Source organism: Papilio machaon, chromosome 14, assembly GCF_912999745.1.
Source record: "Papilio machaon chromosome 14, ilPapMach1.1, whole genome shotgun sequence".
NCBI classification, from domain to species: domain Eukaryota; kingdom Metazoa; phylum Arthropoda; class Insecta; order Lepidoptera; family Papilionidae; genus Papilio; species Papilio machaon.
The window spans coordinates 6,925,706-6,997,794 of NC_059999.1; the positions used below are offsets into that span (position 1 = coordinate 6,925,706).

The 72,089-nt window shown below is 32.7% G+C and overlaps 1 protein-coding gene across 1 annotated transcript; it reads right to left on the minus strand.

The window, feature by feature from the left end:
- Positions 1 to 14,108: 14,108 nt before the first annotated feature.
- On the minus strand, positions 14,109 to 41,874 carry LOC106708380 (connectin). The gene is made up of 4 exons (XM_045681101.1): positions 41,759 to 41,874; positions 15,712 to 16,747; positions 14,704 to 15,115; positions 14,109 to 14,127 (listed from the first exon to the last, which is right to left on the minus strand). The coding sequence occupies exons 2-4, from the start codon at positions 16,736 to 16,738 to the stop codon at positions 14,109 to 14,111; spliced, it is 1,458 nt and encodes a 485-aa protein (XP_045537057.1). The 5' UTR covers positions 16,739 to 16,747; positions 41,759 to 41,874.
- Between the last annotated feature and the right edge of the window lie 30,215 nt (positions 41,875 to 72,089).

Genomic DNA, 72,089 nt, shown 5'->3' on the forward strand with positions numbered 1-72,089 from the left:
AATCTATAGACTGATCAAAGCAGCAAAATGCTTGCGGTCAGCTACATTTTCAACACTTGCTTTGTTCAAGCGCGCTTTGAAAGGAAATATAATGTTCATTAAATAATGTTAATTTACAGGAAAAATTTCAATCCCTTTTTTATCATATTTATGCAATGCACGTCAAATTAAATTTATTATCTTTAAGTATTACCCGTACGTTGTTTGTCAATTAAAATTACGTCATATTAAAAATATTAAAAGTTTTAACGTAAAACTATAAAAATTGAATTTTGACAGTTTTATCTGAAAACAAAAATTAGATGCTTCAAGTACTTTGGACACTAAAAGCTTTTAATCACAGCTTTTATATATCGTAACTCACCATCGATATTTTTAAAGCTCGTAAAATTCATCCAATGCATACTATGGAAGATTGATTTGTTTAGACTCCGGATCAAAATTGCTATACATTTATTAGTCAAGCATAAAATTTTACTTGAAAAAATACATACATATGTGAAAAATTACCTTCTTTCATGGGGCAAAATCAAACAGTTTAACCAAAAGATGGGGTAAGGCTTGACGACTTTTCTAATATCCTTTATATTTTGGATCATCATCATCAGCTCACTATACGTCCCCACCGAGGGGCTCGGAGCCTACCCCAAGTTAGGGGTGACTAGGCCATAGTCAACCACGCTGGCCACGTGCGGGTTGGTTGACTTCACACATATCATTGAATTTCTTCTCAGATATGTGTAGGTTGATGTTGATGTTTTCCTTCACCGTAAGAACGTCGGATAAATGTACATATGTAAATCGAAAATCGAAAAACACATTGGTATATGGCGGGATTCGAACTTAGGACCTGCAGATTGCAAGTCAAGTGCTTAACCCCTGAGCCACCGACGCTCTTTGGATATCACAAAGAAATTTAATATCTACTTTACCATACCACATCAAAGACTTTTTACAGAGAATTAAACGCTTAAATTCTTTATCCTTGCAACTTAATTTTTTCATACACTTGAATAGTCTTTTATACTATTTTTTTATCTTAAAACAGATAAACACCGGACGAATATAAAAAAATTTAAAAAATTTTAAAATATTTTTGCTATAAATTGGAGCACTATTTTTTTCCCTGTATTAACTGACACTGGAAACTAGAATTCAAATGTTGTTTGGATCTCTCTTTACTAACGAACGCTTCATTTACATCGTATTGAAAATCTAAAACGCTTATATACGTAGCTCATAGCACCTTTAATTTCCTTTTACTAGTTTCTACTTCAATAGTTTATTAATTAAGTATCTCTTTTGTTTCGTTAAAAGAAAAATAAAAAATTGCCAAATCCGTATTTTCATCACATGCAAACAGTCTACTATAAGTGACTACCTTATTGACCGTTGTATAGTCTAAGAGCCAGTGTGAGATCGACCTTCAACCATCTGATAACCAGAGGAGATACATTTTATTATCAAATGTAGATTAACAAACGTGCTTATGATAACTTTCCTGTCAAAAAGTGTGTATGATTATTTTTCGTGCATGAAAACAATTCGTTGTCTCTGTCTTTTTCAAACAGAATGAGAGAGATGTCAAAATTTATAATGCGTGTGTGTAGTTTTGTATTTATATAAAAAAAAACTAATGTAATTTTTTTCCAAGTGTTACATGGAATAAATAAAATAAATAAATAAAAATGTTCTTATACAAGCAATTCAAAAGTGGAAATCATTAGTAAAGTGTTTCATAACCTACAATCAATGCCTACTTTTTACACAGCGCTGTATTCACGTATAAACTGTTACGATTCCGTGATTTAACATTTCTTGCGAATGCATACAATGTCGAGCGTTTTAAGCTTTTAACTTTTAACAAGCGAACGTATTCATGAAAATTTTCAAGTATTTTTGAAAAGTATTTATTATTTATCGTTTTATTTCTTATAAGATTAAGTAATTAACAGGTTTTATTTAATCATTTACAGCACAGTATTAGATTACAATAAAGTCACTTTAAAGTAATGTCAACATAAAAAAAACATAGGAATTGAAAACATTTTTGAAGTCAGTTTCATATATTACATATCTAGGTTCCAACGTTGCTTACATTTTAGACCGTTTATCAATGCAACGACGAGTTTATTCACAACATTTTATGCCCAACTGACTTTCTTTAACTCCAAGGAACATGAACACATAAATACATATTTAAAATATTAAATTAAAAACTTCATGTGTTTTTATGAGTTATATAAAATCGTACCTTCGTTTAACCAGGTTATGAGTTCCACGCTTCTGTTCATTTCAACGTATGTAATCAAATTCAAATAAGCATAAACCGCAAGGCTTTAATAAACGTAAAACTCAATGACTTCATGAAATGTCTCGAGTTCAACCAAGTTAAGCGGATAAATATAAAAATATATTATTGAAGATTAAAATTCCACATTGTTGGAAACAATGTTAATACAATTTTATTAAGATTAAAAATTTTGACTAAAACAAAAACATAAATACCTTGGCCTGGGGGTGCTACAATCACTTTTTTATTTCATCACTTTCCAATGCGCGCTATGGAATTATTTCCATACTTTTTCGCAACATCCCGAGAGTTTTTTACATACTCTGTTACAGACCTAATGTTTTTTTTATTATATGAGGGTATAATTAAAATTATAAATAAATTATTCACAGTTCTCGACTCCTTATTAACTTTAGCTATTGATTATTATTAACAAAAAGTAATAAAGAAACATGTATTTTATTTAGAAATGTTGAAGTAATCGTGAAGATTTTATTTCCCATATTTACATTTCCCGTAGTAATATAACGTAGGCAAGGAACCGCTGCAAATTTGCTTTCGACGGTCGCTCGAGTCAGCGGTCAACCGAAGTCAACATTTGACTTTAGTGAAGATTATTGCCTTCCGCTCTTAGAATTTTTATTGTATGTTTTTAAATAAAATATAGATAAACAAAACGTAATTTTATTCATATGCGTATAAGTAACAATAAATTTATAAACGTAGTACAAAAATTTTTTAATCATCCGCTCAACAATGTAATTTTAAATCGATATAATTTGATTCAAATAGAGTAAAAAAATGTTAACCGCAGGGGCAGTTTAGTCTGTCCCTGATTCGCTGAGCTGGCTCCCTTTTGCCATACTTTGTGCCTTGTATGTGTGTGTTTTTTCTTTTTTGTTTTTACATTTTTTTGTGTGGCAATAAATATATTTTCTTTCCTTCTAATTCAAAATACCATAACTAAGCAATAATGGTTCAAGATCCAACATTGATTTTGGCTGTTAGTGTTTAAAATCTTTAGATAAAAAACACCACAGATACATACCTTTAACTAGGGTGGAAATATTAATCCTATTTTCATAAACAGTACATTTTAATTTTCAAGTTATTCTAAATTGTACACTTGTGTTATAAAGGCTACCAAAATAGCTTTACCAACATTCTTATCTTTAATGGAACTGAATAAAATTACAAAAAATATCAACATAAGATATTAGAGACTGTATCTAATGGAACATAACTTATTTACGACTGATACTCTACCGTGCAATAACGGATAATTACTGTTTCTTTTCGTGTGCTTGGTGTAGTGTAATTGGGACACTAGCGGCCTAATTACTTCTAAGTCATTTTGTTTGCCCGAAGTAATAAACAAATAATGGTTCTCATTCTTCTTAAAAAACTTGAGATCTCTAGGTTACCATGTATTCAGTACGAAGTCAAATGTTATAAGAAAAGCTCACTACGTCCTATAATTCCCCAAAAGAGAGTCGGCCTAATGATGTAAGGTATTGTCGTAACCCATATTCTAACAAAAGCTATATCAATTTTACCTAGAATTATATGAAATATAGCAAATTAAACAATATTTATTTATAATAACATATAAGATTATATAAAAGTCTCGATGAGGTTGTGTCGTTACATTACAAAGTTCCTATGGTCATTATAATAAAGCATTGTCCCGCGATTTTCACATGTATGCAATTTTTCAATTAAATAAATAACCTGAAAGCGGATCAAATTTAATTTGCAATGTTTGATGACAAACATCGATTTTAAATAAAAAATGAATTTATAACGCACAGATAAATATGAAGAATCTAATTAAAGCTTGCGGATATAACTGATTTGAGATATCTAAGCTTTACTGTTGCTGTTACACAAAAGAATTGTTAATTGCACTTCAGATTGTCGGCTTCTCATGGGATTGAGTCTTGTTCCACAAACAAAGGATAACCGTTTAATTATGACTCGGTTTGTTTGTTTGTTACAAACGATTAATGATCAAGTCGACAAACGATGGAATTTGTTCGTTAAAGTCAAAAAGTTCGTTTCCTAAGACTATAGTGTTTAAGCATTCAAGAAATCTAATGCGTTTTCTTGTATGGCACTAATTGCCGAACACAGAGACGTCGGTCTCTAAAGGAGTTTCTCAGCGTAGATTTAGTATAAGTATCTTCACTAATTTGGCGATTCTAATTGATTACTCAAACTTTCGTGAGACATTAAGATTAACTTATATAGGAACGGCTAAAACACTTACATATCCGATGTCGGCACCGACTAGTTCCGAGCCCACCGGGGGCCCTTCATTAGGCTGAGTGGGACTGGTATTATTTCGCGGACACGGCCCGTCGCTCACTGTCTACTGTTAACTAGTCGGTGCCGACACCGGATATATATACGTGAGTGTTTTAGCCGTTCCTATATAAGTTAATTTGTTTTACTTGAGTTAGTCAGCTTAGGTACTATAAATGTAATTAACCAATATCTCACATCCTTATTCTAGTAAAAAATATGGTATCATTTTGTAACTATGCTAAGACAGCCATAATCGAACTGTTTCAAGCAGTTGAAAACAACCAGTGGCGTTTACCGGTAACTGCGTATAAATTTCAACTGCTGATCGCCCAAAGATGAGCATTGATACTAGAAGATTTTTAACATTCGATTACGTTATCCTCCGACGTGTATTAAAGAGACTTGAATTAAAACGTGAATTTGTATTTGTGTCTAAGTCAAGATAATATTTGAATATATAAATCAATAGATTAAACCGTCGCACAGTACAGTCGACATTTTGATATTCAACAATTCGGATAATCCGGCGCCAACTAAGACCCGTCAAGCGAAATATGGTTTGGAATTTCCTTTGTCGCAAATAAATTTCCCGTTACAGTACATAATCTGTTAGAACACATTTTCTCGAGCCTTTTAAATAACTTTTAATTCATAATTTTATGGTTAATCTATATATCTATATATATAAAAGAAAGTTGTGTTAGTTACACCATTTATAATTCAAGAACGGCTGAATCGATTTGACTGAAAATTGGTGGGCAGGTAGCTTAGAACCAGGAATAGGACATAGGATAATTTTTACCCCGTTTTCTTTTCTTTTTTTTTTTTTATCCTGCGCGGACGGAGTCGCGGGAAAAAGCTAGTCTATATATATAAAAGTCGTGTTAGTTACACTATTTATAACTGAAGATCGGTCGAACTGATTTAGCTGTAAATTGATGGGGAGGTAGCTTAGAACTGGGAGACGGACGTAGGAACTTTTTTATCTTGTGTGCATTTTTTTTTTATTCCGCGCGGACGGAGTCGCGGGTAAAAGCTAGTTGTAAATAAGTTGAAAAGAAAAATTAAGAAAACTATAATTAAAGTATTGTTATTTAAATATTAAGTTATTACACATGAAAATATATATAATATATAATATATATAATATAATAGAGATCACTGAGTGAAACCCAAAAACTTTTTTAGGTCTATTCAGTTCGGAATGCCTTTTATTAAACTTTCTAGACAATTTTTTTTTGTTAAAATAAAAGACCTCCGTTTTAGTATTAATTTCAAAATAATATAAACAAATACTGTTAATACAATTTTATTAAAAGCCAATCTTAATGGAAAAAGATGAATTCAAAGAGAAACGAAATATGAATAAACAAATAGAGTATTGAAGCCGGATATTATATTTGCGTTAACCTGCTAACGATGAGAAATATATTGAAGTTCGAAATTCAATTGAAAATTTTCATCTGAAGCTTCAAATGAATAAGGAATCAGAGAATATAATTGAGAAAAATTTCTCCGTTTCGAAAGCGAATTGTATTTCGAAAGAAATTGATATCCTGAAGTACAAATTCATTTTACATTTTTAAAATAGATATCGAAAATTATTATAAATTGAAGTAATAATCTGTTTACTTAATTCGATACATATATGTACTCTTTTACCTTATAGATGTAGGTAGAGATTAGAGATTTCTCTGAGTCACATTTCTGATACATCTCTCTTCTACATATTGTTTTGTTCAAGTTTTTGTATGGGTGTTTTGACAGTGAAAACTCACTCTTACGCCTACGTTATCGATGATTACTCATAATTACAGAGTCTGCTATAATTTGAACCGATAATTGAAGGAACCGTATGAAATTATAGACTACATTCTCTTCAAAGATTACGTCTGAGATTTTTTTTTGTGAAAATAATTATTGTGTACTTACTTAATTACTTTACGTTCTTAACATCAGGACTAAATATATTAGTGCGGTATGGGTATCATATGTAGAGGAGTACAATGGTATTATACACACGGAGTATATGGTGGAGACGTTTATGATTGGAGTGACAACTGAAATTAATGATAAATCTAACTGAAAGACCAAAACTTGGTGACAACCCTACATAGAGTGGGATAAAGACAATGAGATGATGTCTAACGATACAATTTATTCCTAAAAATGTGAACACAATAATTATTAAATCATAATTAATATCTAACATTTTGTTTATACAATCGTGAAAACACTGATGACTGTTGGAATTTTATCTACCGTTTACAGACAAGCAATTTAACTTAATGATTGCATTACTGAAAGCTTAATACCTAATGATTTAAGTTAATTTCCATTGAAATTACCTGTAATTTATGTACATATTACGTCTAATTAATCTATGTACTACTTATAACAATAAAAAGGTAAGTGAAAGTTGTTAAAGGTTAAAGACGGAACTTTTTTATTATTATTTGAGATATTTATTTTTGGTGTATTGATTTGTTTGGCATTCTTTCGTTATATTTTTTGCAGTTAAGACCATCTAGGGTTGTAAAGTTTATACTAGCTGTCGCCCGCGACTCCGTCCGCACGGATTAAAAAAAATCTTAATAAGTAGCCTATGTGTTCTTTCAGACTATGTTCTACATCTGTACCCAATTTCATTAAGATCCATTCAGCCGTTCCGGAGATACCTTCAAACAAACATACATCCATCCATCTAAACATTCGCATTTGTAATATTAGTAAGATAAGATTTCTTAATATAAACTCTAATGCATATACCTCGTACTATTATTTAGTATTTAGAGGTTTAAAATGATGTCTTATTTTTAATTTTTTTCGTTTGAACAAAAATAAAAGTACTAAATAAAGGCTAACTACAGTATTGTAAGTAAATTGGTTTCCGGACCCCAGACATTTATCCTACTTTCACTAGATTTCACATTGTAATCCTATTCAATATAATGTAATTTAGCCAATTTCCTGGGTTAGGAAGAAGATTTGACGATGGGAATTTTTGCTCTTTCGCCGATATTTTTCAGATTTTTTTTGGCTATTTTATAACAGCAAATATTTAAGTATGAATAAATCCTCAGTTTACTAACTGCTAAGCTCTATTTAGCGAGTTTGTTATATTAATACTCTTTGCTAGAAAATTACGTTGATAATGCAAGAAAATTGAACGTGAAATAAGATATACAAAGTTCTCTCCGTGCTTTACCGCAACAGCTTAGTGTTGAGGCGATCAGCTTACATTTTGTATTTATACGGTGTTCTTTACGGTAGATGAAAATGCTAGTAAATTTTTGTTAATATTAGGAAGAAATGGTATTATAAATTGAGCAAAATTTTTAGCAGTAAGTATATAATAAAAAACCATACAATTTTAGAAATATACTTTATCCTGTTTTATATTAAATGTATTAAAATATAATTTTTCCTTCGCCAACATATTCGTATTAAAAATTTTTATATTGGTAGACGCCAGCAACAACAACATCTGTTGCACGAATCGGCTGGCACGGCCGGTGCAATACCACGACCACACATAATTAAGGCAGGCATAAATCGTCTGATGAGTGTAGTGCCGGAGACCTAATTTTAGTCTTCTTTCCTTTCCCATCCTTTTCTTATAAGTAGAGGATGCGATGAGGAAGTAGATTTGATGGAGGAGGGATTGCAAAGGTAGGGGGAAATGTTGTCTTTCTGTGCGTCCTCCATCGATTAGAGGTAAAGAACGCATATGAAATTACGAATGTCTATGGGCAGCGATAGATCGCCGAACAAGCGAATTAAAATGGCCGCTCTCATTTACCAACTTATAAAATAAAAATAAAAAATAAAAATGCACTTTTAATGTACCACATATGTAAAAGAAATGTTTGAAAAGCAAACATCTTATGCAACTGCAGTTACTTCGTTAAATATTTTACCTGAGCTCAAAGCGAAAGAATCCTGACATAGATTTAAGTAATGCATATTTGAAAAGATTTCCTTTTATTTTCTCTTTCATTCCTGTGGAGATACAACGGCCTAGTTAGTTGCCTTGTTTCGAGCACCTGAAGTATAAGTAGAAAGAGTAATATCTAGGTTACTCAACATCATTTCGTATTAATTTTTGTATCTATTATATTTACTATAGTTAATTTCAATATAAAATGTATTGAAGTTGAAGTATTGCATGCAGTCTGATTGTTAAAATCTCAGAAGTTATAGATCAAAAATTGTATTTACGTTCGGCAGCATAATTATTTCACAATAGACCTCTCATTTCAATAACAATAACTGAGGTAAATATTTTTTCGTCACCATTTTATTTAGCTAATGAAATTTTAAATAAGCGACTTTTAGAACACCAAGTTATGTTATATTTTTATGTATACATATGGCTTTGAGGTTATATTTGAATACAGTACAAATAGTTTTGACTATAATTTGCGAAAACGTGTCCCAGTCAGTTACGTCGTGTACAATTAAAACTAAATTGCGGACTTCGTAACAAAACCTTTTCGCGGTTTCCTACAAAACAGCTCTTAACAATTGTATTGTTTGAAAATAGCCTTGTTTTCCAGATTTATATAATACTATTTTATACAGAAAACTTTTGAGAAAAATACAAACAATTAATTAAGTAAATGGTAAGCGTAACTTCTGAACTATGGAATGGCTTATCCTGACTTTCAAGTTTCTATTTCTTATATAATTGCTCAGAATCTTTATTATTATGTAAAGTATTATAAAATGTTAAACTATAATTTCTTTTAAAATAATAAATATAAGAGACATTGTAGTCTAGAAGAGGAATTCTAGAAGGAAGAACAGTAATAGATCCAGCAACGACAATATTTGTTGGGTGTACGAATAGGCCGTGTCGACCGGTGAAATACCAAGACCACACAGAAGACAGGCGTGAAGTGGAAGCAATTCCGCGTTTCGTCTGATGAGTGTGGTGCCGGTGGCCTAATATTAGTCCTCTTTCACTTTCCCACCCTTTTCTTATTAGGAAAGGTTGGGAAGGGCAAGTGGATTTGGCGGAAGAGGGGACGCATAGGAACGAGAAATATCCTCTTTCTGTGCGTCCCCTTCTCCGTTGATTAAAGGTAGGCAACGCATCTGCATTTGCGGATGTCTATGAGCAACAGTCGCCTCGCTATTTCAGCGAATCCAGGTAGCCGTTTGCTCGTTTGCCACCTTTTGATATAAAAAAATAAAATCCTACTAGTCACTTTAACGTCGTTGATAAACTGACGTTTACAAAGTCATTAAACTTTATCTTAATCAAACAAAAGAATATAAAACCATTGCAGAACTACTGGCTAGCAAAGCAAAGTTTGTAAAATTGAATACGTAATGCTTCTTATCCCAGTGGGAAAGAAGTTGTACTGTACAGAAGAATAGTGACCTGTAATGTGACTAAAATATATAGTTCTTTTCGGATAACAAACGTTTGGCTACTAAAGAAATTGATATTAGCTATATAATTGTGTGTTTCCAGTTCGTCCTTGTGCAGTTCCTTCGTATTTAGACTAAGAAATGCAAACTGAGATTATGAATATTTAAACAGTGGTAGACGCCAGGAACAACAATATCTGTTCGTAAAATGGGCCGAATCTCCCGGTGCACGAAAACACAGAAGACAGGCGTCATGTGGAAGCGATTCCGTATTCGGTCTGGTGAGTGTGGTGCCGGAGGTCTAATTTTAGTCCTCTTTCCCTTCTCACTTTCACTATTTAGATGTATTCATATAGCAGCTTGCTTATTTCCCACCTTGTGATACAAAAAAAAGAATGTAATTTTAAGAAAATTACAGTTTTTAATGTACGTAATATTTTATGATCTGTTCAATTTCAGAGAGTTCTTAACGCCCCAATAATTTTGTTCCGCCCTATTTAAATCTCAGTCGGCAATAGCAACAGGTTGGAAGTTTTTATCATTCGTTACAATTTCTTTAAGTTGGAAAAGAATTATTTTATCCTAGTTTCTTCTGCGGACGAACTGCCTCTTTGCTTGTTATTTTCTTCCTTTACATTTACTAAATGACATGATTTGAGTCTTTAGCGATTTTGCATATATCAAGAGACTAACCGTTGGTTTCTGCGATTTTGGACTCAGAAACCCACGATTAAAAAATATGTGGCTAAAGGATATTACTATAAACTTTCACTGACAAAATACCTTCACCTAAATAAAGTTATCTCAATTTTTTCGTGGAGAATAAGAGGGAAGACAACTAGTTTTTGGAATAGTATTTCAGAGTGGACAATCATAACAGATTTGTGCACATTATTTTACAAATACAAATACAAATACAAATATACTTTATTGTGCACTATCATGGAGTTACATAAAAAGAAAGTACAACAGGATTTTCACAAAAGGCGGTCTTATCGCTAAGCAGCGATCTCTGCCAGACAACCTTTGGGTAGAAATTAAGCTAAGTAAACCAAATCGGTAGGGTGCACATGAACAGTGATAAGAAATAAAAATAAAAACAATAGAAATATTAATAAGAGAAAATAAACTAATACAATATTTCAGCAATATATAGTCAAATTAGAGCTGCAGATAGTGATCTTTGACATGTTTTTTAAATGATTCAATACTTTTACTGCATCTAATAGAGAGAGGTAAGGAGTTCCATAGTTTCACAGCGTAAACCGTGAACGATTTTGAGTAGAAAGAAGAAGTGTGTGAAGGAGTAAGAAGAGAAAAGTTTGTACTAGAACGCAAGGTGTGGTCATGAGTGAGATATGTAAACTTAAAACGTTCTTTCAAATAATGTGGAGCAAGTGGATTGAACAGTATATTATATAAAGTAGAAAGAATGTGAGCATTCCGGCGAAGACGGATTGGGAGCCACTTGAGCTTTACACGATATTCGGATATGTGGTCATATTTGCGTACCCCAAATATAAACCGTATACCAACATTTTGAAGGCGGTCAAGTTTATTTAATTGCTCCTCTGTGAGATCAGGATAGCAAATGTCGGCATAGTCAAGTATAGGCAGAAGTAAGGACTGAACAAGCGCAACTTTGGTAGGAATCGGAAGAAAATTACACAAACGTCGAAAAGAACCAAGGGCTCCGAACAATTTTCGACTCAATTCCCGTATCTGCGGTACCCAACATAAATTACGGTCAATCAGCAGGCCAAGATTTTTCACAGTGTCACTGTACGGGACTATTATGCCATCAAATATAATAGGTGGTAGTTGATGCCAGTCAATTTTACTAATAAGACGCGAGCTGCCAACAATGATAGCTTGCGTCTTAGCAGGATTGACTTGCAAACCAAAAGATTTAGCCCAACGCGAAATACTGGCCAAATCCATGTTAGCTATATTTATAGCACTTGGTAAATCAGCTAAAGTCGACTGGTTATATATTTGGAGATCGTCTGCATATAGGTGGTAGAGAGAAGATATTTGAGAGCTTATAGAATTAATGAAAATTGCAAATAGAAGTGGGGACAACACGCCACCTTGCGGTACGCCGGCATTTATGCTACACCAAGAGGAATAATTATCTTGAACTCGCACACGTTGCCGACGCCCATACAAGTAACTATGAAACCAGTCAATAACAGCCGGAGATATGTTAAGAGAGCGCATAATTGCAAGTAAAATATCAAAATCCACAGTGTAGAAAGCATTGCTGAAATCCAACAATGTCAGCACCGTGAGCTTTTGATCATCCATTCCTAATCTTATGTCGTCAGTGATTTTCAAGAGTGCAGTAGCCGTACTATGGCCAGGACGGAAGCCAGATTGATATGGATTTAAAAGATTGTTGCAGGAGAGGAAGGAGTTCAGTTGTTGATGGACAAGGCGCTCTAGGACTTTGGACAAAAACGGAAGTATGGATATTGGTCGATGGTCCGACGGAGAGGATGGTTTGGACTTTTTGGGTAGAGGAATTATTTGTGCCTCTTTCCATAGATTGGGAAATGACCTGGTGGTAATTGAATAATTTAGGATGCGTTTGATGATGGGAATAAGAATATCAAGTAAAGGAATGACCATCTTACGGCTAATGCAGTCACCGCCAACAGAGTCAGAGGAAATGGATAGAATACTCTTCTCGACATCACGATCTGTGAATTGACTAAAATTGAAAGAGCAGTTACTGGAGTTGGGTATACTAGAAAGATATTTTAAGGTGTTCGATTTATCTATGTTACTTATGAACGATGAAGAGGAAAAATGGAGATTGAGACCATTTAAGTCAGTATTATCTGTTGGAGAGTTTTGTTGCTTACCAACTCCAAGTTTTCTAAGAAATTTCCAGACCTTGGCAGGATCTTCATCTTGAACAGATTTATGGATATGGCGTCGTTGTGAATCTCTACACGCCATATTGCAGCGATTTCGAGCTATTCGAAGCTTTTCACGATTTTCATCGCTGGGATTGGCCTTGTATTTAGCCTTGGCTTTGTTTTTTTTGTTTATTAGATTTCTAATATCTTCAGTTAGCCAAGGTGCAGGTGCGTGGCGAATTCTCACTGGACGAATAGGAGCATGGATATCGAATAAGTTGACTAATATTGAATTAAATGTGTCCACCTGTTCATCAACTGTCTCGGCACTGAAAATTACGTTCCAGTCGGTGTTCAGGGCATCCTTTCTCAATTTATCAAGATTCATGTTCGCAAAGTTGCGCTGAAGTAGAAATTTTGACTTTGCCTTAGGAGGTCGGATTTTATATGACATATAAATAAGGTCATGATATGAAAAAGCATCGGCAGCACATTGACCATGCTTAGCAACATGATCAGGAGAAGAGACAATTATTAGGTCTAGAAGTGATGGGACGCAATTCGGGAAGAAATGTGTGGCTGAAAGAGGAAGAATGTGCATATTGGCTGCCTCAATAATATTATTTAATAATTTTACCATCTAGTGTATTTTTTTCAATAAAAATCATGTATTTTATTTAGAACATTTAACTCACTTTGTAAAGGGAAATAAATATAGTCACCATTTGAAACATGAACGTTTAATTACTTCATTAAAAATAAAAGAAAATTTTCGATTTAAAAAAAAAATGATTAGATTCAAAACACATACTTAAGAACTAACTTATAGTTACTTGTCACATATAAACTTATTTTTTTTCCACATTTAATTTATGTACAGTTATGTTATAGCCATAAAAAGATAAAATTTTGAATATTTTTGTGACATGAGCAATTCATTTAATTATTTAATTTTACTATTTGATAAATTGGGATATTGTAATTTACAATTCATGAAAAAAAAAATGGCGCAGACTTATATGCAATAAAATTTAACTTCATAAAAAGTGATGACCTTTAAAGTCTAAAGAGATACACGTAAATTGATTTAAAACTCGCCAATTAACTTGTTAGAAAGACAAGTAAATTGAAATACTTGTCAGTAAATAACTGCTAAACTAAGAATCGTTTAATTTTTACTGAAGGAGACATTTATTGGAGATTCCCTGAAGTGACTCAAAGAGTGACAATAATACTTTTCTCACCTTTTATTTAATGGGGATTTTTCATATGGAGACGGTTATACTGCAAACACATAAGATAATAAAAAAGATTAAAATACATACATCAATTAAACACATTATGTACAATTTATTTACTTACAAACTATTTACATACATATTTTTATTTACTTTGAACATGAATGTCGTCAAAAAAGATAAAATTTTATGACGTAATCTTTGAAAATATTAAATCTGAAGGATAGTGTTTTATTCTGAATTAATTATTATAATAATAAAGTAATTGTGATTAACAATAAAGAGTTATTTTCTTATAATTATATCACATTTTTACATGCCTTAAAAATAAATATTTACAAGATAACAAAATTTCATAAAATAATCTTTTTATTATGATTAAATTTTTAAATTTCAAACATACTTTAATTAAACAAACAAAAAGTGATAAAAGCTCGGCTGTAAAATTATAAAAAACTTTATAATGGATTTTATCCGTAGATATAATTTAAGTTAAAACTTATACAAAATATACATCATCACGTTATTAAAATGAACAAATTTTAAAAAGTTTCGTTAGATTAGAAACATTAAATTTAAACTAAAAATAACAAGAGATATATAAAATTTATTCGATTTAGACGTGAGAATTAGATTTCTATAATCTTTAGCTTCATTTTGTGATGGATAAGTGTACGTTCTATCAGTGACGCTCTTCACTACTGCTGGACAAGGTAACAGTTCAACTGGGATCTGTAATAGAGTTCTTTCATTTTCTTTCTTAATTATTTTCGGTTCTTCAATGAATTCCTCATCTATATCATCTTGTAAATCATCTGAATCCTTATATTCCTTATCCGGAGGTTTCTCGTCTATAAATATATTGTTAGTATCTATAATAGTTTTTTCATAGTAAGTTAAATGAGAGTTCATCGCAGGATCCATATTGAATTTGCAGATAAAGTTCTCCAATGATGTCCGAACTTTTATACTTCTGGCTTCATGACGTAGTTTGTGCATCCACGCCAAATGACAGTCACAGTCGAAATCATTACCTGCAAAAATACACAATTAGAAAAAGTAAACATAGTTTGCAATGTATAAAACATTTTTTAAGTGAATAGGATTTTTTTTTAAATTTCGGATACGAAATCTACGTTAGCCAAGACATTTTTGTGTAGTTTATTATTTTCGTTTTATATATATTGTTTTTCTTTTTAAATGTCAAGTGATAATTATTGTGCAATCTAACTAATATAAATGCGAATGTTTAGATGGATTGATGTATGTATGGATGTTTGTTTGAAGGTTTTATGTCGATTTACATATGTACATTTATCTGGTGTTCTTACTGTGAAGGAAAACATGATATGTGTGAAGTCAATCAACCCGCACTGGGCCAGCGTCTAACGTAACTATAGCCTAGTCACCCCTAACTTGGGCTAGGCTCCGAGCCCCTCGGTGGGGACGTATAGTGAGCTGATGATGATGATCTCTGGAGCGGCTCAAGGGATCTTGATGAAATTTGGCACTGATGTAGAAGATAGTCTGAAAGAATACACAGGCTACTTATTTTTTTTTAATACCCTACAGACAGATTCGGGGGTGACAGATAGTAAAAGTTTAAATTGTAATTGTTATGTGGTATTACCATCCAAATAAATGTAACTCTTCTGATTTTTCAAATTGTCATAAATTGGTTTAACATTATCGTATGTGAATCTCTTCAATTTGTTGTATCGTAAGTCCAGCGCCGATAGACCTCTCACTCCTTCAAACAATCCGCTTATCAGAGCAATTAGTTTATTATGACTTAAGCTCAATTTCTTTAATAAAGACAATCCATCAAAAGTCCTTTGTGCTAATGCATGAATTTCATTATAATCCAGTAGCAATTCTTGTAGATTCCAAAGCTCAGTGAATGTAAACGATTTCAATACTGTCAATTTGTTTCTTCTCAAGTCTAGACGCTTTAGATTCGCAAGTCCGTCGAAACATTCCTTCTTCAATTCATTTATATTGTTCCTATCTAATTCTAATTCTAGTAAGTTTACAAGATGTCTGAATGTACCATCTTCGATAACACTTATATTGTTACTGGTTAAGTACAATTTATGTAAACTCGGCAGTTCATAGAACGTCTCTGAAACAAGCCTTGTTATTTTATTTTCATCCAATGTGAGAACAGTTAAATTAGGCAAGTTGTAAAACGTATGTCTTTCAACATTAACTATCTGATTCTTTGTTAATGTTATTTCTTGTACATTAGTTAGGTTAGCAAACGAATAACTTTCAATATTTACAATAGAGCTATATTTAATACTAAAACTTCGTAGTTTTTTTAGATATAGTAGAACATTAGAAGGTACAAAATTAAGTCCTCCATCTGCTCGTACATTGAAAGCTAAGTTTTCTATATTTGACTGTGAAGTAAAACTAGACCACAGACTATCTGATTTATCTATTCCTCCATTGAATACCCAACATTCAGTTTTAACTGCTTCGTTAAAATCTTGACTGAATTCACAGTAGCAATGTACTTTTGAATCTCTGTCACTGATATCGCATATATTTATTGTGGTATGGACAACTTTTTCCTTCTGTTTTCGTCTTGTCGCGTCTAACTCTAGTGCAAACACCAGCAGTAGCAAGGTAGCGGGTACTATTGGAGCCCGCATACCTTCTACCTGTAAAGAAAAATTAAATTAATAAAGATATCCAGCGGTTATCACATGACACTTGTTTATGACATATCTACTTTTTTAACTCATTTCATTAAACAATAGGTGTCAATTCGTCGTGTCAAAGATTTCAAATTATTTTCCAATATCAATTTTTGATTCTACGCGTACAATAAATAAATATTTTACATTAATTTTCGGTTATGTTTCCATTCTGTTCGTTTGCTAGATTTCAACGAAATTTTATCATCAATATTATTGCGAATCGTTGATGGTAAAATAAATATTCTGCGAATATTTTTAAATTTCTATCTAAAATTTAACTTTCCTAAATTCATCCGTTAATTATACGTCCCCAGCGAAGGGCTCACAGCCTACCTAAATTAGGGGCCATAGTCAACCACGCTGGCCCAGTGTGGGTTGTTCGACTTAACACAAATCTTTGAATTTATTCGCTGATATGTGCAGGTTGCATCACGATGTTTAACGTGGTATGTACATATGGAATTCTAAAACGAAAAACATTAGTACATTTTTTTTTATAAGAGAAGGGGGCAAACGAGCAGCGGGAACACCAAGGTGTTCATCGATGCCCATGGACATCTGCAATACCAGAGGAATCGCAAATGCGTTGCCGGCCTTTGAGATGGTGATACATGAAAGGAATCGAACCGGCCCCCGAAATTAAAAAAAAATGTGGAACTAACACGTGACAATCACGTTACTTATCGACACAGTTATTGTCAGTTCTATACATTTTTGAAGTTCGTTATGGAATCGCTTCGGACCGAATGCACCTTGTCTAGTGAAACTAGACGGTTTAGATTACTGTCGAGTTCGGTCAAGCGCTTAGCAATTGCGCCACCGACGCTTCATCCGATATAAATACATACATACTATATGATTTAAACCTCATTTTCAGTTCAAATAATGGTTAAGCTTATCCATGATTTGTAATATTCACGTATAATATGTAGGTTTACGTAGTGTTCATTATTCTATGTTTACATTTATACATTGCTCCCATACTATCCTTGATTTCGGGAAATAGTGACAAAGTATTTGTTATACAATACAAATATTTGTTCAAATATGTAAGCGCTTGATATGTTTGTATTGTACAAACATTTGTATTGTATTTGTTTAATAAAAACAAAGCTAATTTGTAAAATAACGAATAAGTTACATTCTTGTTTTCTCGACAATAAAAGAACAAAGTCTGTTTGTGGCATCTATTTAGATTCGACAGGGAAACATTTTGTATCCTTTTTTTTTAAATAATGAGCAGAATGAAAAATTTTTGATCAGATGTTACGGTAGCGTATTCACGGGGAAGAAGAAATACGAAGAAATTATAAGCAATTCAAGATTTAGCGCTAACATTTTGTTAGTTCGTATACTCAACCTTTTTTAAGAAAGGGTAGCATTTACGTAAAACATAAATACCGGAAGCTATAAATTGCAAAGAGGAAAGAAGGAAAGTGCTGTTGGATCCCAACAATCAACATATGGGAAGTATAAAACAATATTAAATTGTTATTCTGTAGGCCAAGAATTTTGAATAATCGTTAATTTCTGAGACCATAATATCCGTATAAAGCATATTGTTATCTTTGCTTTGTCCTGGACAATAACAACGTTACGTAACATTAACAATAACGGTATGTTTTATACAGTGATTTTGGTCTTAGAAACCAACGATAAGATATTCCAGGACATTTACCAATTTCAAGCTGTAGAATCGTTTTTGATATAAGACCTAGTTTCTTCTAATAAAGGCATTCATTTATGTAAGACAATGTGCATAAAATATGAAAATATTAATTAATATCATATGTTAATGTAAAATTTAATTTCTTATCGATTATTGCAAATTTCTACTTGACCTGCTCTTATTAATTTAGTCATCTTTATGTTAATTAAATAAATTAATAAAAATCTTACTAAGATCCCACTAGCTGTCGCCCGCGACTCCGTCCGCGCGGAATTGAAATCAAATAATTAGTAGCCTATATATTCTTCTAGACTATGATCTACATCTATACCAAATTTCATAGAGATCCGTTGAGCGGTTTTGGAGATACCTTCAAATAAACATCCATCCATCCAAACATTCGCATTTATACTTTAAGTAAGAAGTAAGATTTCTTTCTAATACAGCGTAATAATTACTTTACGAAGGGTCAGAATATTAAGCCGTAATTTATGTGACGTAGAAACTCGTTAGGCGGAATGGACTTAATTTTCCTCAATAACCTATTTAACTTTCAAATTATCCATAAATTTACTTCAAACTATTGCAATTAGCCCAAACATCAAATAGTAAATAGTGCCCTTCTTATATTCTCAAGTGTATGTAGAGTTTATTGAATTATTAGATATAATTTTAACTAGATGCCGCCTGCTACTCCGTCCGCGCGGAATTAAAATAATAATTAATAGCCTACGTGTTCTTCCTGGATATGTTTTATAAACATGTCAAATTTCATCCAGATCTATTGAGCTGTTGTGGAAATACTTTCTAAGAAACATCTATCCATCCATCCAAACATTCACATCTTCTATATATATAAAAGAAAGTCGTGTTAGTTACACTATTTATAACTCAAGATCGGTCGAACTGATTTAGCTGAAAATTGATGGGGAGGTAGCTTAGAACTAGGAGATGGACATAGGAACTTTTTTATCTTGTGTTCATTTTTTTTTATTCCGCGCGGACGAAGTCGCAGGTAAAAGCTAGTTTATAATATTACTAAGATATCTTGAAATTAAACTTTCCACTTAATGAAACTAATGTGCCTTTGTTACTACGTTTATTAATTAAAGTACGACACCATTCAATTAATAAAATTATTAAGTTCGTATAAAATTTAATCGACAAAATGCGAGCAAAATGTCCACATTACAACAGCTAAATTAAAGGCTACAAAATTACAGGAAGGTTCGAAATCACTCAGATTTTCATCAATATTACACGACGAATTCAACTTAATAATTCACAACTTTGTTCAACTGTTGATGAATGAAGGCTAATATAGCAAAATTATTTCTGAGATTCTTAGTTTATTTAATTTGCGCAATTCAATTTTTTTTATTACCAAATAGGAAAATAAACGACAAGACCTAGCTTCAACAAATGCTTCATATGTAACTACCGTTGCATGACCCAGTGGTAGTCGCCAAAAAACTACGAAGAGTCTATGCAGGATGGTTTAATGCTTGTAACACATAGCTATGAAAGCGAAGCTTTTTCGCTTCATTTTCATATCTGTGTGCGACGAATGTTCCCAGAATTTTCGATATTCGTCCTGTACTTATTATATTTTTCTTTAACGAATGAAAGATAAATCGTTAAAAGATAACGTAAATAATTGATAACAAACGACAAATTCGTATAACAAATTGTATCAACCAATGTTACTAAATTCAATAGCATATTGGTGGTGGAGGTAGGAGTTCGGAGGTGGAAGGTGGAAGGTTTTGATTGCTCAGATGAACATTTCGCTTACATCCTGTATCTATTGAAACAGACGCGATAAGATCTGGCAAAGGAAACTTGATATAGGATTAATACTTGGAATTGCTTTTATTACTTCTGTCAAATGATTGGAAACTACACGTAAATGTCTTAGTAGAAAAATTTTAAAATTAGAAAGGATTATCATGTTACGTCGCCGGAGGGTAGGAGTAGCTACCGCTCCCTATCGTGAATATAAAAAATTCTAAGATATTTACAACTCTTATAGATACTACATAGAAAACTCAAAAACTACTTTTCCCCCCAGATCCAAACCTAGGCGGCGCTCTTGGCCAAAAATATTGTAACATTAGTAATAAATGCAGATTAAGGAAATTTGTAATGTACTTTAATAAAACAAATCGTACTTAGTCTAAAGACTATTTGTCTTCGAGAGTACTGAAGCAAGGAATTTTCGAGTCTTCAGTTATGACTGAATGCCAGTTTTGTTTTGTACCATCCAAACTGATTAATAACCGTGTAATTCTACTGCCGCTTGGGTTGTTTCGCTCTGTTTATTTGTCTGCGGTATCTTCTCGTTAAATTAAACGCTTGCTATTGTTTGCCATTATATAATTTATTGCCTACTAAATGATGTAATAAATCTTACCGTAAGTTTATTCTGCAAAACAAAATGTAGAACTCTACAGTCTTTCTTTTTGTTATTACTTAATTGCATTACTCGTTTTATTTTATGTTACGTCATATTTACAGGATTTTCGGTAAATCTTGAGTCAATCGAATTCATAATCTTTTTTATAGATCTTCTTATAACGCACTGATTTAGCAAGTCACTAATCCTCTCAATATTTCTTAAAGCAACATTAAAAAGCGAAGCTTAAAATGTTTCTTTCATCTTTAACATTTGTATAATTTTAATATTTTTACGTTTATTTATTTAAAATGTTAATGAGTAATCATAAATAATCAAGTTATTCTGTATTTATTACTCTGTGTCTTTTTGAAAAGAAATTTCTTACATTATTAAGCGGGTCGGGTAAATCATGGTAAGATCGGAGCACGCCCCCGGGGCAAGGAAATGCATCTGCGGTAGTTTTTTTTTCTTCTTTTTGCCCGCACTCTGTGAATCGAGCCGATAAATTTGTGAGAACCCTGCGATATTGCGAAGAATTGTCTGGAAATTTATTTCGCTTCCATTCTTATGTTTCTAACTTAAATATTACAGCTTCGTTATTAATGTTTATATTTTCTTTCAATTTGAAAACTTTCATGCGGAACATTTTTCTTTATATTTACATAGATGTTTTTAAGCGTATAAAGAAATTTACCTCAATAATATATTTTCTAGCAATTTTATATTAAACTAGTGGTGGCCCGCGACTTTGTCAGCGAAGAAAAAAGAATCGCGTATAACTTGCCTGCACGTATCAGCTAACTTCCTGACAAAGTCCTGAAAGTTGGGGAAAACGATCAGATTTTTTGTCACATATTTTTACGTCTATCTGGTGTATGGTCTCCTACCTATTTTATTTTACGATTGAATCTTACTTAAAATTTTTTTAGAAGTTTCTGTTCAGAGTTTTTAATATAATAAAATATGCACTAGATTTTAACCTTACTTAGAATTTAGTTTATCTTTATAGAATAAACATTTTTCTATATTCCAGAACAAATTCTTTCGGAGTAACTTATTTTTTGTATGAATTCTAACTTTGGCAAATATTAGTATTTGCAAACACACAGAGAAATTAACCTAACATTTACGTGAATAAATAAAACTTTCGTATTTAACATTTAAATTAACGCTCTTGTTTTTTTTTGTATTTGCCAAGTTTTATTTTTCTGTATAAAACGAATATTACAGTGTTTTATTTATTAATTTTATGGTAGATCTTTTATATAAAGCATTGTTTTGAGAATCTATGGCAGATATCCAAATATATTCCGTCGTTAGTGTTTTTGCTTTTTTTACAGAAGACTTGGTTTATTATATTTATTACTACAGCTGCGTAAATATATATATATGCGATACTATAGTATACGATAAGACATTATGTAAATCAATAATAATAATTTTGATTTTAATTTTTCTAGTCTTGTGTTAAAATAGGCTTGTGTATCATATTTTGAAAAACGTTTAATTACCTTTTGACATTACCTTTATTGTAGTCTATTTAAAAAAAATGTAATTATCTTGTGTATTTCGTGTTTTCGAAAATTAATTTAAAAGTCCCACGGAAACGAGATAACCTGTCATGGCGTCTTCGATGACGTCACGCCGTGTTGTAGAGTAGAATCATATCTCTATATGTTGTTGTGGTACTGAATTATGATAGTAAAAATTCTGAACTATAAAAATATAAACAATTGCAATTTGTTAAAGTTATTAGGGACCTAAATTATTTTGAGGATAATTTTCTAGGTAAAGTTTTGTTTAGTTCCGTCGGCTGGTACGAAAATAAACAGAGTAACGTATGAGCTACGTTAATTTATTCGTCGAAATGGGACAAGTGTGGAACACATTAAGCAAAGGTCCTCATTAACTCCTAGGGTACTGTTGATGTGTGGGCCACATAAATTAATGCAAACAATAATAACTCTAACGCTCCTGGAATTAAGCTTATTTTATGTTGTATTATTTTGTAAAATTTATGATAACCCTGTTAAAATTATAATAGAACACAAAAGGATTTTACTTATTTAAATAAGGTAGATTTTATTTCATGCGAAATATACAATTCTTGTACGTAAAGTTGAATTTGAATTTATTTTCAAATAAAAAAAATAATTGTACAACGACTCATAGAAACACGCTAGCTGTATTACTCCAAAAAAAATACAGTTAGACTTTATTTAGTTAATCACGTTTTTTAACCCTTTGACCTCCGGTGATTGATGTTAGGAATGTCAACTTGGTTATAAAAGAGTATGTATTTAACTACGAGTAAGTACTAACTCTTAATTATGTATCACCAAAACTGCTTTCCGTAATCAGTACATCTTTATTTATATATCAAGATCACATTTTCTAATTTCAGCGTGCAATAAAAGCTTTGATATTTAGTTAAAATAAAATGTAATTGTAACACTGTCTAAGTTTTTAATGGTTGGGGTCTAGGTTTTGGTTTACTTTAGGCAGATGTAAGTCGAATTTTGAAATATTTAGTGATTTTAACCGTCTTTCATTCTCTGAACAATACTACGGTTTTACAGTCAATTGTTTTTTTATTAGTTCATCGAACTAATCATACTAATATTATAAATGCGAAAATTTAATGTTTATTAGATGGGTGAATGTTAGAAAGTATCACCGAGACGGCTCAATGGATCTTGGTACAGATGTAGAACATAGTCTGGAAGAACACAGGCTACTTATTGAGTTTTTTTTTTTAATTCCGTGCGGGCGAGTTCCTGCCTACAGCTAGTTTATAATAATTGTCTTAAGCCAGTTGATTGTCTTAAACAATATTGGCACTTAAAGATCCCATTAATCGAGGTATAAATTCGAGATCTACATTAATCAGAGAATAGCTGTTCAAAAGGTATCAGTATCAAAGGTTTGTAAGGTCCATTAATTCAAGGGTCGGACCCAACATACGTCCATGCATTCTTAACTCGTATCCTACAATCTAGGAACACGGTTCGGCTCTTTATTTAGTGAACTCATGTGTTAACCTTTTTTCTATTTTTTTGTAAAATATTTTCTTATTTTTATAAGCAATTAAAATAATGACTCACATGATTTTAAAAAGTTCAATGTGGGTGTTGATTAAAAAAAAGTCTTTCGTAATATTAATTGGTGTACATGGAATTTCTGTATAATTATTTTCTGTTTATATTATTAGACGGAAATACAAATGAATAAAATTTTACCTATGCTAAGTGTAATTGCAACATTGTAAAGATATTATCACGAAAGATTTAGTGCTAAGGTGTTAAAACTAAAATATATTCAAAATGAAATTATATACGTATATGTTGATTCTACTAACAGCTACTACTAATGTTCAATATTTCTAATGAAGTCTTTTTTATACTTTCTATAGTATAAATAATGTTTGAAAAACCTTTGTATAATATTTTGAAATGTTTAATTATTGTTAATGGTTTCAAATTTCGAAACACTTCGAACAAAAAGTTACAATGTTACTGTTCAGGCTGTGTAAATATTTAATATTAAACTTTACTGGAAATTCACTTAGTGAAATGTTTCGTACAATGGATACAGCTTTTAACTATACAAGGTTTCGGTGTGTACGTCTTTACGTGTCATTAACATGTGGACATTGCGTATTCAGCTCGGTAAAGTTTTTTATTAATCCCGCAACTAGTGATAATAATTGACATGACACGTCAAAATAAATATATATTGCGCCAACGTTATCTGATCCAGTCAGATAAGAAAATATGTGAAACCAACTTAGAACTTGGCATAAAAAACAAAGACACACAAGTTGGTCAGTCTGTATACTGTGTGTAACTGGCGGGCTTCATTAATTAATTAAGAAACGGCTTAACTCACGTTTTGATCGTCCGGTGGCGGCACCGACTAGACCCTTCGGGGGTCCATCTTCAGGCCGAGTGTTTAATCCGAAGACTTCGCGGTCGCTTCGCGTCTCGCACGGGCCTTAAACTAGTCGGTGCCGCCACCGGACGATCAAAACGTGAGTTAAGCCGTTTCTTAATTAATTAATTATGATGTCTCACGAAAGTTTAAACAATTTAATGGCGGGCTTAAGTTAAACTAAATTACGATAGCTCACTAGCGCCCCGATTTCAACGTCAAAAAATGTCACAAAATCTTCTTTGTATTGCAGTCATGTCATTTTTTGTTTCTTTTATATATTTTTCTATGTCTAACAGAATCAACCGCGATAGCAACGTCTCTCACCATTTCTGATATCCTTGTTTGACAAGGAATTAAATTCACGTTCCGCAACGATGAATGTCAATTAAAATAAATTCGTTTTCCCTTACCTTTTAACAGGCATGATTTATGCATATCTTGAGAGAGACGCCCTCATAAATCTTACTCCAAAAAACTCGGATATTAACGTTTAATGTTACATTTTTCTCGCGATTTCGGTCTGCCATTTGCCTGTCAACTTTAGCACAAACCAGCAAATATATTACGATGTTTTAGCGCTTTGCATTTACTTCGCTGTGAAGTTGCTTTCCAGAGACAAAATATGGCTTAACGTCTCATGCTTGGTGAATTAAGATAATGACAATGAGTTTATTTTTAGGATAATTTAAAAGACATTGCAATTAGCTTTTTTATATTTAAATCTATCGCTAAGACGGTTTTTAGGATAATTATTTGCTGCGCTTTTATTAAAAAATAGCGCGGAATAAAAAATAGAAAACGGGGTAATAATTATCCTATGTCCGTTTCCTGGTTCTAAGCTACCTGCCCACCAATTTTCAGTCAAATCGATTCAGCCGTTCTTGAGTTATAAATAGTGTAACTAACACGACATTCTTTTATATATGTAGAAGATCTTTTAAGTCTTTGTTGTTTAAAATAAGTAATTTGTGAAACGTATTTATTTTTTTGTATTTTGATTATTTTTTAGTATTCATAAACTCATTATTACATACAAAAATATAATGTATTTACTCCTAAATGTGAAAAAGGTGAGGTATGTCAATACCAAATGGTAGACTGTGGTCTCTACCTACCCCTTTGGATTACGGGTATTGGTATTTAATGTACTCTTAAAGTATTAAGTAATAAAAATAATATTATCTAAATTATCATCTTGATGAGTTTGTCATCTCGAAAGAATATTTAATAACGTTACTGTGAATGTCTGCCAGTGTATGTATTTACATTATTAATTTACTTTTTAAGTGACATAAATTTACTTTGGGACTTTTCTAATTAATGTATTCAAAGGACAAAAGTTTCTAAGTTTGAGTACACCTTAGAGGTCAAAACTGTCAGAATGGATTTAATAAAACCGATTTCTGATACTGATTTTAAGAAGAACTTGACTGACGTGTTTAAAAAACATAATTGATTTTGGAAGCTTGGATATAATTGATTTTGTAGACGATTATTTAAAGTGCTTGAAAAAACACCTTTACGTGTTTCTAAAATTTTACACCGCGGCGTCGTTGGACACTTCGTAAATATTTGAAATAAAGAACAGCTCTATCAAAAAATTTGGTAAAAAAAAATTATCGCTTAATAGTTCGCTTGACTTTAATTATTAAAATTTTGTTTACCTATCAAGTAATAATTTTTAATTTTTTTATATTTAGTACCTGAATATTCTTTATTATTACATTAATAATTGCGTTCTTTCACAATAGATCACAAGTCGAAAGTTATTCAAAACTAACTAGCTGCTGCTCGCGACTTCGTCCGTGCGGAATTAAAAAAAAATTCTAGTAGTAAGTATGACATGTATCTATGACACGCGGGGATTGTGTAGCTTACAAACAATAAAAACAAATAAAGAAACGATCAAAACTTTTCTCTTTGTAATATTAGTATAGACAAACAACAAAAGTAAAGCAATATACCGTCATTTTTAATACGTAGTGAAACTGAGCTTCGAAAGAATGTCTTATGAAAAAATGTCCTATCAAGCTCAAATCAAGTTAACTTGAAATGGCTATTGAATTATGTTGAGAGGTAAAGTTATTTTCGTCTGATGCGATACTCGTTTTTAATTATGTATCGCCTAAAATGTTATACCAATAACCGCAACCATTTAACATAAAGGTCAGATATATAGTTTCGGAACATTCTACATAAAATATTCCCACCTTTTCAGCTACATTAAATATTACTACCTCTAATATTATCAATGCGAAAGTTTTGATGTATGTTTGGATGTTTGTTAGGAGGTATCCACCCGGGAAGACGGTGACATAGCGTGGTCCTATGTTACCGTAACACCTAGAGTAACGGGCAGATTCCTGTCCCGGGTAGTACAGTGCTGAGGATTCCGGTGCGTTCTTCGGAGATCCCGGAACCTTATCTGATTGCACTCGAGGCTGGCCACCGAGGGGGTTTTAGTGGGTCAAATCCCACATAACCCTGTCTTCCCCCCAGAAGGCAGGGTATCTTTCTAAGATTTCCCCCCCGATACCAAAAAAAAAAAAAAGGAGGTATCTCCAGAAAAGTTCACCAAATCTCCATGAAATTTGGCACAGATGTTGAAAATAGTCTGTAAGGACAGTCCGCGTGGACTGAGTCGCGGTCCACAGTTCGTAAACTTATAATACTATATTTCATGCTACAACACCACCTACATAAATTCAACTTTCTAATGGTCCCCCATTGGTCGAAATTCAAAGAAATAAATTTCATTTTCTCCGTTGTTTATTCTTTAATATAATCAACCTAATAAAAGTAATTCTCATTCCTATTTTTTAATAAACGAAACTCATTTCATACGGGCTTGTTCAGTTCACAAAGGGAGAATTAAAAATCCGTGCGGCCCACGATAATAATTCAGGCGAGATCTCCGACAATAGGTAAGCTACGTGATACTTGGTATTCGCTCTTATATTACTAAGATCCTTTACACATTGCGTCGATTTCGTGGTAGGACTACTAATTTTGTACAAAAAAATACCAAAACTTTAAATATGTATGAATATTATAATAGACTTTTGCAAAAAATCTTAAGTTCCTCTAACACAAATTAGTCAACACGTCGTTTGTTAACACATTATTTGTGAGATTGTCTCATCACGTTTTCTTTCTTCAGATCGACTTATAATTAGTCAATTCACGTCCTTTTTATTAAGTCTCCGTTCTCGTAATGCAAATACATAAATAGGAATTTAAAAAAAAACGTCCGACTGATTTTGTGATTGTACGATCTGTACTGATTAAGAAGAAAATATACCTTTTATATCTTACTAATTATAAAAGTGAACGTTTAGATGGATGGATTTTTGTTAGATGGTGTCTTCAAAACGGCTCAACGGATCTTGATGAAATTTAATAAGGAAGTTTTTTTTTATTCCGAACAGAAGGAGCCGCGGACGACAGCTAGTAGTGCATGTATATAAAATACTCCCGACTTTAGGATAAAAATAACCTTTTAAAGTAATCTAAGGATTCTAATCATGTAAAATTGTAGGCACATTTTTGCAATGATTGGGTTCGTGGAATTAGTGGGAGTAATACTGTATACATAATCTTTTCGCGGGAAACGTTTCATCTTTAAAGGATTGTGGGATTTTATCCGGTAAAAGAAAAAAGCGTAAAAGAAATGTGATTCAACATGAAGTAAGTTCTTTATCCAGCGTCTCGTAGCAATTTAAAATCGTACATTTGGTTTGGGTACAGCCGTGACACAAGGCTAGATAAGCCGCAAGCGATTCCTAAAGGACGAATTCTTATCGACTTCGTTTTGCAACAACTTATAGTACATATCCCTTCACTTTACTTAATAAGTATCACGAGTAGTTATTGGTAATATTTACCACAAGTCCACGACGCGTGTTTTGCGTGCAAAAATTAAAAAAAAAGTTTAATAACAACAAAAATTCAATGAAGTTAATTTTTTAATCATTCATCAAATGTCATATTACTAACTACTTTAAGGTATGTTATCATCGTTACAAAACATTTGAGAAATAAGAATAATCCGTAAAGACGTTGATGGATTATTATACAAGTTCGGCAAACAAAGTAATCAATATCTTACTAATACTATATCTTTCTTCTTTCTTTCTTTCTTATACTATGAATGCTAACGTTAAGATGGATGGATGTTTGTTTGAAGGTATGTCTGAAACAGCTTAACAGATCTCACTGAAATTTGACACAGATGTAGAACATAGTCTGGAAAAACACATAGGCTACTTATTAAGTTGTCTTTTTTTCCGCGCAGACGGAGTGTCGGGCGACAGCTAGTTGGTACATACTCTTAACTACCACAAAAATTAAAATTGAATCTGTAATGTTCACATTAGCGAGAGATTACACACAACAATATATTACCCTTATTTTCTAAGGAAAAGGCCCTAGAAATTAAGCCCACGCTACTACAATTACGTAGTGGGCAATCATTTAAATACAGTAGGCAATATTTTTCGGCCTTTACAATTTGCTAAGGGTTTCGGCCTCCAATTATGTAGAAATATAGAACACAGTCCGCAACTTCACAACGATTTAGTTGACGAAACGCTTTTGAATTATACACTCGAACGAGAAGGTTTTGCAGAGCCGTATTTTCCTTGAGGCCCAGTAAACATGTAATTAAATGTACGTTTTATAAATTAATTCTATGCCTTAGTTACACATTTATATATTTTTAACTCAAAATATTTTCGTTTATATTTTTGAAGCTGTTATGTATATAAGAGTATTACATATTGTGCCGACCCTCCGAAGGTTAGAGGAATGAAAATGGTGATATTTTAAGGTCGTTGTCTGTTTGAATGAGTAATCTAATAAATACAACATAATGCTTGTAATACACAAAATTATTCGTGGGTATGGGACATTACAAGAATCTATAATTTAATCCAGTACGAAAATATCATCGAAATATAAAAAAGCCTCATCCTGTCGACATTTGTAACAAATAATAGATGTTTTTTTGTAGGTGTACACGGTTTACACCATCTCGATCTCGTATTTGCAATGAATATTCAAGTTTAGTGGGATTAACTTAATAAATATGTAGTGCCAACAGGCAACAAACCATTCTGATTTACATATTTTCCTAAACTTCAATACAAAGTTCACAAACACTCCCAAGACTTTGACATAACCCTTTTGTGTCCAATCTTATAACGATTACGTATGACAAAGTAAACTAAGTTGAAACAGCATCGGTATTTATGAAGTACTAGCTGTCGCCTGCGACTCTGTCTGCGCGGAATTAAAATAAACTTGTAGTAAGTAGCCTGTTCTTCCCAATTATGCTCTATATGTATACCAAATTTCATCAAGATCCGTTGAGCCGTTCCAGAGATACCTTCAAACAAACATACATCCATCCATCTATCCAAACATTCGCATTTACAATATAAGTAAGATTGTAAGATTTATATTACAGTATTTATTGATGTAAAAATTTAAATACTTAATTTATTGATAGGAAACTCTATTGTTCAATATGTCATTTGTTTCAGTTGTTGAAGAGCGTAGAAGCCAGTTAAACCGTCGATTTCTACTGCCAAGATACTTGTACTAAAACATCTTCCTATCACAGATTCCTTATTCTTGAAAAAACTGAGATAAGAATATGTTTCTGTTTGTGTATTTCAAATTTATTTTTTAACACCTTATATCTAGGTATAGCAATAGTTCATTATTTAACATTATGCTATTTAAAATTTACATGTTGGAACCTGTCTCACATTCTCAAAGCATTTCTGAACTAAAATTTTATTGAGTCAAAATATCTAGTGCGTAGGCATGTCCATAGAGTGAATAGAAATTCCTAAACTAGTGTGGTATTCACTTTAGCTAACGTAACACTTTGAATATCCTATGTCACAAAGTATTCGTAGTATAAAAGGTATATTAAGTATACGTATAAATATATACGTATATGTAATATATAACCTACTATTTATGTATACAAATACTCATATATAAGTACTAGTTAGTAATTTATATATGTAACAGCTTTTACCCGCGACTCCGTCCGCGCGGAATTAAAAAATTGAAAACGGGGTAAAAATTATCCTATGTCCGTTTCCTGGTTCTAATCTACTTGCCCATCAATTTTCAGTCAAATCGATTCAGCCGTTCTTGAGTTATAAATAGTGTAACTAACACGACTTTCTTTTATATATATAGATAATAATACAATGTAATATTAATAGAATAAGATAAAAAGATTAGCGGATTTAGATTATAGGCGCGAATGTCCAGCTTCTGATAGCAATAACAGTGTTACTAATATTATAAATGCGAATGTAGACATGTGGATGTTTGTTACAAAGTATGTCCAGAACGGCTGTATAGATCTCGATGAAATCTAATATATAAAATTCTCGTGTCACAGTTTTCGTTCCCGTACTCCTCCGAAACGGCTTGACCGATTCTCATGAAATTTTGTGAGCATATTCAGTAGGTCTGAGAATCGGCCGACATTTATTTTTCATACCCCCCCATTTTTTAACTGCGCGTGGACGGAGTCGCGGGCGACAGCTAGTTTGGTAATATAAAACACAGTGTGGAAGAACACATAGGCTAATAATTAAGTTATTTTTTAATTCCGCACAGACGGAGTTGTGAGCGACTACTAGTATCACATAATTGTCTATCAGGCTGTTAAATTAATAATATTTTTTTTATTACCGCAGCCAAAAAGTTATTTAAACCACAGTAAAATAATTGAACACTTTTTAACCACAAATTTATTGATGTTAATTAACATGAAAGCCGCCTTTTATGGCAATTTATTATTGAAATTCTAATAATACAAAGTATGCAAAGATTGTGTTTGTCATTTATTTCCTACTTCAAAGTTTCGAATGTACCGCGCGACGGACGTTTTTAAACTATTGTGTTGAAAAATTTATAAAATCCTTAAATCTATAACACATTAAAAATATTTAGAAAATCTTGAATAATTAATATTTGCATATATTTTATTCTCCAAATTAAATGGTTTTGGAATATTGAACACAATACGGCAAATCGTTGAAGATAAGTGTAGTCTACTGTGAATGACGTTGGGAAAGTATTTGTCCAACATTTGCCTATTTGACATGATATTCATAGCTATGATTACGAATCATTTCTTTTCAAACACTATATATAGTTAAAGGTAATTTCATTTCTGATTAATGAAGTTGACACATTAGGTCACAATAAGAGATTAAAATTGAACACGTAAATTGATGTTGGCCGAGAAAAATAAGGAAAACAATTATCTTAAGGTGCTCTAAATTAATGTCGCTTCTGATATTGAAGAGGAAAAAAATCTCAGAGTAAAAAATAACAAAGACAAAAGAAAAGAAAATACTTTACAATTTATTTTTTACTTACAAATGAAATCTTTGCTTTAAACAGGTGTTCCGCGTATCTATTCAAATTTTCCAACACATGAAATGAAATTAAGCCTGAAGATAAGCTCGGTTTAATACGGACGCATTGCAGTCGTCGTTGTGCTCGTAGAATCCGGCTGGATTACTCTTGGATTCTTTTGTATTGTAACAATGGTTCTGCTTCTTACAAGAAACATTGCTGATGAAGTTTAACATTTAGAGATTTTCTAAACAACGTGTCATCAGTAAAAGACGTTGTTCTATCTTAACTAAAGTCCCACCGAAAATTTAATACCTACTGGGGGAAAAATTTCCTTTTGTTCACTATAGAAAACAGTATGATCAAGAGTGGAAGCAGCACTAAACATATCACAGTTATATAAAAGAACGCATTAAAGATAGTTAATGAAATATTCTTATTTATTTTTTAAATCGCTATAAAGACGTATAAAAACTTTGACGGATGACAGATAATTCCCCATCTTGGTGCTAGCGCCACCTACTTAGAGCTTTCAGTTTTTCTTTCCATTAGGATAATCCTGCAAATTAACTCTTTGTTTAGAAAACTTACATTTTAGTGAAAAGAGGTGTGTCAGAATCGCGTCACATATAAACTATTGTTTCTACATATAACTTTTCTTGTGGTGGATATTTAGATTCACTATTAAAACTGTACATTATCATCAAGACACTGTACGTTCCCACCGAGCGGCTCGGAGCCTACCCTAACTTAGGGACGACTAGTCAACCACGCTGGCCCAGAGCGGATTGGTTGACTTCACACATATCTTTGAATTTCTTCTCAGATATGTGCAGGTTGCATCACGATGTTTTCCTTCACCTTAAGAACTTCGGATAAATGTACATGTGTAAATGGTCGACGAATTGGTACATGGTGGGATTCGAACCCAGGACCTTTACATTGCAAGTCAAGCGCTTAACCCCTGAGCTACCGACGCTTAAAAATGTACGCAAGACGCAAATATATTATAAAATTTTACGTTTTTGAATATTATTCTAATTATTTTCATACGGAATCAACGTAAAGAGAAATGATATTCTGTTTTTCATACCGCTTTCAGGAAAGAAAATGAGGAACACACTATGTAAATTAATTCTCAAAAAATAATAAGGTTTTATTATGGGAAAACGTTTGTTAAGTAAAAAAAAAATCATGAAAAGGAAACAAATTAAAGCAATTTATAAAGAAGTTATTTTTCTATTTCTCTATTACTTTTAAAATAATTAAAAAATTGCCGCATTTTGTTTATTAAAAACTGCGTAATAAAAGTTTTAATACTGTGCTTTTATAAATATTTATTGCTACGTCCAATTATAAGCTTCTTTAATTTATTTTTAATACTTTTTATTATTTTAATCTTCATTTAGTCTACTGTTAAACCACATTTTATCCTCTCATTTATGACCAACCATGGGTTTCAAACACCGAACCCTGATAGCGACTCTACATTAGCGAAGTGAATTCACAGCACAAGTTATGACCTCCACAATCACGGGATGTTCACATTCGTTTCTGAAACCTACCGCGAACTGGACGTGGATGCTGCTTCTGCAATAACTTTGTTTGCTGTGGCATCATCCCAATATTAAGATATCCAAAATTATTCTAAAGCGTTGGAAAAAAAGAACATGGTGGATGATATAATTCTTAACATCAAAATAATTATTAAATTAAATAAAAATAAATAGATTAGGACGAGGCCGTGAATGTGGATGAGTTACTTGAACCCTTTTTTTTTCGGGACAAAATATAGACTCTGATCGGAGAACAAAACGTGAACGAGTGTGAACACAGGCAGACCTCTCGAAGACATGCCACATTCACGTTCACGCCTGTTCGAGAATCCCACGGTGAGGTATATGACAGTAGTATTTCATTGTCAGCTTTAGAAGGATAGTTTTTGATGAACTACGAGTAAATCTCTATTGAATTAATCTTAAACACGTCTCTGAGATAAACTTTAAAAGCTTTCCCTGCCTTTATCTCTTAAACTTCCATACTTGTTTGTACAAAGGATTTAAGTTGACTTTATGAAGAGTCAAGCAAAATGCAATTCTAACTCCTGTACATTGAGTTGTTATTTAAAGAAAATATCACAAGAAAATTCCTTAGTGTATATTTCACATACTAAATATACTCTAATCAAGAAAATAACTATGTAATAATCTATACAAATACTATAAAGAGGAAACGTTTAATTGTTTATATTAAACTAGCTTTTACCCGCGACTCCATCCGCGCGGAAAAAAAAATAGAAATGTCCGTTTCCTGGTTCTAAGCTACCTGCCCACCAATTTTCAGTCCAATCATGTAGGTTAGGTTAGGTAGGTTATCTAGTAGGTTTATTTCAATCCCACGCAGACAAAGTCGCGAGCAACTGCTCGTACTATATAAGACTGTAGTGTACCATGGATTATAAATAATATATTACGCTGGCAGTTTCGCGAATTGGAATTGTCTGTATGTCGGATGTTATATGTCAGCTAAGAGCAAAATCTTGTTTTTAGTAGACAAAAAAAGCGACTGCTTGAACAAAAAAAATCAATTTCAATATTTGTAACAACTTCAACTTAGAAGCTAAGCTTTTGTTTTTACGCATATGAACTCATTTTTTATTTTATTTGCTAAATTGTAATATTAATTTTCATCTACTTTGTTTTTTTTTGTTAAATACAGCAAACAAATATTGTTACCTTCCTGAGACTGAAGAGTTCTTCAACGAAAATTTAATACAGAGTGTAGATATTTGTTTCTATAATTTTCTTGCTAATGATTTCTAGAAGACATGTATATAAAATGAAAATTAAATATATAACTAATAAGGAATAAAACAGAAATTATTTATTCTAATGTTATTTTACTAAAGGTTTTTGGTGAGCTGTCCAGATTACTAAATTTAAAACTACACAGAACTTAAAATAGATTACCGAATAAGCGTTGTACGTGCGTCTAAAAGGATTTCTTTCCAGTCGGCCGATACTAAATCCTCGACTGGAGTTGCGGTTGAACTGCGTGAGATAGCGTAAAATCCCTTAGTAGCCGGTAGTGGTAATAACTAAATGCTTACTCAACCATCCTAGTCCCAGCTTACATGTATAAAACTAGCACCTGCCCGCAATTTCGTCCGTGCAGAATTAAAAATAAATCTAGTATTAAATATAGTCTAAATATATATGTCATCCGGGGATAGTGTGGCTTTCCAAAAAGGAAAATTTCTGATTTTTTTTTTTAATATTTCAAATTAGTTCAGTAGTTTCGAAGCCTGTTTAATGCTTATAAACAAACTAACATTTCCTCTCCAAAATATTACAATAATATAGATGTCACAAGTTGTAAGAAAAAAATAATGGTAGATTACAAAAAATGACTATATCAGTCCAGGGGTCATCTGCGGCAAATCATGGGTTTTCTTCAATGAAAACCCATGGCTTCGAATCTATCCTGAGTTAGGTGACGAAGCCTTGGTTAACCTGGCGCATTGTGGATTACTTCTCAGATATGTGCAGGTTTACACTGCTAAAATACTTGTACAAAAACATACTATCCTTTCATTATATTTGAGAAAAAAGAGTTAAAAAACATACGTATGTTATGTACTTTATTATACGTATAAGTTAATTAATAATTATTTACGGACTAAATTATTTATACAGCGGTGCAAATAAAACGAGCTTAATGTTTAATGTGAGTAGTACTGGTAGGTTAATAAAATACAGTTTTGTTTATTTGAATAAATAAATTTACGTCAAAATAGTGGTAATAAAAATCTGTATTTTGTCATGTCTTTCAATTTCGGCAGTGGAAACCAAAGCTAAAAAGTTGTATCAAAGGAGTCATTTAATTCATATTTTAGCGTCTTTAAAATTCTGCTTAACCGGGAAATAGTTAAGCGAAACAAATAAAGCAATTCCTATGCAATTACCAAAATGGTCTCATATATTTGTGAAGACGACACCGGTAGCGTTCTGCATTCTAAAACAAAGGCAGTATACCAACGTCCCAGAGTGTCCCCGGTCTTAGTGAATAGTGTGCACAATTTACCGGACCTCATAAAAGAGGGCGCTGCGAACAATGCATGGCAATTCGCCAAAACGTGTGCGGTCACCAAATTGACGGACGTCATACATTCAGTACAAAACATAATAGTATCATGGGAAGGAATTTGATAAAAAAATTCTTAAGAAATGTATTCAAGTGTGTTTCTTTAATCCTTTGATTGTAAACTCCTCTATGTACTTGCGATGATGTAAGAGAAATAGATCTTATTCAATTTGTATATTTCTTTGGTGTAAAAGTAAAATAAGCAGTTTTATCAGGAAGCGCTAGTCCTACTAAAACATATTGTATTTCATAATAAGGATATCATTTTTTTAATATGTCTCGATAGTGAAGTTAAGATAAATAAAGATGTACACTACAGTACACAGTACCTATAACAGTGACCTATACGTATAGTTTCAAATTGGTTGTATACTGTAAGGAAGTACTCATGCAGATGTTATAAAAAAATTGTTTTGAAAATCTTGAAATGTTAATATAATTCTACACAAATTCTAAACGAGTGGGACACATATATATACCCGTTACTATCTGAATATACAAAGCAAATACGCGATGTAATATCCAGTATTATTTCAAGTACGCTAAAGAAATAGACTTTTTCCCTCACATCGTAGTCTATACATGCGCCACTGTGACCTATTTCAGTGGCTGTGAGCCACCTCTCCCTAACTACGATACATTTAATGTCTTTTGAATCCTATACGACATTTACGTGATGCCAAGATTTACGGAACGGAGCGTCTTATTCGATACTTTTTTTTGTTGGAATAGACTCAAGTGAATTATAAGACAATTTATTTTTTAATACGTTTCACAGAAATGTAATTTACATATATAAAATTACTTTAATAGATTAAATGACATTGATACTAGATTTTTTTACCTTACCATTAATTATCATCTGATCATTTATTTTTTTACCTTATTATACAATACTTTTCATAAATTTTAAAACAGAATAACAAGGAAAATAATGCTTAGAAAGTACCTAATAACTATTGAAAATACTAACTGCATTCAAAAGCGCTACATAATAGTTTACAATAAGTTTTTAAAATTATAAATCTAAAATCTTGCGAAGTTGCACCTTAAAGGTAAACGAAAATGCGACACAAATGTTCTGTAAAGTCTGCCCCGGTCTGCATTTCCCGCGCTCTACATTTGGCAACTGTTGCGAATTGTTCGTTTGGAACATTAACTCAAATACATTACTTTTGTTCAACACAATGACAACAAAATTACCGTAATTATTGTGAAAGCGCCATTCGCTTCGAAATTACGTACATAATTTTTTACTCTTTTTTATTTTAGTATACATATGTTAAAAGAATTTTTAACATACATATCTGTCTGTCTATAATTTCAAAAGTAATTCTTTTTAATTTATATATTTTTAATAATTTATTTAATTTTTAATTAGTATTTGTTTAATTACAGAAGATATGAAAAAAAAACGATTTTTTATTCAGCAAATTTTTCGTACTTTTTAACTTGAAATAAATTCCACGTAAATCTTAAATAACAACATAAAAGTAAACCGAAAAACATCGTATATGACAATACGTCTGTATGCAAATGAAAATAGGAAAACCACAGAATATGTATGACTGAACTGGATTTAAATTTCCGCTCCAGATAGATGGAAAAAAGCACTAAAAACCGTTTGATGTTAGCGAAAATCACACTTCGCAGTTCCTCATCGACGTATTTCATCTTCGGAATTTCAAGAAACATTCTTTTCATTTTTTAAATATAACTACATGATTTATGAATGTTCATTATTTTTCACTTTATTCATTCATTCACTTTAATTAATGAAAGGGATTTATAGCTTTGGCTGTAACTGAAAGAAAAGCCTTTCCAGTTTCTAAACTGTTGCTAACAAAGCGACATTAGAGATATCACCAAATAAAAATGTCTATTCTTTATATTGAATCTCTTAGAATATTTGGTTACTCAAATACTTTATACCATAGTAGAACAGAACATTAGTTTCTCTTTTATTACTTTAAAATGTTTGTGACCACCAAGTATGGACATTCGTATGTTTGCAGATTGCATACATTCTGCAGAAAACATGCATGCATTAAATTTTGCTCTATTTTATATCTTTTTAGTTCAAATAATCGTAGTTTTTTTTATTCTAAATATGAACTGTAACTTTATTCTCATTCCTGAAATACGGTACTATTTTGAGCCTTTTAAAACAAAAGCTCGTCCACGCACAAAGTTAGTAATTTCACTCACGTGTTCATGCTATGAAATTTCTATCCGAGAACACTGACATCACTACTTCTAGAAAAAATCGGCTGTTGACTTCAATCTTTGATTTACCTAAGTTTGTATAATTAAAAAATGTGTACATATTACACATACATTTCATGTTTCAAGGGCAAAGTAACTGCAGTAAAACTACGGACGGTTTAGATCGTCTATTCATTCGCTAAGCGCAGTACTTACAGCAAATTAACTTGCCCCGACGAATGTTTGAATCAGCAAGCGGAATTTACACACTACTGACTATGGTAATGAGGACTATTAAGTTGACCTTAAAAGGTGAATAAAAATAAAAAGGAACATTTAAGTTCAACATCACATCGAATTTTTTACTGAAAATAATGTTGTCATCAGTTCACATACATTTCATCGTATCATTTAACAGTGGCAGACGCCAGCAAAGGTTGCTTCGCCATGTCGGAGAATTTAGGTAGCCGCTTGATCGTTTGCCACTAATACAAGAAAATATGTCTAAACTAAATTGAGTCTACACTAATTTAAATCTGGTAAGACCTTAATTAATTATGCTGACCTTGTGCAGATTGGTTGAGTATAAACATTTTTAAATTTATATTTAATTACATAATATATTCCTCTCATTTTAAAATGCTTAATTTAATAAAGTATTAAAAAAGGTGTAAATACCAACTGGTATCTTATGTACATAAGATAAGATTATTTAAAACAACTTAAAGAAATAAAGATAAACAAAGTGATCGTTCACTAAATGCGTAGCGGCGTAGAATTGTTCGTTGAACTCTTTTTCACTTGAGTAAACTTCAGTTCATTTTAGAATAATAACCAAAACAAATTAATATGTTTACTGATATTATAATATTGTGGTAGTTACGATTAAAGTAGACCATTGAATTGGACTCAGGACGCAGTCCCTTAGTGTACAAAGTCTTATTGAGCGCATAAATCAATCATCATTAGTGGGATATCGACAGTTTTATCACAAGCGCCCCCCTGTCAGTATAAAAAGGGGGTCACAATATATTTGTCGAACTGTAACTGTCTTGACAAGATTTTCTTTGCGTTATAATATCTATGTCGGCTTTATAAATTTTCTTACAGAACTAATCGCTATACCGTCGGTGGTTCAGGGGTTAAGCACTTGACTTGCAATCTGCAGGACCTGGGTTCGAAACCCGCCATGTACCAATGTGTTTTTAGATTTTCGATTTATATATGTACATTACACACACACATATCTTAGAAGAAATTCAATGATATGTGTGAAGTCCAACCAAGCCCCTTAGTGGAGACGTATAGTGAGCTGATGATGATGACTACAACGGCAAAGTTAAACGTCACCTAATTTTTTGATGTAATGTTAAAATAAATTATTACAAAACAGTCAAAAAACGAATATGTTATAGTACCATTTCGTCCATTGTATTATTACGTATTTATCTAATATCCTACAAGATGTGATGGCACAACCAAAATTAGTTTTCTTGTAAGGGACATGAAAAGTTTTTCTATCAATAGCCGTATATTGCGACGGGTAACATTGTGAATCCGGTCTTAATAACTACGACTATTATGCATTAACCCTAAGCAAATTAAATTATATAAAAAATAAGTTTGCATCATTGCTATTTTATAATGCTAGGCGAGTTTCATTAAAATAGTAGATGAACAATCATGTCACAGGAGCTTTATTCTTAGATTATTTTTTTTAAGTTTATTTCTTTAATGAGAGTAGATAAGGACTGAAACCTAGTACTATATTAAGGTATGTTACAAAGTTTCCGTTGCAATTAAAATATTTGTTAAAAGTTTTGTGCGCGCAAGTATGTACATATGTGTGCCGAATAAGGTCATGATCAATAGCGTAATATTCGAACCTTCATAAATCTTTTCAAAAATTATTCATCACTGAACGTAGTTAAATGTAGTATTTCACTACATTTAATGATGGAGTTTGATAAAATTTCTTCAGATACTTTCTCGAAAATCTTAACGAAAATCCGAGCTAACATTAACTAAAGATACGTCCATATAAAAATACGTTACTCTACTATAATACATACTACTAGCTTTTACCCGCGACTCCGGCCGCGCGGAATAAAAAAATGCACAGAAGATAAAAAAGTTCCTATGTTTCCTATGTCCGTCTCCTAGTTCTAAGCTACCTCCCCATCAATTTTCAGCTAAATCAGTCCGATCTTGAGTTATAAATAGTGTAACTAACACGACTTTCTTTTATATATATAGATAACATGTAACACTGCTCAAAACGAATAACTAGACAAAATACTTGCAATATTTTGCCAAACGCTTGACCGTACTAGACGTGTCGCCCGACCTATTATCCTAAAATAGCGACCTATATCATAATAATATCTAGAAAATAGTCCATCTCCATAGATAATCTCCGGTGTTCGACTTGACAGCGGATAGCCTTTTTCGTGCGAATGAATATCTGATATTGGCAGATGTTTAATACGATTATTCATATTCCGTTTCTATAAAACTTATCAAATTGCCTTTTTGTTATTGAATTTCAAAGAATGTCAATGACAGCGACATTTAATAAAGATATACCTGTTTAAGAATATTTCTATTTCTTTTACAAACATACTTTTTAATGAAATCTTGATAAGAAATAAATATAATCTGTTTAAATTGAAATTAAATTATAGTATTTTAATGGAAATAATTTATATAAATAACTTAAAATTATTTTAATTCTGAAATATAACATATTGTTATTAATTTTATAAAATTGAATTGAGATCACCATCTCCTTGACCTTGTCCCACCTAGGTTTCCGTCCTCCAAATCAATCTGTCTGCCGTCATAAAATTTAATTGAGACAAAGATCAATAATTAACAAATATAGGTGTGTATGAAAATAAGTAGTACTTTAATACAAATGTTCCAGTTATCTTAAATTCTTTTAAAACTGTTTGGTGTAACTTAGAACACGTTATTATCAACACAAGAAAAAATAATAAAGGATTGTTGGTAAACGCTTCCATAGCAAGATGTTTACGACTGACATAAAATTGTATTAGCACATTGTGTAAAACAAAGAAGTAAACAAATAAATTTCACCCCAACCGTTTATCCTGACGAAATTATACGCAAACAATTTTTTGCGAACAAAAACATCAAGTAAGTTAAGTGTGAACTTTGACATTTTTTCTCAACTGTATTGTTTGAAAAAAAAAACGAACACTGCACTCACCGTTATTTTTAATTACATTTGCAACACTTGGCCGATCTTTGACGGCTTGCTAAGCAACAATTCCAAACGCACGTACGTAGCTCCGTAGCACTTCGGATACGTCAACCCGTATTAAAAGTTCGCGCAACACTGAGACCCGCGCAGTCTCCGAATGATAATATGGAGCTCAAATGACGCTTGAGGTCCGGAGCGTTGCTACGCCGTAGCATTGCCGCTACGCTGTAGCTAAATAACAATAAACGTGTTAAACGACATTCTCATGTAGCTTTTAATTTATTATTCTACGAAAATGTTTTAAAACTTAACAAGGATTAAATAAACATTATAAAACAGCTTGAATTAAAGAGAGAAAGTGATATTTGGCCAGTTTCAAAATATTTTCCTGTTTAAATACTCTGTGGCGAGAAAGTAATAAGTAATAAATTTCATAACTTTTGTAAAAGTCATTATGTTAATGAATATTACTGCATTACGGCGGAAATTTATCCGCAGTTTTTCAAGATATTTACCTTTCAAATGTTTTTACAAATTAAAAAATATCAAACTAAAGTTTTTTTACTACACTAATGTATTCTAGTCACTGTTTTTCCTCTAAACTCTCGTGTATTTTTGTATTCGTTCAAGGCTTCTACCATAGATCCTACAAAAACAAAGGAGAATAAAATCTTAACGCCCCCTGAAGCATTCAATCGCAAAATGTTAGCTGTCAGTTGTTTTGTGAACTTGTTATTTGAATATTTATTAAGCCGATAAGTGTAATATGTGTGAGTACAAGTGAAATTAAATTATAACGCTTCTTCAAATTAACAGAAGTGAATGAAGTTAAGAATACGAATATTGAAGTTATATATTATAGCTAAATTATATATATGTATATGTGTGTGTGTACATGTATATATATATATATATATATATATATATATATATATATATATATATATATATATATTAGTTTTATATTTAGTACATAGTATTATACGCTAATTAATTAACTATTCATAAGATTGCATGTAACAGTTTTCTTAACAAACATGAAATGGCGTATAAGTGTCATAAATATTGATACGCCATTACTTTTACCCCCCCCCCCCTATGCACACTTGGCGAAGCAATAATATTTATTACCTCTATAAAACAGGAGCACGAGCCCTTTAGCTAATAAACGTACATAATTGAACAAGAAATATATGAGGGTATTACGTCAGATAGAATTGTGTACCCTTTTATAATTGCTAATACAAAATGTTTAGTATATGCAGGTAAATACAACCGAACAATTTCCTTAAAGCTTAATTTTGGTAATTAAAAACAATCACTAACATTATTTTGTTCCTTCCTTTGTGATCTTGGTACCCGCTGCTCGTTTGCCCCCTTATCATACAAAAAAAGTTTCTTTTTAAAATAACGGTGGACTTCAACTGCCACACATTTTGCAATCACAAATGGTATGTATGGTATGTATAAATGGTATGAAAAAAAAACAGACTCACCTTTAAAATATAATGCCTTAAATTGAAACTCTGTGGGGCTTTATAAATAAGTTGTAACTAACAACGTTGTCGAGAAACTATACATATATTAATATTGTTATATAGTTGTTCTGTTGTCCTCAAAAGCGTATTAATACATACTTGTAAGTTTGACTTGCTTGACTTGAAGTAACTTAGGAACGTATTAGGTACGTGAATGTTTTACTGTATTAAGCAAGATACTAGCCTTTTGGGACTTAAAGTCATAACTCCATATGTCGCATTAGACACCACAAATACTTTTTAACAACGTTAAGCCCGCTACACACTTTCAGTTAAGTTCAACTGACAGTTAAAATTAATGTTAGAACGTGTGTAGCGGACTTTATTAAATGCCAAATGTCCTTATCCAGTATATTTATACTATCTTAATCTGATCTCATCAATCTTTATATAACGTTATATTTGTATATATAACGTCTTTAACGTTATAGTAAAAATCAAAATATATATTTGGTAGTTTTAGCATACTTTGTTTTAAAAATATTTTCGTTAATATTATGTGCCAAAAAAATATAACATCTCCCGATTGTGTCACAATACTAAGTTATCATAAAACTCCCCAACTTTTATCCGACTTTTTACGATAACGGTGTTGTCCGAATACGAGAAAAAAACGTAACGGCCCATTATCCGAGCGCTCGCTTTCCCTCAGACTCTCAACTTGTTTGATAGATCATCGGGCAACGTTATTTGTTTCTCTCACAAGGTCTTTGTTCTAAAAGCCTTTAAGGGAAGTGATTTATGGAGATGTAATTCGCACTCCACAATCGTAATTCTCGTTTATCAGATCAGATAGCGCAGTCAACTGCGCGGAGAATAAATGCTGTGTTTTTCGATTTTCCCTTTCTCCTAATCTGATTATCCTTAATCGATGAAATTATTACGTTTGTACCGAAATTTTGTTAATAATTTGCAATATTATTATTTTGTTTTTATTTTAAGTATTATATAAATAATTTTGAATATAATACACTCTACATGTTATGTATACTAAGCTGAGTATAGCAGAATTATTTATTTAATAAAAGCTGCTTCACTACTCGACCACTTCAGAATAATTCTAGTTTAATATCACCCATGAGGTGAGTTAATGTAATCATATTTGGGTACCATCTGAAGAATAACTACCGTAGCTTAATTAAGTATTAAGTGTAAAACTAAGCATTACGAAAATGTGTAAATATGTGAAACGTGAAGTAAAAAAAATGATTTTATCTATTTATGATACATTTTTTCTACAACATTGTTAAAATAAAAATAAATTAACTGATATTTCGATTGTATGCTAAAGAATGAAAATGAACTCTTCCGTAAATCTCTATCAGCCGTCATATCTGAATTCACTCCCTTGTTACGCGGATCTTCTTTTTACACAAAACATGCTTTATTCGTTCTTCCTTTACCTTTGTAGACATCCTCATTCCTTCTTATTACTTTCTTGTCTATATGCCTCTTCATTGGAGGTACATGTACAAAGTACACAATATTTTCTGTTGTAAATAAAACTGTCTTGGCTTACATCATAGTTAATGGGCACAATGTCTGTACTAAGCTCTCGTGTCATACAATGCACGTAGACTCCCATTGCAACGAGCGCCTCTAAACGTGCATTTGTCTACACCAAGAAATACAAGTCCGCTTTTATGAACACGCTACTCTTAATAGAAGAGCATCCGGAAAACGATGCAGTTGTTTGTCAAATTCGTTTGAACAAGATCCTCAAACATTTCAAATAATAGGAAAAAACATCAGATAATTTGACAAACACGTAATTGCCAAACGAAAAAATTCTCTTCGATCGCTTAAAGCATGAATTTTATTACTAAAACATAATGATTAGTTAACATTTAAAAAAAATATAAATTCTATTCGTCTTTTTTAAAAGACAAAGAAATTCCTAAGAAACAACTTTATTTAGTTCAGAAGTCTCTAAAAGAAATTGTTAGATAAATACAAGGAATTGCTTGAGTTACAAACAATTACTCAAGATAACATTTATAGAAAAAGGTTATTTCTTTAAATAATATTGTTCATAACTAACTGGTATAAAACGAAAACCGTAACCAAGAAAGTGTCTTTCTAAGAAAGGTTTCTTATTATTTTATGGAGACGACAAACAACAAATTCGTGCGATTAAAGTTTATTTGTCGAAATATTATAGAAAATAAATAAAAATAATTAGTTCTACAAACAGAGCTGGTGCGGCTTGTGAAGCGGCTGAAAAAGCTAAAGCTAACAAATACAGGGTCTAGGCTCCGAATATGAATTTGTCCCATTCGGTGTCGAGACCCTTGGTCCGTGGGGTCCTAGCACTAGAAGGCTTTTTAAGAAAACAGCAAAAAGGTAAGTCGACATCACAGGAGACCAAAGAGCTGGCAGCTACCTCGGACAAAGAATTAGTCTAGCCATTCAAATGGGGAACGTTGCCAGTGTCTTCGGAACCTTGCCCAAAAGGACACCTTTTAATGACATATTTTAGTTTTTATATTATACTAGCTTTTACCCGCGACTCCGTCCGCGTGGAATAAAAAATAGAAAACGGGGTAAAAATTATCTTATGTCCGTTTCCTGGTTCTAAGCTGCCCACCAATTTTCAGTCAAATCGATTCAGCCGTTCTTGAGTTATAAATAGTGTAACTAACAAGACTTTCTTTTATATATATAGATTATATTTAAATTAAGTGTAATTAGGTTCTACAAGAAGTCCGATTGCATTTACCCTTTAATAATCTGTGAAAAAATACAAATCGAATGACACCTACACATAAGGTTCCACTACTGTAATACTTGTTTAAAATCACTGGATCAAACAAGAATTAAGTCAATGCATAAAATTGTTTTATTTAAAATATATTTAAAACATTAATCTAAGTAATTCAACACTTGAGGTTTGATACACCTGATGTCAACTTAATTACTATGCTCAGAAGTGGGCCACCTGAGTCCCTACGGTGTGGTAAATTTCATAAATCAATTACTAGTTTAACTACTAGTAGTAATTCTACTATCTCAGAGTTTATAGTAATGTTTAGAATAAAGATTATACGAACCAATTACAAGTTATATTATCTAAGTTTCCAATTAAATGTTATCTTAAACAAATATAACATTTATAATGATAAATCAACGTGACAACTTGTAATCATTTTTAAACCAAGTCCAAAACTCAACAATCTATTCAAAAACTCAACAAGTAAAACTCCAATCTACTGAGCCTAGAGAGATTGGGCAGTGATTTGTGTAATTTTAACAGTGGTAGATACCGCAAAAACAATATTTGTTGGGTGCACGAATGGGCCGGGTCGACCGTTGCAATACCTCGATCACACAGAAGACAGGCGTGAAGTGGAAGCAATTCCGCGTTTCGTCTGATGAGTGTGGTGTCGTAGGCCTAATTTTAGTCCTCTTTAACTTCCCACCCCTTTTTTATTAGAAAAAGATGGGAAGGGGAAGTGGATTTGGCGAAAGAGGGGATCCATAAGCAGAAATATTCTCTTTCTGTGCGTCCCCTTCTCTGTTGATTAAAGTTAGGCAACGCATTTGCATTTGCGGATGTTTATGGGCAGCGGTTGCCTTGCTATTTCTGCGAATCCAGGTAGCCGTTTGCTCGTTTTCCACCTAGAAACGGAAATTTATTAAATTTATTTTCTAAAATTCTATAGTAAGAAATGAAAATTAAGTAAAGCTGAATTGCACAACCCTACTAAATTAATGCAATTGCTATTCTCCATAGAACAATAACAAAGTTTGACCGTGACCAACGATAAGCAATCGTCGCAATATGTTCCTTAATTATAAAGCAACAATATGGTGGCACGCAACCGCCGAAAATTGCACTTTATAGGTTGCAGTTAACGCCAGAGTGCAATAAACATCTGACCTACCCCGACACAGCTCCGTGCGGTCTTCGTTGTAAAGTAAATAACATTTATCCACACGCTCGCCTTTTTGTATATGTTCTGTAGTTTTTTTTATCCGATATGGATTGTAGTTGAAACATTTTTAAAGCCAAATATGGATTTTTATTGATCACGTTCTTTTTAGAAATTATCTTGTAATTTCTATTGAATAGTTGTTAATAATAACTATAACTATAACTCGTAGTACCGACGTTATTTTGTTTTAATATGTATTTGTTCACTTTTTTTTAATTTATCCAGTTGACTATCAGTCACTGTGATGGACAAACAAAAAATACCCGTCTATACATCTTGCGACAACTTAATCAAGTAATTAAAAAAAAAACTTTGTAATTATTTTTATCACAGCCACCTGGGATATTAAAATTTACAATCTCATTTTCTTGGTCTCTTTATCACATTATTTCACCGCAATCTACGTAATGCAAATAAAAAAATTCGTCTGATTTCTGTTTCGTTTAAGGTGATTGAGTTCGTGAAATACATCGCTGAAAGCAATCTACCGGTTAATTAATTAACTGCAGAGTGGTCGCAGCTATTTCCGTACTCTCAGCTTTTTGTTTCCTCGGCTCGTCCATAGTCCTATTAATTAAATGTCGCTCTTTTCATCCAATCTCATAACAGCTTTTAATATGTTTAATATAATAAAATTACTGATACCCTATTTGTTAAACATTAAAGTTGAAGAAAATTAAACAAAAGAAAAAAACAATCTGAAACAAATTCTACTAATATTATACGAGTAAATGCGAATGTTTAGATGGATGGTTGTTTGTTTGAAGGTATCTACGGAATGGCGCAACGGATCTTAATGAAATTTAGCACAGATGTAGAATATAGTCTGGAAGGACACATAGGCTACTTATTACATGTTTTAATTCCGCGCGGACAGAGTCGCGGGTGACAGCTAGTGAACTAATAAGTGACAAAATAATGTCATGAACATCCTCGGAAGTAAGACAGTTCTCTTCTTTCTTGTCTACATTGTATAATTATTGTTATTTTGAAGTCGGTGTCGGCCGAGGGAAATAAGTGACATTTTATATCTGTCTTAGAATTAGTAACGTTTAAGTTCCTACGTAGAGTTAGCTCCTACCCTGAGTTACGCGGTCACATAAAAAAATTACAGACGAATTGATAATCTTCTTCTTTTTGAAGTCGGTTAAAAAGAATAATGATATACGTTATAATAATTTTCAGATCTTTTAAACAAAACACACCTTCTTTTGAACCGATCTGAGACTAGTCGGTGCCTGAATTTGCCGACATAGAAAAGCGACCGCTGCCCATGGAATTGGAGATTTATTACCTTCATTTAATCGACGGAGGAAGGGACGCACAGCAAGATAATGTTTCTATACCCTTAATAATTAATGTAATATATTCTTTCTGTGCGTCCCCTACTCTGTTGAATTCACTTCCCCTTCCCATCCATTCCTTTTTAAAAAGGATGGTAAGATTGAGAGAACTAAAATTAGGCCCCTGGTACGCACACTCATCAGACGAAACGCGGAATGACTTCCACTTCCACGCCTGTGGTCGTGGTGGTACTGCACTATCACTTTATTTTAATATGTTTACAAAATTATCTCTCGAAAATTTTAATATTTATATGTTATCGCTCCAAGAAATTAATTAAATGAAGCCATACCAAATTTTGTAATTATTATTTTTTTCACGTGGATTTTAAACTGAAACGTAATTTGGATGCTGGCAGTTTTACTGTACGTGATAAATATTCTTTGATGTTTTGCCGGAGAAGCACGGTACAAATTAAATTCTTAATTTGAAATTTAGAATATAATTTGCCTCGTGTAAGAAAATTGGAAGACGACATACATTTTCGTTTTTGAAAAATAAAATTTTAGTACAAGTATTATACTTATATATAAGTCAATATTGCAAAAAATGTCGCTTAAAACAAATAACCTTTCACCCCTCGATATCAAATGTTGTAAAATTAAATTAAAATTTATTGTTAAAGGTAAACAATTTAAATGGTTGTGTAATAAACCTTTCTGTCTTCACTTTTAGTAGGAAACTGATGAATTAATTTCCTTGCAAAAATAAAGTTTACTTTTAACTTTTTTTTAGTAAATTAAATTAAATAACATAGAAAAAATTGAACATAAAGCGTTTACTAAATTGGGTGTCAACATTGAGTATGTTTGGTAGTTATTAAGAAATCCGTAACTAACTAATCAAAACGAATTATAAAACGTAACATGTAAACCGGAAAATAGCATTTAAAACGAAAAAATAACTTTACAATGGACGAATCCTTTGTAGCTTCAACAAACGACTTTTGTACGAATAATTAAGTTTATTGAATTCCACTTAGGAATGAAACTCTTTAATTAAAAGCAGACCGTAGCCGACGCGGAAATAAAAAAGAAAAGATTACTGGACATCGTGTGCCAATTTCATACATGTTCTAACAAGTTGGCAAAATGGAATCTCTTTGAATTACAAAAATTAATAAAGAAATAATTTTAGAGCTTCGGTGGCTCAGGGGTTAAGCAATTGACTTACAATCTGCAGGTTTTGGGTTCGAATCCCGCCATGTATCAATGTGTTTTTCGATTTTCGATTTACATATGTGCATTTATCAATATCGTACAACGAAGGAAAACATCGTGATGCAACCCGCACATATGTGTGAATTCCCGGGAGAAAAAGACGGCAACGCGGCCTTCCACCCGTCAGGTTTCGTCTCCCAAAAGGGCGATAAGTGGATTGTTGAGGTTCATTTGGCCACACAAATGTCCGTGATCTCTGCCTACCCCTCTGGGTTACCGAAGTGAGTTGTGTGTGTAAATGATTTTACAGCATATTTAGTAACGAACAAACAAACATATGATGACGATAATTATACTCGTAGGAAAATATATAAATCTTCAGTCTTTTCATCATGGTACAATTAGTTCATCATGACAACACTCTTTGCAAAAGTATATTATAGTAAGCGTAAGACGAGAAAATACCGAAAAGAACACAGACGGTACTAACTAACTAGCTCTTTCAAAGTAATTAAATCCGAGAATAACTCTTAGAAATTCTGTAAATGAAAGCCCTTTAGACACTCAGATTTAGTGTTGACACGTTAAGATTATAAAAAATATGTAATTAGCTAACTAATATTATTCTTAATAATATTTGTGATATTGGACATCTCTTTCACAACAAAACGTATTAGCAATTTGTAAAATAGCTTATGACCGCGACTCGGTACGCGCAGAATAAAAAAAAAACCTTAATAAGTAGTCTATATTTTCTTCCAAACTATGTTCTACATCTATGACAAATTTCACCAAGTACCGTTGAGCCGTTTTGCGATACCTTCTAACATCCATCCAAACTTTCGCATTTATAATATTAGTAAGATATAATTACTGAAGTAAATTCCATGACATTTAAAAATGTACTTTTAATTTGATTAACGCCAAAGTTGTATTTTTACCGTATTGGCATTCAACTGCAGATATAAAATAGATAAGTAATAATAAAAAATTTAATATAACAGTAATTATATAATGTAAGTCAAAAAAAGATATTAATCGAGGTAGGTGTGGATAATTATATTGTAGTTAAGTATGAGTAAATAATACTTAAATAAATTTATAATGAATTAAAAGCAATATATTTAAATGAGTAGTGAGAGACAATGAGTCGAATTTACGAATTCTATCCATCGAACTATAAATCCCAATAACACGTCACAATAATGAATATCCAATTGCCGCGGTTAGAATTTAATCTGAAATTTGGATACATTAACATCAAACTTTCCTCGTGTAAATTTTTACGAAAAATTATTATTAACTAACGGTAGATGTTTCTGTACCAAAGGTTTTCACCTCCGTTAGTTAAATTTAAGGTAACTTTCGTGTTTTTCTTTCTATTTTTGTATTTTTATGCATAAAATGTATCTCATATTAATTATTTACTGACCTATTTGATGGCGCGTTTCCCGCGAGCGGCCGTTGGTTACCACATAATGTTCCTAAATAGTCGGATTGAAACCCGGTTATTTCATTACCTGTCAAATCTAAAATTAACACTGAATATTATTTGAAAAAAAAAAAAAACAATTTAAGTAGTAAACTGTTGCCAAGTATTTAGATTTCAACCATAGTATAATACGATGAGATGATAATGCTGTATTATAACGTGCATTTTATATCACTAACATTTTACCGCAACTTCGTATGCGCAGAAATAAAAAAAAATCTTTGTAAATAGCATATGTAATCTTGCAGTCTATGGTTTATATCTATATCTATACCAAATTTGAGTGAAATCCAGTAAGCGGTCTTGGAGATGCGGAATAACAAAAATGCATTTACACATCCACCCAAACTTTTTCATTTAGAATGTTAGTAAGATTTAGAAGTTAATTAATAACGGAATAAAAATTAACACATCACATCGATATTAATAACTGTACTTAAAGAATCAGAAATCATCTATAATTCCTTAGTAAATAAATACAAGTTTTTGTTCTTTTATAAATGTGGAATTAAAAGAAATGGTAAATATTGCATCAAAGAAAGACATAATTACATCTTATTGTCTTCGGTGGCGGACAATTGTTCGACAGAAGCATTAAAATTAAATTGTCTTTTATATTCCAAAGCTTACAATCGAAAGAGGAACTTTATTTATATCGTCATAAAGTTTGAAATCAAATGAAAAAATAATTATTTGATGTTAATAGGAAATTCTCTCGCTGCGTAGAGGCACAGTGGTAGTACAATTAATGCAATTGATTGCACTTATAGTCGGTTCTGACGACACTGAGCTTTGTGGTATGGGATTTCGAAATAGACTCATAAATTGAATTGAACACCACCGTACTCCGAGGCGCTTGATGATCACTAAGGGAGGTGTTTAGTGTTGACTAGGGTGTTGTTAATATTGTTAATCTAAGGAGGCTCCTTACATATAAGTTAATGTAGATTTCTCAAACCAAATACACTAAAAGACTTCCTAAGTAGCCATTAAATGATTTTGTATGTAGCAGTTATTTATCTGAAATTGAATAAAAAGCTAATGATGAAGATGATGCCAATAATGATGATGATCTTTACTTTTTATTCAAGAAATTTTGTTAGTGATTGTTTTGGCAAAGGATTTTTTTTTTTTGCGACATCGTTATAATAGGATGAAAGTGTGCGAGATGAAACCCCAAAGATAAATCCAGATGAAGCATTACAAAGGAAAGAAACTATTATTTTCTTACTTGTTATACTTTTCACATTTAATAGTAACTTAAACAGGTCCTTATATTTCTCTCAAAGTTATGTGCAGCCGCTAATGCTGTGAACAATTACTGTTAACTCTATGTGTACTAAATATGTAATAGACACGACCAAGTGAAAGGTTCAAAGCTATGTATCATACTACGTATAAGTAATTCTATAGTTAGTACGTAAGTATTTTCAATTATTTAATAGCGTAATGTGAAGCAATCGGACCAACTGGCGTGAAAGCTCTGATTCAATTTTAATAATGTCACTAGATGTACCGCATCGCATTAATTGGGTAATGTTCGAAATTGGTCGAATTTAATCACGGATCAACTCATGCTCGGAATACGATTAATAAGGATTTATAGCCTCAGAGAGCAGGCTATATTATATCTTTGGACGCATGGTTTATATTAGACTGATATCTGACAAGATAACATAAGGTTACTATGTATATCATGCAAAACATTGATGTCATTCCTTTGTTTCAAAGATACTGATAGTACTCTGTTTTGACGCTTTTATCACAGTTAGTTCTGTTCATATCTTACTAATATTATAAATGCGAATGATTAAATGGATGGATGGATGAATGTTTGTTAGAAGGTATCTCCGGAACGACTCAACGGCCATATTGCCCGCAGAACGGACGGCCGATGGGACCGCAAAGTACTGGAATGGCGGCCACGTACAGGTCGACGCAGCGTGGGCAGGGCTCTCGCAAGATGGACCGATGATCTGGTCAAGGTTGCGGGAGTATCCTGGATGCGGGTTGCACAGGACCGATCATTGTGGCGATCTTTGGGGGAGGCCTATGCCCAGCAGTGGGCGAAACGAGGCTGAATGGATGGACCTATTTTTTATAGCAAAATGTGGCAAACGAGCAAGTGGCCTCTAGACTTCTATATTTTCAGATACGTTCCCTACCTTTAATCGACAGAAGAGGGGACGCACATATTGTATGATTCACTTAGCCCTAATGTGTCAGATAAGGTTTTCTAGCTTTACAGGTTTTGCTACAGTGGAAAATCACATTAATATAGAATCAAGAAAAATAAACCAATAAAGAATACTCTGAAATTATTTTCGTTACATCAAATAGGACGAAAATTGTAACTAAAGCTGATAAGTCGCTGCTTCATAACGCACTCGACAAAGTCACCTCAGACTGGTAAAGTGTTAGAGGACAATTCACATCGGCCATATTTTGCAATACGGAGGGATTTCTGCGCTCTCGAGGATTCACTATGATTTACTCTAAGCTTTGGCCGGTTATGAGTTATTTCTCTCTCAAATAACACTATGAGCTAACATTCTAGTTAATACACAGCATGACTATAAATAGTCACAATTATTTATTAATTGCCTTTTCCTTAAATTATACATATTTCGTATTATAATTAAATCAGACCTCACAAATTTACTAGACTAGCTAGGGAGAGAGAGAAAGAACAAAATAAGGTTGAAATTGAATGAAAATTAACTTTAGGATATCGAATCAAAACTGATAAAAATAATCTTTTTATAACGTTTAGATAGAGCAAGCGATCGCCTGAATTCGCCGAAGTGGCGAAGTGACCGCTACATATATACATAGATATAGTACATATATACGAGTATGTAGATACATTGCCAATGTGATTGTAAAATAGAAGGAGTAGTTTCAAATTTCCTTACTGTAAGTTCCCACTAATGAAACATCGACAACCTAAGAAAAACATTATAATTATCCTTTTTTCAGACCGTCGTTTGTGTACCATTTATTTTTTTATAAACAAATTATAGAGTTAGTAAAAAACTCTCCAGCCAGTAACAAATATATCAGCATTTCAAATAAAGCCCACTGACCGTTGCACTAACGCAATTTGGAAACAATAAACTTATTACTCATAGCATTTGCAAGCCCGTAGTTGTACAGACCAAATAAATTTCAATAATCGTCGAGAGTAAGTCAATTAACAAATCGTGGAAATTATATTTTTCTACTCTGGCAGTTGAAAGATATTAATTGTTAAATTATACAAACTTTCGTGATATATTATCATCAACTAATTTATAAACGGTTAAAACACTCACGTACATTTGTCTGGTGTCGGCACTGACTTCTTTAGATACCATCGGTGGCCCTTCATTAGGGTGTGATCTCTTACTGGTAGAGTGAGCGACGGGCCGAGTTCGCGAAATAACCAGACGCAGTCATCCTTATGAAGGGCCCCCGATGGATTCGGAACTAGTCGGTGCCGACACCGGACGAATACATGTGAGTGTTTTAACCTTTTATATATAAGATCTTAATTATATAATTTATGGTGAATAAATATTTAGGATTCAGTATTTTATGTTTAAATATTTAGGCCTTTTCTTAATATCGATATATTTACATATTCCTAATATTTAAAAATAATCAATGATATTAAATAATCAATGATAATAATCAATTACTTTAAATGTTCGTATTTTTTAAAATATAGAATTGTGGACTACAAAATTAATGTCAAGCATTTCCAGTTAAACAAATTAAATAAGTTTTATATTAAAAATGAAACTTGAACTCTTATTTACAGGTGTTCACAACTTTTGCTCTTAAACGTAAGAAAAGAATGAATGAATATGTGCGCGTGCTGTGTGCGTGTGTGAGTGTGTGTGTGTCCGCAACAGATACAAGTAATAATAAAATATAATAGCTCTCTTATATATAGCTTATTAGTATTTTTAGTTTTCGTGCTCGTTATCTTAAAAATATCCCCACAATATGAATTAAAATAAATGAATGCATTTTGTATTGTTAGCCGTGATGTTTCACTACTCTAGTAATTGTATTGAAACCTACTGTTTTGTCTTTTTAATCAAACAAAATGAGAGGGATGAAGATATGTTTTTTTATAAATGTTTCGGCAGTGAATATGATTCACGAAATGAATTTCTACACGGTACGTTGGCTAATAATACATACCTTCTATTTAATATACCACAAGAGGTCGCTTATTACGAAACGCAAGTTGGCAGAAAAAGTAAAATGAATTTCGAAAAGTCATTAATTATACAAAAATCGTAGTAAAATTTTGTCCACAATTCACCGATTTAAGTGGAAAGTTCGAGTAACTGGTTGGTGAAACAATTAACTTTAACTCTGGTTTCCCTACTTCCTTGATACTGTTTCAAAAACTAACTTTAAATTGAGCGGTAATAACGATGTTTTAGTTTTAAAGCAAGTCAATTTAGATGGTACGAAGTTTTAAACTGAGATCTATTTTGTATATTTTTAAAAAGTGGCAAACGTGCAAGCTGAATTCGCCGAAATAGCGAAACTACTGCTACTCATAGATATCTGCAATTGCAGATGCGTTGCGTTTTATAAATGGAGAAGACACATAGATAGTTGATATTTCCCCTTCCTATGCATCCTTCTGATTTCCCTGTGCTAAAGGAAATGATATCACTCTTCAAATGCATTTTTTTCTGAATCTTGTGTATGTTTTTTTACAAAAGATGGAAGATAAAAAAAATTGTCAAGAGCCTTCTAAAGTAATTTCAGCAGAAGGCATATAAAAATAAAAATATTGTCCCAACTTATTGGCCAAAGTTACAAAGCTTTGTGCCGGCAACTTTTCTATGCGAACTGATTCAATTTCCATGTTAATCCCTAACACGGCGCAAAGTCCGCATTCTTTTGTACAGAACAAGTTGTCGACGTTTTAAATAATATTTTTCCCTTTCTCTGTATGTAACAAATTATGTTAGTAAATCTAAAAATCTATTAATCGTAACCAGTTCTGAAAATTACCGAAATTCAAATTACTGATTTATTTGGTAGATTAATAATTACATTTATTTATCCTGGAATTATTCAAATGACAAATGAAATACTCAAATAACTAAAATTTTTATACCCACTATATTTTACTGGGAAATATGAAAGTGTATTCTGGGTTAAATTTGGAACAGACATGGTTTACAATGTCAAATATTAAGTCAGCCATTAATTAAGTTTTCGTTTTTATTCCACGTGGATGGAGTCGAAGTCGACAGCTAGTTGTTTTACAAAACGTCCGCTAAAAGTGAGAACGATATCAAGCTATGTATTAGTAGAGATTGCCTGCCGCAAGTCGATCATAATTTTTACTTTGTACAGAAGACAAAAAAAAATTATAAACTTAACAAAAATAAGTCAAATACAATTTTAATATGTAGATAGCAATTACTTTAACATATAAAATGTAATAACGTTCTAGTACCTCTGAGACTAGGGATCAGCATTTCATCAGAAGTTATTAGACCCATCGCTACTCTGAGATTATTACTCGACGGAGTCCTAGTAGCATTTTTCTTTTGTTTTATTGAGTGACATAATAATAATTTCCAGGTAGGGTTGAAATAATTGTAACAGTTCAGAAACAAATTACGTAATTAAAAATCAGTTCAATTTATTTTGTATTTCATAGGACATAAACTTTCCTTTTTTATTCTTACCACGGTTATCCTCATTAGGTAGCTAATTCATCTTCAAAATATTGTACCTGTTAAGTATTTATTTTTTAATTAAAGTATATTTGATAAAACGTTATTATTATATTTTCATTTGAATATTATAATCATATTATCATTTTTTTATATTACAAGGTGGCAAACGAACAAGCGGCCACGTGTATTCGCCGAAATGGTGAAGCGATCGCTGCCCATAGACATTTGCAATTGCAGATGCGTTGCCTACCGTCAATCGACGAAGAAGGGACGCACAAAAAGAGAATATTTAACTGCCTATGCATCATCCTCCATCAAATCCACCTTCCCTTCCCATCCATTCCTTATAAGAAAAGGGATGGGAAGGGAAAGAGCTCAAAAATAATAAAGCTCATAACAAAAATAAATTGCTATAACACAAAAACTTCAGAATATAAAATAGCAGCACCATAAAGAGTTGAATGTCGTATTTCCCACATTCCCACATCATTTTATCTCAATGCATTTCACCCCATTGTGCTCAATATACGAAGGTTTCTGCTTCTATTATTCTCTTTGTTAATTAAATCACCTCCTACTAATCCTCGTTGATTATACGGAACGTGTGCAAAAATGTTATTGTTTCTTTTTAATTCCGAATAAATGAATAAAAAGTTTATATCTCACCGTTCATCTATATATATAAAAGAAAGTCGTGTTAGTTACACTATTTATAACTCAAGAACGGCTGAATCGATTTGACTGAAAATTGGTGGGCAGGTAGCTTAGAACCAGGAAACGGACATAGGATAATTTTTACCCCGTTTTCTATTTTTTATTCCGCGCGGACGGAGTCGCGGGTAAAAGCTAGTTTTTAATAAAAAGCTACGCGAATTTGTTATTCTAATTAGTTTAAAATATTATAAACAAATATTGTTTGTTGTTGAAACTGTATTAGAATTTTTACACTTAAAACTTCACAATTCTAGTAAAAGTTAGTATGTTTTTCCTAAACTTTTTAAAAGTATTTTAAATATATATAAAAGAAAGTCGTGTTAGTTACACTATTTATAACTCAAGAACGGCTGAATCGATTTGACTGAAAATTGGTGGGCAGGTAGCTTAGAACCAGGAAACGGACATAGGATAATTTTTACCCCGTTTTCTATTTTTTATTCCGCGCGGACGGAGTCGCGGGTAAAAGCTAGTTTTTAATAAAAAGCTACGCGAATTTGTTATTCTAATTAGTTTAAAATATTATAAACAAATATTGTTTGTTGTTGAAACTGTATTAGAATTTTTACACTTAAAACTTCACAATTCTAGTAAAAGTTAGTATGTTTTTCCTAAACTTTTTAAAAGTATTTTAAATATATATAAAAGAAAGTCGTGTTAGTTACACTATTTATAACTCAAGAACGGCTGAATCGATTTGACTGAAAATTGGTGGGCAGGTAGCTTAGAACCAGGAAACGGACATAGGATAATTTTTACCCCGTTTTCTATTTTTTATTCCGCGCGGACGGAGTCGCGGGTAAAAGCTAGTTTTTAATAAAAAGCTACGCGAATTTGTTATTCTAATTAGTTTAAAATATTATAAACAAATATTGTTTGTTGTTGAAACTGTATTAGAATTTTTACACTTAAAACTTCACAATTCTAGTAAAAGTTAGTATGTTTTTCCTAAACTTTTTAAAAGTATTTTAAATATATATAAAAGAAAGTCGTGTTAGTTACACTATTTATAACTCAAGAACGGCTGAATCGATTTGACTGAAAATTGGTGTGCAGGTAGCTTAGAACCAGGAAACGGACATAGGATAATTTTTACCCCGTTTTCTATTTTTTATACCGCGCGGACGGAGTCGCGGGTAAAAGCTAGTTTTAAATATTATAGTGTTAAGCATTTAAATACCTTATCTGCACCCAGTTCCTAACCCTTTTTACACTTTTGTTGTGAGATTCCACTGCTGAAACACGCGTACAACAACATCATAACGTCTGCATGTAATTTAGAAAAAAACAGAGTCATACTTCGCACACATGATGTACTTATTTGCATTGTAAATAACTAAAAGCAATTTTTGAAATGTTTGTCTGTCCGTCTGTATGTTTGTCCGCAAGGCCGTGTACCGGCTAATCTCTAGAACGGTAATATTGCGCTGACGAAGTCGAGTGTGACCGATATTATATAAAAAACTATATTGTATTAGTATTTCGGAAAATCTTTTTATTTTTAAATTATGCATGAGTATTGTTTTCCTACAAGTTGTAACATGTTTGTTGTTAGGAAACATCTTCATTCTTTAATAGACATTTCCTAGCGGATACGGGAGATAGTAAATTTGTATAGCTCTCGAGGCAGTGCTGCGATTGTGCAGCGAAACAAGGAAGAGGTCTTAGTTAAACACTTCTACAAAATTAACAGATTGTATATACAAATTAACAGCGCTATTTTAACTGCATTAATTACGACTTTGTCCATACTCCTTTTTTATTTACTTAGCAAAAATTTATCTTCTTCAAATAAGCTAGACTTAATTTATTTATCCAGAACATTTTTATGTACATTTTTATTTTGGTGTAATACTCTATTTAGATTATTAAACAGCTAGTAAAACAATAAAGAAATAAAAAATCGACCGAATTTTTCAAATTGTCTTTTCGAATTTTCACCTATTCGAATCGATAAAGATGTAAAGGTAAAATGTCTTTAAAAGATGTTTGAATTTGGAAAAAGTAAAGTGGATTTCTAAAATCAAATCTGCTATCGCCGTCATCTTTTTATCTAAAAATTATACTATCTGTCGCCCACAGCTCCTTCCGCGCGGAATTAAAAAAAAACATTATAAGTAGCCTTTGTGTTCTTCCAGACTATAATCTACATCTATGCCAAATTTCGTCGAGATCCGTTGAGCCGTTATGGAGATACCTTCAAACAAACATCCATCCATCCAAACATTCGTATTTAGTATTAGTAAGATTAAGTCTGTGTCTCGCTCTCGGGTTTCGTCAAGAAGATTTAAGTACATGGGAATGACAGGACAAGCGACAGATGACACAAAAAACATGATAGTACATATGTATATCTAGTTACAAAGCCTCGTTCTGCTGGAGTTTCTCGTACGAGCTTATTTGATTTTCATGTAAATCCTTCACGCGACGGGAAATTTCATATATGAAATGTAGGATTTACGTTATAATACAAATTAAGAGAGCAACTTTTTCCATTTTGAATGAGAATGGTTTTTTTTTGTTGTGTAATAAAGTTAAATTGAATGCTATATGAATGAATTTAGCGGTCTTAACTTTTTATTGCGTTTGTTGAGGTCTCGCATTTGTGAAAATTTGGAAGAGTCCGTATTTTTCAATCTTTACTGGCACATAGAACGAATTATAAAGAAATATACATTGTAACTTCTGTGGGCTAAACTGTATACATTTTATTTAAGGAAAATTAGTTAGTTTAGTTCCGTCACCGGACGACAGGACACACCGCCAGGTTCCATCCACACCATCTCAATGGCTGGCAATTCACAACCGTGCGGTTTCCGAAGTTTTCTACCTGGCACAGTCGCTTTGTGGAATGGTTTGTCCTTTCGGTATTTCCATACCGCTACGACTTAAGGTCCTTTAGGAAGCAAGCGTATTACCATCCCAAAGGCCGGCAACACATCTGCGGTTCCTCTGGTATTGCAGATATCCATGGGCGTCGATGAACACCTTGGTGTTCGCGCTACTCGTTAACCCCCTTATCTTGTAAAAAAAATCTAAAAGCCATCTTAATATTTACTATGAAAAGGCTTTAAAAACAAAGACAGGAAAAAAAATATTTTTCATCTTTGTTTACGTTTTTAGGTCATTGATGTAAATACTGTTATCTTACAAAGTATCTTTACTACACAAAGGTTAATTAACCATATTATTACGAATAGGTACATAAAGTTTTCATCAGCTGCAAGCTAACTTAGGATTCGCTTTAATGGCAATCTTGGATATTTGCCATTGGATCAAGTAGAATAAAGATTAGCGAGTACTAGAGACGCGGTGATGCGTTGCCAACTTACCACATTACGCTACGTACAACTTACATTCTGATAACGCCTTTATCATCCAACTAACGTCATAGATATGCAAGATAATTGTCACAAATTCACGCCTTGTTAACAGATTGTCATCAAATTTTGCAAAGGAATTTTTGTCAGGGATACGAAGACGATTTAAAGCACTTTGAAAGATCAATTGAGACCGCATTTAATTTAAACAATAACATCGATTTTGTCGAGCGATGTATCTTTTGATTCGTATTCCTTCCATTTTCAAATTAAAAAACCGTGTCATTATCCACATTCGCGTTAAATGTTAAGAGCGTCGGTGGCTTAGGAGTTACGCACTTGACTTTTAATCTGCAGGTCTCGGATTTGAACCCCGCTATGTACCAATATATTTTTTTACATATTATGTACATCATGCACATAACGAAAACATCGTGATGCAACCTGCACATATCTGCGAAGAAATTCAAAACAAGTGAAGTCAACCAAACCGCACTAGGCCAGCTTGGTTGACTATGGCTCAGTCACCCCTAACTTAGCGTAGGTTTCGAGCCCCTCAGTGGGTACGTATAGTGAGCTAATAATGATGCTTAAAATGTTTTTTTCTTTCACGGTAATCTATTCATCTTCACAATAGTCACAAATTTCTTGCTTCTAAATTACATCAACTAAATTAAATCAATTTAGTACAATCAGATTACACGTCAGCGAGGAACTCGAGCTCTGATGCAATATCGTATAATATTCAAGCGTGAATCGTATCAGAAACTTAATATACTGAACGCCTGATCGCGTCTCGCAAGAAGCTGTGATCTGTTTACGTTATTACGGTCTATAGTGTAAAATCAGAATGAATTACAAGATAAGATTATGTTTTATCTAGAATAACTCTATTTTACCACCTACATATATAGTCAATTAAGGCTACCTGAGCATCCTCCCGACCGTCTCGTATGCATAATACGAGACTTCCTAAGTAATCGCACGTTTCGCTACCGCGTCGAGGGAGTGTGCTCACAATTGCACCCCGTTCGAGCCGGGGTGCCCCAAGGTTCGGTGTTAGGGCCAGTTCTCTTTACCCTATACACCAATGACATTCCCCGCGTACACGGTGTAGAGCTAGCTCTATTCACCGATGACACCTGCGTATACACATCTGGACGTTCCCCCGATGCTATATGTCGACGTCTCCAAACCGCTGCCAACACGTTAGGTGCCTGGTTTCGGAAATGGAGGATCGAAATTAATCCTAGCAAAAGCGCGGCGCTATACTTTTCACGCCAGAAAGGTACTGCTCTTCCGTCCATTAAACTCATGGACAGCCCAATACCTTGGGAAGACCAGGTTAAATACTTAGGTGTCATACTTGACTCTAAACTTAACTTCTCCGCTCACGTGACCCGGGTCAGGAACCGCGCGGCTTTCATCCTAGGTCGTCTTTCCGCGTTGATTAATAGAAAGAGTAAAATGTCCCTTCGGAACAAGGTGACACTCTATAAATCAGTAGTTCGTCCCGTCATGACGTATGCTAGTCCGGTATTCGCGCACATCGCCCCGAAACAAATACATCGACTTCAGGTTATTCAAAATAGATTCTTGCGTAGAGCCACGGGAGCCCCGTGGTACATGCGCAACAGCAATCTTCATATAGATTTGGACTTGCCCACCATTGCCCAACACCTGAAGTTGGCGTCGCGTCGTTATTTTGACTCTGCCGTCGGTCATCCTAATCCGCTTGTTGTAGGTGCCGCCACCTACAATCCAATCGCGCTCGGTAAGTTTCGTCGGGATTATCGTAGACCTAGGCACGCTCTTGACTTTCAAGACGATGCAATAACTATAGCTCAGACTAAGGCTAAACATCACAGACAGATCACACGTCGCAGTCGCTGTCGGCTGCGACAATCATTCTCGCGATACGGCCTCATAGCAGGCAGGTTTTCACCTATTAATAGTAGAAGCGTTGCTGGAGTTTCTTCCGCCACTTCTTCTCCCAGCGCTAACGCTTTCCGAAGTGGTAGTAATGTTAGCTGTATTAATAATAGCAATCAGATAATAGCAACCGATCAAGCCGAGGTTCGGCCCTCTCGGGCACCCTTGAATCGGAATGCTAAACGCGTAATGAGTGACAGCCCAAGCCGTGGTCCCCTCTCGGGGGCCCTTGCGCCCAGTCACTCCATGGAGCGTCCACCGAAGCGACCTAAGAGCTCGGTGACCTCCCAATCCGGTAATAATAACGAAGTAACAGCCCGAGCCGAGGCTCCTGAGGGAGCCCTCGAGCCTAGTTACTCTTAAACGAGGTTTAGGCTAAGCGCCATCTGCGCCCGGCCACCTCAAGCCCGGTGAAACTGTAAATGCCTCCTCAAGGCAAACAGTGACTACTCAGTCACAAAAAAAAAAAAAAAAAACTGAGCATCAGCTCAGGAGAGAGGCACTGCTGTCGCTACTTGTTCTGTCGGAAAATCTATAAAACCTTCATGGGCATAAAAATTGGCATAAAAGAAAAAGCAAGGCATGACAGTTACAGCACGAAAAGAATATTTGTGACATTTTTTTGACGTTTACTGAGGGGCGCTAGTGAGCTTTCATAATTTAGTTTGAGTATTCCCACCGAAAAAGACAAGAAAAAAGGTAAACAATTGTGTAGTTCTAACTTTAAAAAAATATACTTTATGCCCGCTGTTACAAGGTTACGTTGTTGGATTTTGACGAAGTGTCAAATTTGACTTATTAAAAAGGGTCACCTATAAACTCTAGTGTTAAATATACAATTACTAAGTATCAATGTATGAATGTGCTCAAGTATACATATCTTTTTTGCTACTTTAATGTACAAACTCTTTGTATGTAATGTGAGGCCCATAAAAAAATTTACTCCATTACAAATATTATTCGTTCGGATATAAAAACACTTTAGGGCAAAATGAATGCCAGAAAAATATTCTGTTGTACCAAATCAGTAAAGTAATAAAAAACAACGTAGCAATACTTTGTAAATTACATTTTTATTATTCTTTTATCTACAAAGGCAGTAAACTTTGAAATATAAAAGCTTTAAATTGTATAATATCGAAGATTTTCTTTAATACTTGGAAATCAACTGATGGTATCCAGTCTTTGTAAACAATGCACCATTTATTGTTAAGGGATTTTCTTACAGTGGTTGTTATTGCATCTCCATGATACGAACATTCTAGCGTGCACAAAATATTAGCGAGAAGCGAAAACATACAAAGTTAGTTATTATTGAAAATTATTTATATTACTTGTGTTTGATTTATGCTTTATTTATATAAAAACCTATTAACTCTTTTTTTTTCTCAAGTGCCTAGAACAAAGGTTCGTATCGTTTCGTCCTTTAAGTTATTTTATCATTTTTTTTTAAAAATAATATCATAAGGTGGCAAAGGAGCAAACGTCCACCTGAATTCGCCGAAATAGTGAAGCGACCTCTGTCCTTAGACATCCGGAATTGTAGATGCCTACCTTTAATCAACGCAGAAGAGGACGCACAGAAAGAATATATTTCCCCTTCCTATGCGTCTCCACTTTCATCCGGCTAAAATAAGGCACGCACACACATGAAACGAAATACGGAATTACTTCCACTTGACCGCTGTCTTCTGTGTGGTCGTGGTATTTCACCGGTCGAACCGTTTCATTTATACTCTTAACAAAAATTGTTGTAGCGGGATCTACCACTGTTACACGTAAAATTTTCTCTGGTTTATTTTAATTTTAATCCTCACAATTCTCATAACTTGCAAACCTAATTGTGAGTCGCATTCAAATGAAATTCTTCGCCTCGAAAGTCGACCACTGTTATCACACTGTCTCAAAGGACATAAAAATAAATTTCATTGTAAATAGCTGGTACAGTCTCCGTTAAAATTCTTATCTTAACAATTTTAAAGCGAGATTAATTCAAAAAAGATGTTTAAAAAGTAATATTGATAGAACAAAAACAACAACTTTAACAGTGGTAGACGTCAGCACCAACATCTGTCGCACGAATTAGCCGCCTCTCCCGGTGCAATATCGCGACCACACAGAAGACAGGCGTCAAGTGGAAGTAATTTCGCGTTTCGTCTGATGAGTGTCCATTTCCAATTCCATAATTTTACTCCCCTTTCCCTGCCCGCCCTTTTCTTAAAAGGAAAGCATGGGAAGAGGAAATGTTATTTTTATGCGTCTCCTCCTCCGTCCATTAAAGGTAGGCAACAATCTGTAACTGCATATGTCTATGAGCAGCGGTCGCTTCACCATTTCGGCGAATTCAGGTCCCTACTTCCCAGTTTGCCACCTTACAATATTAAAAAAAAAAATTGAGAGACTGTACACACGACGGTAGTAGACACAAATCGTAAGTTTCTAGTCTTAGCCTCTGATAATAACAAATATTATATTATAAATACTGTTCTGCGGTATACAAAACATGCATTTTTCGTGTCTTGTTAAGGACATTAATTGTGTGCCCAAAAGCAACGATGTCTTGATAAAATGTAAAATGTTTCATCACCAAAGAGAAACAAAACACTACGCTGTGCGAAAACTAAACAAAACACTATCTTGTCCATCTCCACTCAATAAAAGAAATTGACTTCAAATTTGAATTTAACCTTCTCGGCGACACAAAGCAATTTGTAGTTTGAATCGAACATTGAAACGTATTTACGGAGTTTCGGTCTCTCGAGGACGGTTTCGAAAGCTGCCGCCTTCTGTTATTTCTCACGACGAGATCTATCTAGCAGAGAGAACATCAGGTGCTTGTTGTGTCGGTCTATTTTGAGATCTTTAGCACTATGTTGCTTGAAATATAGCGATTCTTGGGTAGACTTAAGCTATAATTGTATTTCATTAGATGTGCAGAAATAGTCGTTATGCAATTTGATAGAAAATTTATGAAGAAAATATTCTTCTCAATGAACAATGTTAGTTTTTGCAAACTTACGTCTACAACGAATCGCCTGTGTAACACTAAAATGAAACGAAACCGAAAATCATAGTTTGTTTATTATTAAATTCGGTGCGTTGCGTGTACCGAGCGGCTAAAAGGCCAGATAGGAACCAAATCTATGTAAGATTTATAGCAAATTTCTCTTTGGTTTTGGTACTCTTTTGTAGTTGTGTGCAACAATTGCAAAACCTTCTTAACGGTAAGATAAAAAAATATTAATTTTTATTACTTACTAGCTGTCGCCTGTGACTCTTTCCACGCGGCATTAAAAAACTGTGTTCTGTGTTCTTCCAGACTATGTTGTACAACCGTACCAAATTTCATCAATATCCGTAGAGGCGTTCTGGAGATACTTTCAAACAAACATCCATCCATCTAAACATTCGCATTTATAACATTAGTAAGATTTTATTTCGTGCATCGAATTAAACAAAATATTAAATTAAATGCCTACTGAGATATTTTTTACTAAATGATAGCTTAAATTCTATTTTTATAAAGTAATGGAATGTATCCATGTTATTGTGGCACCCCTCCTCCAGAAAGACTTAGTGCGCACAGCGGAAAGTGGTTGTATGCGGATGGCAGAGCACTACATACTGTGGAAGACATTAGTAAGAGCTATGTTCAGGAATGGATAGACAAAGGTTAATGATGATGATTGTGTTTAGAATTATTCGTAATAGCAATATAAAACGTCGAATATACGGTATAGTTATAAGCATTATATGAGCGTTTGCAAATAAAACCGCTTTCAACACAACCATTAAAGTTCTGCGGCTTTTGCACGTTATTTGCGGTATTTGTACAAGCCGTAACTGGACATAATGTATAAATTTAATGACAAAATATACATTCCAGTAATCCTTCTATGATAGAAAGCTTGCGACCTGGGTTATTTTTTAAATAATTCAAAAGTTTTTTTTTAAATTCGTAATTTTTTTTTTGAAAATACATTTGAGTGCTCCAGCACTGAATTTTGTTGTCAAGTAATAGAAAATCCTTACTTTTTTTTAAATCTTAAAAATGTATTCTGTTATCAGAAAACAAATGAAAGGCACAGAATGATCATCATCATCAACCCGCCCTTATCCCTATGGAGGGTCGGCACAGTATGTACTACTCCTCCATACATCTATCAGCCGTCATATCTGAATTTACCCCCTTATAACGCATATCCTCAGATGTCTCGCCCACTCGGTCATTGCTACTACGTTAGTACCGTAAGATACTTAAAAAACTTAGAGGTGTCAAGGGAGACCCGGATGGAACGAAGTTCCTTTCAATTAATTAGTGAAGGAACCAATGTTTATTCTATGAATAAAAAACTTAAGTCTTCACAAGATGTACATTTTATTTCTATGAATTTTCGTTATATATTGTCACGTCGTTGCCATGGTGAAGTAGCGCTCATTCGTCGTTAATATACTTACTATAGCAAAAAGTGTCGTGACAACTTTTCGTAAGAATTTTTTCCGTCTAGCCCCCTTTCACAACGCGCGATAAGGAACTTCGTTCCAAAAACTGCAAGTAACACATTTCATTGTGTGTGCATTACTATTCCACGTAAGTTCTACTAAAATAGAGAAGCAAGAACTTAAAGATGTAACTTTAACTTAACAAAAGGTAAGTTAACGATTGCCATCCAGTACACGTAAAACTGGCAAACCTTTTGCATTCAAACGTGACGGGATTCGGACATGTCTTTGTGTCGAACAAGATCGCAGTCACGATTTTTCATTGCTCCAATTCACTCTTTTGACTTTTAACTCGAATAACAAACGTTTCTAACACTTTCGTCGGTTTTTGTTACATTATTTTACAATTTATTTATGTTACTTAATCACTGATATATAATTATCACCTTTTTAATTTGGGGAGGGGGATATATGCAAATGAGACTCTACCCTTTGAGGAGATAACAGGGTTTTCTAAAATTTTGACTCACTAGAATCTCCTCGGTGGCCATCCTCAAATGCGATAGCAAGGAACCCGATATCTTAAGGAACGCGCCGGAACCCACTGTATTGAACTGTACTTATCATCAGCACATCTCACCTTTCCTTTTGCATGTTTATTTGAGTTTATATGAGTTTGACTCATAGTTAGATGTAATAATTTTAATATTCTATCTCGTAAAATTTGTACGATATATTACTTTCGAAATTGCTCTTACATTAAATTAACAATAACTTATCCGAATATTTCGTTAAACTGGGTTAGTTTGTAGAAACAATTTGTCATTCTGCGAAGTTGACAGAAGTCGCAAACGACAGTTCACTTGGGATTCAAGTGATTGCATTTCAATATTCAAATTATTTAAATCAACAACTTCTAGCAATATTTATAATTTGAGTATGAATTTAATATTATCACCACATTTTATATACAGAATTTTTTAACTGAATAAATAAAAAAAATAATGTTTTTTTTTTTTATTAAAAAGAAGACCAAGAACATTTCATTTGATAAGTTGTATCACAAATTGATTGAAATTGAATCCACAAAAGTAAATCAAATTAAATAATTTTCATGTAGTCTATCTATTTAGCAATAAATAGCCCTAGAATCAATTGAAATTGAACAAAATTAATCTCCATATCACACTTTTTTCAAAATGATTATCAACTGTTGCCTTTATGTCGAAAATAATGGTCGTTTTTGTTTCCATTGTGCAAAATATCATTAACCTGAATTTTATTTTCGAAATGAATGGTATTTAAAAAAGAACAGCGCTCTAAAAAGCACACGCTCGTGCCTTGATTCACATATGAAAAGGAGCCATTCATGTGGAGATTGTGCGGAAACGATTAGCACAATTTGAGGTTGGCTTATAAATGGCGAAAAAAAGCGCTTCAAATCACACCGGCTCAAGAAATCTGTATTGGAATTTACTCAGGAATATTTAATGCTTTATTCAACGGCATAATGATTTGATGTGTTAATAATTATATTGTAATATATAATAGTATATAATATATAATAGTATTGTATATGTAATAGTAGACATAAAAAAGTAACTAAAACTCTTTAACAATATTTTTAATAATAAAAGAGTCAAACCATTTCATTTTCAAAATTAAACATTGTTTTTACGAAGTTATATTTTTATAGGTCTTCAGTCGAACAGATTTGTTAGCTTTTTAATTAATTAATGGTTTTATCAATAATATCTTACTAGTCTTACTAATATTTTAAATGCGAATGTTTACATGGATGTTTGAATGTATATCAGATACGGCTCAACGGATCTTGATGAAATTTGGCACAAATGTAGAACATAGTCTGGAAGAATACATAGGCTACTTATTACGTTTATTTTTAATTCCGCGCAGACGGAGTCGCAGGTGACAGCAATTTATTTTATAAAATGCAAAAGTATTAGTATATAGTAAATTAATTTCACACTTCAATAGTTTGCAATTGTTCATTAAATCCGGAACAATACAATTGCCGATTCACATATTTTTGCTCAGATATTTTATTTTATACCTTGTTACTCGTGGAGCCGAGGGATATTGAAAAATATTTAATTGTACATTATGATAGGATTGATTAATGTTTGAGAACAAAAGCATACGTATACTATATGCAAAAGTGGTCGGTTGACCTACTTCAATAAATCACTCTGCGATTCGATAAAAACAATATAAATCAATTAATAAAAATACATTAAAGTTATCTGAATAAATATAAATCGATGCTTGTATATTTATCCTCTATGCTTTTCTGAGCCACTGAATAAATTTAAATAAAATCATGGATAATCTTAATGCCATAAACCAACTAAAAAAAAAAAAAAACTTGAGAGGTGTCAAGGGACACCCGGATGGAACGAAGTTCCTTTCGATTAACTTCGTTTCACTTTCCTTCGATTCACAAGAAGTACATTTTATTTCTATGAATTTTTGTTATACATTGTCACGTCGTTGTCATGGTTACTATAGCAAAAAGTGTCGTGACAACTTTTCGTAAGAATTTTTTCCGTCTAGCCCCCCTTTCACAACGCGCGATAAGGAACTTCGTTCCAATAGGTTCATTGACATTTGCACTATGAAATAAAACCTTTCATAGAACTATCTATACGTTGTTTTAACATGTTACGTGACCAAAGAAAACTGACAGTTGTATTAATACATATTATCATCCTGTATATAGTCTTTGACAAAATCAAAGAATACAATATATTTTACTTTAGTGGAATCCCACTGACATTTGACATTATAAACCTGCTCTTATACTATCTACGTGTGGTTGGCACAGTATGTATACTCTTTTATACATCTCTATCAACCGTCATCTGAATTCACCTTACGCATATCTTTTTTCACACAATCCAGCCATACTTACTTTGGTCTTCCTCTACCTTTGTAGCCAATAGCCATCCACATTCAATCTCATTATACTTCTTATTTGTGTGATCATCTCTTCACACAATATGTTCATACCATGCTCACCTTTTTCTTCTCTATTTCTACATCACTGGTACAACTTTCAAAGTTTCTCTAATTTAAAAACTCTTAACTGTATGTATCCCTATCACACATATCTCAACCACATTATATAAACATTCCTGTCTCTGTTCTTTTTAAAGAGAATATAAGGGTTGACAATATGTTTTTATAAAAGTGTATTTTACAGTGTCTTTTTTGATAGGTGTCGTGTTAATTGCGCTTCTTTATTATAAAAAATAAATATAAATAATAATACCTAATTGAGTTCTTTATTGCGCAGACAATTCTAAACGAATCTTTACGGATACGAGCCGAATAGATTTAATCTTAACGATTTAAGCACTACGCGATGGTAATTTAAAAGTTAATGAGGCAATTTGTTTCTTTTAACGATTTTAGACTAATGCAGATATCATTCGTAAAGCGATGTTGTATAAGAATTTTTTTACTTAATTGGAATAGACGTATAAATATATTTAAGCTCACTTAAATATTTTTAAAAGCTTTTGCGATAATTTCTTAATTTAAGTTAATTACGTTTTTAACATCCAATAAAATAACGTTTTTTAAGAAAAAGAGTACAGTTTTTTGCACATCCTAATTACAAACTATTTTTTCGAAAGAAAGAAAGATAATAGAAGTATTGCCAATGGGGAGAATTCGAAGTTAAATTACACTCTTAGTATAGCACTTAAGCGGTCGCTAAGTTACAATAAATTTGTGAACTTGTTCACCGATACGACACATGTAAAATGATAACATAAATCTTATCTAAAACCAGTAGCCTTGTCTCTATTCTTGGCAAAGATAATTCATGAAAAGAACAAGCCTTTTGGCAGTTGTTCAATTTATGTATGTTCTCGACTTGTGGTTTATTTTTAAAATATTTTAATCCTCCGTAACATGTACGATTATGTCACTGAGATTAAAAATTGGGGTCACAAGTTCGAATCCGACACTCCAATTTATATTCCTTTCTGGAATATTTCGGCATATTCCGAGTTATTTGTCATTATTCTTTTTTATATTATAAGGGGGCAAAAGTGTAGTGGATCGTCTAACATTAATTGATCCGATGCTCATGGACATCTGCAACACCAGAAGATCCACAGATGCGTTGCCGGCCTTTAAGAGAATTGTAAGTTCTTTTCTTGAAGGCCCCTAAGTCATATCTGTGTTATCAAAATTATTGTTAAGTTTAAATCTTGTATACTTTATAAAGATGTCATAGGAAAAGAATAATATAAGTTAATTCCGAGGTAGATTAACAAAGAAAAATAATCTAATCTCTTGCTTACCTCCTTTATATTATTACATAACTATGCTATGTAATATTTTTGAAAATTTGAAAGTACTCTTTCAAGGCAAAGTTAAAATCTGTACGAAAAATAACAATGTTTACTCAGTTACAACTTAAGACCACTTTACTGCGAAACTTTTAACGAGCCGGATACTAAGTAGAAAACTAATACTGAGTGAAAATCACAACAACCTAATTAAATATTTTAATTTGTGTAAAATTATATTCAACTAGCTGACGCCCGTTTAACTTAAAAAACCTAAAAGTAGCCTTTTTGTTCTTTCAGATTTTGTTCTACCTTCCTGCCAAAATTCATCAAGATCCGTTGAGCCGTTTCGGAGATACCTTCAAACAGACATCCAAACATTCGCATTTATAATATTAGTAATACTAGTAGTCACCCGCAACTCTGTCCACGCAGAAT

Excerpts from the sequence above, each read along its gene's own strand:
- LOC106708380 (XM_045681101.1), bottom strand. The coding sequence starts at position 16,738 with ATGCGGGCTCCAATAGTACCCGCTACCTTGCTACTGCTGGTGTTTGCA. Across the intron at positions 15,116-15,711 it reads GAGTTACATTTATTTGGATG|GTAATGATTTCGACTGTGAC; the intron begins GTAATACCACAT and ends GTATTTTTGCAG.